At 34.6% G+C, this 70,923-nt stretch overlaps 7 protein-coding genes and 1 long non-coding RNA gene across 18 annotated transcripts; 1 reads left to right on the top strand and 7 right to left on the bottom strand.

Moving 5' to 3' along the window:
* Window positions 1-4,575: 4,575 nt before the first annotated feature.
* Window positions 4,576-10,726, bottom strand: LOC140807133 (probable methyltransferase PMT11). Of its 4 annotated transcripts, XR_012112628.1 has the most exons (11): window positions 9,969-10,726; window positions 9,446-9,595; window positions 9,051-9,321; window positions 8,182-8,292; window positions 7,741-7,900; window positions 6,870-7,127; window positions 6,652-6,774; window positions 6,305-6,382; window positions 5,588-5,804; window positions 4,959-5,038; window positions 4,581-4,779 (listed from the first exon to the last, which is right to left on the bottom strand). XR_012112628.1 is itself a non-coding variant. In XM_073163845.1 (10 exons), exons 1-9 carry the CDS (start codon window positions 10,695-10,697, stop codon window positions 5,597-5,599), a joined length of 2,088 nt encoding a protein of 695 aa, XP_073019946.1. In that variant the 5' UTR covers window positions 10,698-10,726; the 3' UTR covers window positions 4,576-5,038; window positions 5,588-5,596. The 4 variants fall into 4 exon arrangements, 3 of the variants coding, with proteins under 3 accessions (XP_073019946.1, XP_073019945.1, XP_073019944.1); XM_073163845.1 differs by having other exon boundaries at window positions 4,576-5,038; XM_073163844.1 differs by lacking the exons at window positions 4,581-4,779; window positions 4,959-5,038 and adding an exon at window positions 5,320-5,503 and having other exon boundaries at window positions 9,969-10,725.
* Window positions 10,727-15,180: 4,454 nt separating this feature from the next.
* LOC140806552 (BTB/POZ and MATH domain-containing protein 3-like) lies at window positions 15,181-19,634 on the bottom strand. Of its 4 annotated transcripts, none has more exons than XR_012112585.1 (5): window positions 18,996-19,634; window positions 18,269-18,617; window positions 17,878-18,148; window positions 15,712-17,800; window positions 15,181-15,616 (listed from the first exon to the last, which is right to left on the bottom strand). XR_012112585.1 is itself a non-coding variant. In XM_073163101.1 (4 exons), the coding sequence occupies exons 1-4, from the start codon at window positions 19,373-19,375 to the stop codon at window positions 15,396-15,398; spliced, it is 1,221 nt and encodes a 406-aa protein (XP_073019202.1). In that variant the 5' UTR covers window positions 19,376-19,633; the 3' UTR covers window positions 15,181-15,395. The 4 variants fall into 4 exon arrangements, 2 of the variants coding, with proteins under 2 accessions (XP_073019202.1, XP_073019203.1); XR_012112586.1 differs by having other exon boundaries at window positions 15,407-15,616; window positions 15,722-17,800; XM_073163101.1 differs by lacking the exon at window positions 15,712-17,800 and having other exon boundaries at window positions 18,996-19,633.
* An 11,580-nt stretch (window positions 19,635-31,214) lies between these two features.
* Window positions 31,215-35,777, bottom strand: LOC140807562 (pentatricopeptide repeat-containing protein At4g20770). Of its 5 annotated transcripts, none has more exons than XM_073164473.1 (3): window positions 32,947-35,777; window positions 32,232-32,269; window positions 31,215-31,308 (listed from the first exon to the last, which is right to left on the bottom strand). In XM_073164473.1, exon 1 carries the CDS (start codon window positions 35,576-35,578, stop codon window positions 33,287-33,289), a length of 2,292 nt encoding a protein of 763 aa, XP_073020574.1. In that variant the 5' UTR covers window positions 35,579-35,777; the 3' UTR covers window positions 31,215-31,308; window positions 32,232-32,269; window positions 32,947-33,286. The 5 variants fall into 5 exon arrangements, with proteins under 5 accessions (XP_073020574.1, XP_073020573.1, XP_073020576.1 ...); XM_073164472.1 differs by lacking the exon at window positions 31,215-31,308 and having other exon boundaries at window positions 31,946-32,269; window positions 32,947-33,118; window positions 33,182-35,777; XM_073164475.1 differs by lacking the exon at window positions 31,215-31,308 and having other exon boundaries at window positions 31,946-32,269; window positions 32,947-34,098; window positions 34,177-35,777.
* A 610-nt stretch (window positions 35,778-36,387) lies between these two features.
* Window positions 36,388-38,276, bottom strand: LOC140806554 (uncharacterized). Its single transcript, XR_012112587.1, has 3 exons — window positions 38,004-38,276; window positions 36,895-37,012; window positions 36,388-36,813 (listed from the first exon to the last, which is right to left on the bottom strand). It is a non-coding gene; the product is annotated as an uncharacterized lncRNA (long non-coding RNA).
* A 2,078-nt stretch (window positions 38,277-40,354) lies between these two features.
* LOC140808094 (uncharacterized protein At2g39795, mitochondrial-like) lies at window positions 40,355-42,571 on the top strand. Its single transcript, XM_073165111.1, has 3 exons — window positions 40,355-40,702; window positions 41,589-41,932; window positions 42,192-42,571. Exons 1-3 carry the CDS (start codon window positions 40,433-40,435, stop codon window positions 42,349-42,351), a joined length of 774 nt encoding a protein of 257 aa, XP_073021212.1. The 5' UTR covers window positions 40,355-40,432; the 3' UTR covers window positions 42,352-42,571.
* Window positions 42,572-43,027: 456 nt separating this feature from the next.
* On the bottom strand, window positions 43,028-51,640 carry LOC140807000 (delta-1-pyrroline-5-carboxylate synthase). Its single transcript, XM_073163631.1, has 20 exons — window positions 51,451-51,640; window positions 50,450-50,521; window positions 50,249-50,352; window positions 49,800-49,902; window positions 49,495-49,656; window positions 49,051-49,328; window positions 47,830-47,980; window positions 47,569-47,733; window positions 47,409-47,486; window positions 46,794-46,883; window positions 46,186-46,272; window positions 45,977-46,063; window positions 45,786-45,882; window positions 45,563-45,666; window positions 45,408-45,483; window positions 44,866-45,016; window positions 44,676-44,744; window positions 44,506-44,572; window positions 44,364-44,434; window positions 43,028-43,360 (listed from the first exon to the last, which is right to left on the bottom strand). Exons 1-20 carry the CDS (start codon window positions 51,508-51,510, stop codon window positions 43,279-43,281), a joined length of 2,154 nt encoding a protein of 717 aa, XP_073019732.1. The 5' UTR covers window positions 51,511-51,640; the 3' UTR covers window positions 43,028-43,278.
* A 1,145-nt stretch (window positions 51,641-52,785) lies between these two features.
* LOC140806871 (receptor-like protein EIX1) lies at window positions 52,786-61,551 on the bottom strand. Its single transcript, XM_073163391.1, is given in 5 exon segments — window positions 52,786-53,664; window positions 53,667-55,012; window positions 55,014-55,402; window positions 55,464-55,828; window positions 58,873-61,551. Coding segments are annotated over 5 exon segments (4,959 nt in total). The 5' UTR covers window positions 61,533-61,551; the 3' UTR covers window positions 52,786-53,465.
* A 5,098-nt stretch (window positions 61,552-66,649) lies between these two features.
* On the bottom strand, window positions 66,650-69,677 carry LOC140807417 (receptor-like protein EIX1). Its single transcript, XM_073164253.1, has one exon. The coding sequence runs from the start codon at window positions 69,530-69,532 to the stop codon at window positions 66,815-66,817; it is 2,718 nt and encodes a 905-aa protein (XP_073020354.1). The 5' UTR covers window positions 69,533-69,677; the 3' UTR covers window positions 66,650-66,814.
* Between the last annotated feature and the right edge of the window lie 1,246 nt (window positions 69,678-70,923).

Raw genomic sequence — 70,923 nt, 5'->3', positions numbered from 1 at the left:
ACTAATGTCCAAATCCATTTAAGATGGACAATGAATTACAAAAACCTCCTAAAAATCCTATTAATTTAATTGCTAACTTAAATTAACAAGATAGTTATTATTTTGATTTTACTTTCAAATTTAATTTAATTATAAATATGTAACTTTCATTTGTGAACTTACTATTTTATCCTTTTATTTGTTTTATGATTTGTAATGTTCATGAGGTTATTTAGGTCATTTTCTATGTTGGTTTAATATGGTCAATTTTTTCTTTTATAAATACTGCTAAATAAATATTACTAAATAACATGATCCATTTGATCATTTTGTGTTTTTGCAATGAGATGAGTTTTTTACTATAGCGTTAACATGTTTTATTGTTATGTGTCATTTGTATTGATCATGTTATTTTGGATTGCTTATGTGATTTGTTTGTTCGCAGAAAGAAAATACAAAACAAAACCACATATCTCACAAAAATGGTTGTTTTTCAATTTTTTATTGTTGAGATATTTTGTTAATTTTTAAACACATAATGCATGTTTTCTGTTTGCTTAGATTACTTAGTTTGAAACGACTTAGAAAATATTAAAAATGCCGAAATATTCTTTCATTTCTACCTTATGTCTCAGAATATCAAGAGATGATATTTTTTATTTATTGAGACAAATATATTTCAAGATTTCTGTCTATAAATCAATATTTAAAATTTTTACGAAATTTATTGTATTCTCTATTCAAAATTTTTGTATTTAGATTGATAGAAGGTACATGTTTTTTGTTTGTTTGTTATCAGCTATTAACGAATTATAAAATATATTGAAGAAAAATGTAATTTATTCACTATATTTTGAAACAAAATTTACACTCTATTTTTTAAAAATATATATTTTTAATGAAATTTAAATTAAATAAAAGAATAATGAAATTTACATTTTATTTTTAAAAATGAACTATATTCTTATTTAAAATAATTATTTTTATTTGATTTATCACTTTTTATTATATTTATAAACTTTATCTTTATTTTTTCGGATCTCTCCTTGTTTGATTTCTATTTTTTCATTAATTAATGAATGTTAAAATAAATCGAATAAAAATGAGGTTTATACTATTGTTCAAAATTTTATAGTTCTCTAATTTTTGAGTAGGTCTTGTGTGAGACGGTTTCATGGTTATAAGGTCCTGAGACGGGTTGACCCATTCATTTTCGGAGTGAAAACAATGTTTCTTCATGAATCAAGTAGGATAGGAGACATGCTTTACAAAATTGACTCGTGAAACAACTTCAAAGGAGTTTTTGTGTCAATTTTATTTTGAACTTCAGTAAATTAACATATATGAATAACGTAAATAATAATAATTATTACACGTTATTTTGTTTTTTTTCCATCTATTAATTAATATATTATAAAATAATTTAAGAAAAAATGAAATTTTTTTCTTTGTTTTTTTCCATCTATTATTGAATTTTAAAATAAATTGAAAAAAAAATAAATTTTGCGACCATTGTTTGGAATGAAATTTAAGTTAAGCCTTATTTTTTTGGAATGAAATTGATGATTCTTTTTTTTAAAAAATAAATTATATCTTTAATGAAATTTAGACTAATAATAATAATATATACATATTTTATTGTTTGTTTTTTCCAAGCTAATAATCAATTCTAAAAAAATGAGAAAATGAAAATTTATTCACCATTTTTGAAATTGAATTTATAATATATTTGTTTAAAAAATATATATATCTTTAATAGAATTTAAAATAAGTAGAAGAATAAAAAAAACAATCTATTTATTAAAAATGAAATATATACATATTTTAAAAATAATTCTTTTTATTTGACTTCTCTCTGTTTTTTATTTGATCTATGAATTATATCTTTATTTTTATTTCTCATTATTTGATTTCTTTTTTACATTAATTAATTAATATAAAATAAATTGAATGAAAATGAATTATACACACACTCTTGTTCAAATTTTTTATAGTTCTCCAATTTTTTAGTAGTTTTCCTGTAAGAAAGTCTCATATATATATATATATATATATATATATATATATATATATATATATATATATATATATATATATAACACATGTCGACTTTTTTCATTATTTAATGTCAATAGTTTTTAAATAAATTGAAGGAAAATGAAGTTTACACTGTAGTTCAAAACTTTATAGTTATCAAATTTTTTAGTAGGTATTCCGTGAGCCGATCTCGTGGATATATATCCTTGAGATGTGCCAACCCCGATCTATTTTCGGAGTTAAAAACAATGATTTTATGATTGGGGTCACATAGAAGACATGTTTAACAAAATTGACCCGTGAAACGGCTTCATAGGAGTTTTTGGCCAATTTTTATTTTTATCTTGAGTAAATTAACATCCATTAATAACGTAAATAATACATGAATAATAAATTTGAAAACTCTAATCAAATTGTTTGAATCTACATATATGTCCTTATCTTCGTTAAATATTATTAATAAATACGTGTCTTTTTTTGTTTGTTTTTCAGGTATTAATGAATTTTACAATAATTGAAGAAAAATGAAACTTTATTTTTGGAATAAAATTTACAGTCCATTTAAAAAAAACACTATATATTTACCGTAATTTAAAATAAACGACACAATGTCAGGAGCTTAACTCACGAGAACTTCCCAAGAGTTCATAATCCAAGTACTATCTCACCGATGCACGCATAACCCAACAAAACTAAATGATAGTTAAAGATTTATCTTTTAGTTCGAACATTTTTTATCTTCAGGCCAAAAATTATATTTGTTACCTAAGACACAATTTTTATTTCTTATAATTATAATCTACCGTGCAAAGCCCTATACTAAGCCAATGGTGAACATATCGAGGATTGCACTGACGTGGGTGTCAACGTGCCAAATCGTAAAAGCCTATGCATGAAAAATACAAATAATTGTTTGATAATATAAGAAAGCACTTCAAAAGAATTAAAATTTGTTTAAATTGATTTTATGTATAATAATTATTCTTATATACATCAAAGAGATAGAAAAAGAGAAATAAGAATGAATTCAAATCGTTTTTATGTGAAAACAAATAAATTTTACATCTACAGTTACTTAAAATGATTTATAAGATTTTTAAATTTTTTTATGTTTTTCAAATTTTTTCCCTTGAAAATTATTTTTTTTAAAAAAAAAATATTACAGTTATCTTCATGTTTTATGCCATGTCAAATTTTCATCGATAATACTTATAGAACTTGTAGCTACTGTTTTAGGACATGATTTGTGTATAGAACTTTATAACTTCAAAATATATCATGAGAAATTTAGAAATTATGGTTCTTGTAAAAAAAATTGTTTTTTGTTTATTTAAAGGTTCAATCAAATCAAGGAAGCAAAACTCATGATGTAAGAAAGATAGTAGGCAGCTAATAAGCTCTTCTAGCGAGTTCGACAACTTATTTTGAATACTCATAGTCTAACTATATTATTTTTTACAATTTTAAGGTTGTGAAATTAATATAGTTGTCACAACGATAGTAAGAATATAGTTCAGATTTTAGATCATATTAATAAATATTTTATATTTAGACAGAATATTTTAACATTATATATTTATATGTATCAAACCTAAAACAATTCAATTATATTAATATTCAGGAACTCAAGCAAAAATAAATTCTGAAGTTTGTTGATGTATCATAGATTGAATTAATTATTCAATAATAAAAGATAATGAGAGTAATGTGAGAATTGTTCTCCTCATATATGTTCCATACATGCAACGCACGTGTATATCTTCTAGTATATATATATATATATATATATATATATATATATATATATATATATATATATATATATATATAAATTTAAATGCATCCGAACAATTTTCGCCACGTATATATCAAGGAATTGAAAGTTTGGAAAGAGTTCGATAAACCAACAACTCCTTCAATGACTAATTAATTGTTCATCTACTTTTGAGGAATAAATTGGAAAGCAATCGATTATAAAATCAATCAATTGTTTGGCTTACTTGTAGATCTTTCAAAAACACACGCGTCTAAATTTTAGATTCAATAAATGAATGCCACTTCGGTGATAAATAAAAAAACAACACGATAAAAAACAACATATCAAAATATATATAATCCTCGATTAAGGTGTTTTTTTGTCTAATTAAAATAACTTTGGAACTCCTAAAATTTCAATCTTTCCCTCCTTCAATTCACATGATTCAACATATATATAACATTATAATTTAGTATTCAACAACCAAGAATTCCCTACATATATGATAATATAGAAACATTTTAATAATTAGCAATATTTTAATTAAGTTTAAATTAACATGTTAGTGTTGAAGTGAAGAAAGAGGATTTAGTGATTGATTATTCAAGATTTATTAGATTAAATTAATTAAGTTTCAATAGTTATCTTCATAAGTTTTTTATGTGTTTTTTTGTTGAAAGAAGCAAATACATAATTTTTGTCGACGCTTAAAAACACAAAAGTTTGCTCCTCCAAAAGAGTTTTAGATATATATTATTATTTCAATGGATTAATTTGAAAAATCCTACTAAAAATTATCCCACGTCAAGAATCAAGATGTTTTGTTCGACAACAAACATGCAGTGAATTCATGGCACTACTGCTCCATATACTACTACGTAACCATCGTACCCATAGTATCCCTCTTGAATGCCGACGCAGCAGGGACATCCGGCGGGTATAATATCGTGTCTTCAACAGCTTCGGCACGAAGTAGCAAACGACAGGTATCTATCTATGTTGTCATCCTAAACAGAGAGAGAAGATTTTCTAGAAAATAACTTCTGACTTCTTCAAGTTGACGACAAGATGCAACATTTCCAGTACCCATATCGATTGCAGAATTAATGATCTCTCTTTATTGCAAGAATTTTGATAACCATGTTCGATTACAATACTGGAGATCCAGGAAGGGGTGTGGACTTACCGAATCCGGGAGAAAGTAGCAGCCTCATAATCTGGTCCTTGTAGCCAAATGGACGAGGCACACGGTCGTTGAAGTTGCGTCTTTAACCGATGTACAGAGAAACTTGTTCAGATGATGCCATTTAGCAACATGTTTATAGTATACTATTTGCCTCACCTCGTGTTATAAGTACTGGTAAACTACCTCTCTCCTAGAGTTATGTTAGCATGATATTATATATCTTTGTAATCATTCACCATCATAATTTATTGACAACAATAAATATTATTTCAAATTATGGGTTACATGTCAATAAATGTGCAATTTCAAGTGGATTGTAAGAAAGTTTCGGGGCTAAGAAAATAAAGTTGTAAGTATTCGGTATGGAAGATAGCTAATAATATATTAGTCATCAAATTTTTGTACATTTACAATGTAAAAACATTAAATAGAACTGCATTTACCAAGAAAAATAACATAGAACGCCCGGAGAAGCCAGAAACTATGCCGTGTTAACTTTTCAAATGTAGAGCTTAAAATTCCTTGAGAAAATGAATTTTGTACAGCTGCGGACGATTTTCAGAAAGCGCCCATTCAAAAAAGTTTTATTTGAAATTTCAAGCTAAAACCCACAAATTCAAAATCCATACCTCATCATTTTACGAACGTACTAGTCGTTTGTCGCATGTCAAGATCCTATAACTGGCATGAGGACCCTCAGATGTATCCCTCATTGATACATGCCAACCCAAGGCTGTTCCAATCTCTTTAAGTTCATCCATTATAGCGAGAGTATCACGAATATATACACGTCCATCAGGCCTCAAAATTCGATCCATTTCAAGCATGATGGTGGAGAGATTGCATCTGAGGTATGGATATCAATCAAATATAAGGGTATAACATGTCAGTGTGGTATTCAAGGCCTATATTGTACGCAAAGCACAGAAGACGATGATACCAAGAATTGTAAACATGACTTACTCTAATGCTTGTGTCAACTAAAGAATGCAAAAAACTCAATGACATATAAAGCATTATGTTCTCCATAGTAACACCAGAGAACGTTATACAACATAAATGCAGCAGAAGCAAACAGAAAAAGATGCAAGTTTGTGCTTAGATTGATGGATCTGAAATGATTATTTGATTTCAATTTCGACTTGTTCAGATCAACAAAATTCAAATGAATTTCAAACCTACTATATATTAAATTACTCGACCCCATAGTAGTTATGGACAATTTCAAGTACATCCAAGATGAGTGACATGTGAAATCCATTTCTCAAATCATCCCCCGTCATCCAAATCAAATCCACCAATTCAAGCACAATCCAAGGGAGATATGTGATACAAGTTAGGCGTACCTTTTTTGCTCAACTGATAGAAGTCCAGAAGCATGAATTAAGTCATATGTTCTCGGATATGTATCGAATGGCTCACACCTGACAAGTTGCATGTAATCATCATTCATTATAGCTAAGGTTTAATGCACATTTTTAGCTTTATTATCAGATGCAGTTCCCTGCAAATACAACTCATTCCACAGTCACTCGTCATTTCTTTACATGGTGTTCATTTATAGAAGGAGGAACTACAGAAGAAAGTTAGCAGGCGGGTATGTTGTAAAGAAACTGATTTTTAATTAATTAACATGTATCTGATACGTGTCTTAGTTAAAGCGATAGAGAAAAAAGTATGGACATATTCTTACCAATCGTGCATAACTCCTATGAGGCCACGATCATATATGACAGGCAATGTATTGTGTCCACTAACTGGGACAACATTGAGCACCCAACAATCCAACTGGTTTTCAATTAGTGCTGCTGCAAAACTGTCAGTAATTGAAACTGTCAGTAATTGAACCATTAGTTTGTCTAAAACAAGTGGCAGTAAAATGAAGATAAAAATTCAAGTGTAAAAGATTACCCTCCAAAGCCTGCTCTCATATCCAACACATTTCGAAGTTTGAACTCACGCCAATGTAAAGCGCATACATAACCTTCAATTGTTTCTTTCCAATATCTTGATTCTGCCTTGAAAAGCTCTTTCCTTGATATGTATGCATCAATTTGTATGCTCTGAAGCCTATCTGGAGGGTTCTGCAAGCGTTCTGGCCAAGCGGTGACATTTGATCCATATCCTTCTTCAGGCAAACGGGTTATGCATGGCTTCAAATCAACATACCTAACATAAAATGGAAAAATAATGAGAATTTAAATACCTAATTTTGTTCACTTCTCACTGATTACTCTTATGTCAGGTCATAATATAAAAGGCCATTTAAATCTATGTGCAATATTTAAAATCACTCCACTAGGCCTAACAGTTATCCTCCAATGTAAAAAGACTTCCTCTCCCACATCATATTTTTTGGTCCCTCGTTCAATAGGAAAAATTCACATTAACGAACATCATCTCACAATAAAAACATGTGCCAACCTAATTTCTTTAATTGTGCCTCTCACTGAGTGACACACATTACTGCAGTAACAAAGTAAAATCTTCATGCAACAGTCGCGAATTATCATAAACATTCTCAGATTCATACCATGGCCTATACATTCTGCCAATAACATTATATTTATCCACCCTTACATGTGTTTAGAAGGATAGAATGTAACAAGAAGGTAAAACGACGCTATCAACAACATATTATAATCTCCTGCTGTTAAGTTGTTTATCTCAAAGCAGATGCATTTTGTATGAAAAATAATCTTATAGCAAAAATTTAAACCTTGACTGCCTACATTTCTTCTACAATGACAGTAAGAGAAAACCAAAATGTTCGGATTTGTACCACACACTATCTGGATCATCATCAGGTTCACACAATGGTGGTTGGGTTCCCTCCTCGCGGTTCAAATAGCAGCTGTTATTCAAGGGCTTCTGCCATATCGCAATGTAACCCTCCTTCTTTACAAGTTTCCAACAAAGACGACTGGTAAGGTTAAGCATCTCTGGGAACAACAAAAAAGTTAAACGGGATTAACAAAAGACTGCTCTTTGCTCATATATGATAGCCTGGAACCCTGAGACACAGATTCAAGCAAGAAGACATCAAATATTAACTCTCCCACAAGCACTCACAGTGTTACCAGTTTAGTATATAGCAAATAATTTTCATACACAGTTAATACACCAAAAGTCAAGGAACTATCGGATTCTATTGGAGAACATGTTTCGGAAGATTTCAGAATGGGCGATGATTCTAGTTCTACCAAAATTCCACATAATTTACCTTCCCATTGTTCTTCAAGGGCTGTTTCATGCTTATAAACAGGTTGTGCGGCCCAAGCAAAATATCCACCAGCTCGAAGCATCCTATTGACCTCAAGTAGCAAGATCCCATCTACAAAGCGATAAATGTATGATAGAATAAAACAAACGAGATAGTAACATTATTGACTTGGGTATCCATAGAAAATCTTGTGACATTTGATATTTCAATGAAGCACATTTTACAGATAGCAATATTACTACTAGGGTGGATGTAAGTCCAATGAGGCAGTAAATCCAAAGAAAAACTAGAAATCAGTAACTTATATTGACAAAAGATAATGGCCTAACGTACAGCACAAGACCACATAAATAGGTAACAACTATGTTCAAGCCTCCCATCCATCCCATCCGTGATGGTTCCTCATCTACAACGAGAATCATGATACAATCTAAAGCAGATTTTTTTCAATTAATTTTACACCAGAAATTTATTGAAAAAACTACTGCCTTGAACATAATTACATGGGTAAAAAATGCTAGTCATAAAGACGACTAACAAAACCAAAAGGAACAGCACACAGACAACATAAGCTAATCATAACAAGCCTTCAAACAGGCACACAAAATTATAAAACCTGTTAAATAAACTTCATTCTAGATTTCCCAAATTTTAAAGCATAAACATTCACTGAGCTTATGTGACTGGAGCTGAACATTATTTCAGAAACCACAAAAGCCCATCTTACAGAGCAAATTTTTACAACACTTACAATACATAATGAATGCGTTGACAATCTTCACCAACATAACAAGTTATAAATGTAGATTGACTAATGGATTCTTCAACAAATTCATGAATGGAATGATATAGAAGCTAACTAATCATACCATCCCGAGTCCAGTTGATCCTACACCTGGAACAATGTATCAAGTCAAATGCCTGACTTGGATAAAGCAGCCGTCGAGTTGCGAATGCAGCCACCATTGCAGGTACTCCACGCTCAAGTGCAAACTGAATTTGGTTCTCATGAACATCTTTTGGGGCCACAGATAAGGTGGTGACATTCCTAGAAAATAAGTAAGCGCCAAAACTTGCAACGCCACAGCCAACATCCAGAACAACTCGAGTATGTCGGCCAAACGCAATCTCCGGGAGCATCTAGACAATATAACCAAATGCGAAAGTATTATACTTAAATTGATCGTTTCCTTCTTTGTTAAAGCCAATTAAATGAATTAGAAGCTTGGAAGCAACATAATAATATAATATCATAATTTACTACCTTTTCAATCTGATCCAAGTACTGATCTGCTCCGTGAATGAACTGGGTACCACCTCCAGGAAACTTGAACTTGTCCTTGTCAATTGCGATCCAATTCTGACCCCCTTTATCCTCAGCTAGACGAGCATGAGGAACATTGCTAAACCACACCTATATAGGACAATAATTGGATTATAACTCCCATATATAGATTACTGATTATAGCTTGTGTTATCTAACCGAACTTCGATTAACTATCCCAATTTTTAAGCTTTCTAATCCACATAATAGTGCAATCACAGACTGAATAACATTTCTATTAAGTGTATTCTTTATAACTCAATTAGCACCTAGAACATAACAATTTTGACCCGGAAGTCAAGACACCAAGAGAAACAACACCTCTGCACAGTGATAAATAATTCACGTAATTGAAACAAATAGCTTCAACATTATCGAAATCATGATGCTCGCAAACAATTAACAAACACAAGAGGAAAACACTAAAGCATAAAACATGTGAAGAGTAACGAAAAATGATCACCTCGTCACGACTTTTGGGCCATGGAATGGGAGCTCTGTACCCTTTAGGAGCAGGGATCACGCAATTCAACTCCTTCCCCTTCTCGGGGCAATGCCGCTCAAATTTCTCACCTTTCTCCGTGGAATTCAGCTTCTTAATCGCCTCTTCGTTGTCCAAACACGGTATATACTCCCTCATTATCTCCGGACATATCTGAAACTTCTCAATTCTAACCTTAACCCTATCATCTCCTTTCCCACCATTCGCCACACCCACACTCACGTTATCACTCCCAAAATCCTCCGTCACCTTCGGGTCATAATCCCCCACCTCAAAATCGTCCGTCATCTTCCCATTCTCATCCACCACCCCCGTCCTGTCCAACAGCACCGGAGGCGGAGCCACGGTCCGCAACTGCTGTTGATTCCCATCACTCGGCGACGAGGCGGTACCGTTTATGAGCGAAGAAAGATCGAAGCTTTTGTTGAGATTGGGAGAGAGCCCAACTACTGCGGAATCCGGTGGCTTTTGGGATTGCGGGCTTTGGTGAGAGGAGAAGAACGTGAGCTGTAGAGAGGAGCCATTAGAGAAATGGTTGCCTAAGTAGAAGAACACGAGTGAAACGAAGAGAAATGCGGAGATTTTGATAACAGCGGCGGATTTGAATGGATTGGATCCTCCTCCGCCATAGCTCAATTCCTTCATTTTTCCGTAGAAATCTGCAGATCTCGAGGGAGTGTTAGACGTCATTCAACTAGTATCCTCCGAGTTTTGTTTCATTTGTTGATGTATTAACCAAAAAATTATGTCAGATGTGTCATCAATAAAAAAAAAATATTTTTTTTTATGTTATTAATATTATTTTTTATTGTGAATATAAATAAATTTGACTCATCTCACAGATTAAAATTCGTGAGACGATTCACATGAAACTCACAAAAAAAAAAAGAATCGGAATTGCTCGATACATATATTTTGCACTTTTTACATTTTTTCTTTCATATTGTTAATTGTAAATTATTATATTAATATAAAAAATGCAAATATGTCTTGTTTGAATACAAAATGTATTTATACATCAAACAATCAGTTTTTATTTTATTATATCTTATCTTACCGTAGAAGTAAAGTTACTATCGAAAAGAGGTATATTAGAAGTTTAGAACAAAAATTGGAAGTGATTTCTATGTTGATAATAACATCAATAATTGTTAACTTAAAAAAGAAACAGATAGTATTTTTTCCTTTTTTAAGTTGAAACATGTCCTGTCATTTTCATGCCCAAAAATTAATATGGTGTGAGTATCGTTGACAACATACATATTTGTGGTTCAGAGTATAAATACATTAAGGCAAAAACTTGTGTGAAACGGTCTCACGGATCGTATTTATGAGACGGATCTCTTGTTTGGGTCATCCATGAAAAAATATTACTTTTTATGCTAAGAGTATTACTTTTTATTGTGAATATGGGTAGGGTGGACCCGTCTCACAGATTATGATCCGTGAGACGATCTCATATGAGACTCACTCATACATTAATTCGTCTAGAAATTATCAGAAAATTTTAAATTATGTAAATAATTTGTGCTGAATATCAACTTATGGACACACACACCCACACACAATATATATACTGTAACGCCCCGAAAATTTTAAGGTCCACGTGAACCACATGCGCAAATTATTAAATTCTCCTGTATTTTAATTAAATGTTTTAATTGCATGAATTAATTATGTTGTGCATAATTGATATGTTTAAATCATATTTCCTACATGGTTGCATTAAAATGGTATTTCTAGGATTATTCAAGTGACGATCGAGGAACGGGGACAGAGGGCTAAAAATGTAAAAGATTTTTATTAAATAGTTATTTTTAACTATTTAAAATGCGGTCGATGTTTTTAAGTAAATTTTTGAAAGTATCGAGTTGTGAGGTGATTTTATACGAATTTTATCGGTATTGACTTTTCAAATAAAATTCGAGCTTTCGAGCATCCCGGCTATTAAATTCACATTTTTATTTAAAAGAAAACTTTGATATTATGTTAATTAATCCAAAATAGACTAATGGGCCTAATTTAATGGCTTATTAGGCCTAAAGTCTAGATTAGAGATTAAATTAGTATTTAAAGTGTAAATAAATTGCAAACCCTACCATACCAATTATTGAAGTCTCGGCCACCCCATATTAAATTCTGAAAACTCCCCTCCCCTCTCAAACAACTCACGGCACAGCACCCACAAAATATTAGAAAGAGTTTCAAGGGAATTTTCAAAGGCAACCAAGCAAGGTAGAAGCTTTCGTCGCGTCCCGTTCTTCGCCGTCAACGGATTTTCGAGCGTATAAAACGCAAAGGCACACCCTAATCTCCTTTTCTCATCCATCATGTCATATTATTTAGTTAAATTGTGGGATGCATGAAGCACATGATTTCTTTTTCAGAAACTCGAAACTTTTGCATGTATTGCCTTCGGTTGTTGAGTTTTGTTACAGGAAAATTGGTTCAATTATAAAAAGGGGCTGCCATGATGTCTAGGCTTAGATCAGTAAAGAATTCGAGTGTTTTAAAAGTCCTACACACACACCCAAGTCGACAGAAACAAAAGGGAATCAAGGAAACCAGAACAAAAACCAAACTGCATACACTGTCATAGAGTTTGGGGTGTCGGGTTCCCTGTGCCTAGGCTGGTTGGGTCTGGGATGGGGCTAGGACTCGGCCAGGGTCCGTCTTGGGTCAAAGGGGGAGTCCTAGCCATGCTAGGACTCGGTCTGGAAGGGGCAGGGAGGAGTCCTTGCACGCAAGGACTCCCACCCGAGAAGCTGCGCGTTTGGGGTGCAGACTTTGTGCCATCGGTTGAGGGTAGGGACTCAGCCCAGGGCTCGTGGGCTGGGTTAGAGCAAGTCCTTAGGGTCCTTAGAGAGTGTACAACAGGTGGGTTCAGCAGTTGGGTCTGTGGGGAAGAGTCCTAGAAGCAAAACAAGAGTCCTAGTCTAGGTGCAACTCTCGGCCAACTTAGGGGTAAGGAGAAGAGGGCTCGTTTTGGTGGTTTGGGCTGGGTTCTTGGTGGTCTAAGAGTCCAGTATGTTAATTTAGAAGGTTGGTCAAGTTTTGGCTCGATATGGTTCGGGGGTAACTCGATAAAATTAAGAGATGGCTCGGGGTCGAAGTTTAGGTGTCAAAGTGAGTTTTAAAACAAAGAAATTTTGGAAAACAACTCACGGGGGTCGAGTCATGGTCCATAAGGGCTAAAATAATATAAAAAGACTAAATCTAGAATTTAGGAATTTTATATTAACGTTTGGTATTTTCGGGATTAAAACACCGTTAAAATAACTAATAAAAGATAAATTGAAAAAGTCTAAGATCTAGGCCAAATAAAATTACGAAAAAATTCATGTGAGCTTAAATAATTATTTGGGACATGTTAGAGTCAATGGAATTAAGAAAAAATAAAAAATGTGAAATTTTACGTCCAAGGGTAAAACGGTCTTTTTACACCTAAAAATTAGTAAACGTCATGGCAGTGCCCGTAATGCTGTTTTATATGCTAATATGATTATTTTCAATGATCATGGATGCTTAAACGTTAATATGTCAATTATAAATGTTTATGGATTTTTAAGAGGATATGTTTATTGATTTATGATAATATGCGAAAACGTTTATTTTAAATGTTTATGATTTAAATGTTTATTTTAAACATTTATGATGTAAAAATATTTATTTTAAAAATGTTCATGGATGTTTATGATTTTTAATATGTTAAGTTATGATTTTTAAATGTCTATGATTTTTATGATTTAAATATGGGCATTTAAAAGACATGTTGCATACTTGGTTTCAAAATAAAAATGATATTATATGCATGTTTTATTAAGTGATGGAAATACGACATGTTGAAGGATGTGAAGGATTGTGACTACAATATGTTGGAAATATCGTGAGGGTTATGGTCCCAGTGGGAGCCCGACGATCGTGTTTCCGTTGATACGAATACGAATATGATGAATATGATTGGAGATATCGTGAGGGGAGAAGGCCTCAGAGGGAGCCCATTTATGGGAAAAGGCCCCAGAGGGAGCCCCGACGATCGTATTTCCAATGCCATGATATGTTAATACGTAAGGCCAGGGCCCAGTTGACCGGTGAGAGTGTTGCTGGTGTCCCCCGCCGCCCAGTACTGTGGTTACATGTAGATGGATCCATCGCCCAATACGTTTAAGAATACGAGTCACAATCACGATCTGAATTCAACAAACACGAACATGAACATGAATACGAATATGAATATAGATACGAATATGTACATGAATATGAATATGTTTAAGTGATATGTTTATGTCTTTTGAAAATGTTTTATGCATCATGAAAATGTTTACGAAAACGTTTATGTTTAAAGTTTATGCATCTTCATGAAAACGATATTTCAAGTACAAGTATTTTTCACTGTTATATGTTGACTGTATTACGTATTACTCGTTATAAAGATTATGGTGTGTTGAGTCTTTAGACTCACTAAGTGTGATGGATGCAAGTTATCATGATAATGCTAATGGAGGTCTTGATGGTTGATCCGACTGGACTGAAGGTGCACATGACTCGAGGACCGACGCTAGTTTCCGCATATATGTTATGATTTACGTTAAAAGATTTTATGACTTTTATCATGAGTATGAGTGGTTTTGAGAGGTTATAGTATGGGCTATACTTTTCAAATGTTATTTTTAGATTTAGAAAAATATTAGTTGGTTGTTTATTTTAAAATGATGTCAAAAATATTTTATGAAATTTTATGGTTCGGCCGAATGCTATGTGAGGTTAAAAAAAAAAAAAAAAAAAAAAATTTACTAGTACTTTTAAAGCAAAATAAAAAGGGCAGACGTTTCATATACACACACAAAAACAGATGGTTACTTTCCTAGTCAAGATCTACCTATTTCTCGGAGAAGATGAACATGTTATCTACAGTAATTTGTGTAAAAATATCTGAAAATAAAAACATGCAAGAACCAAGCTAACTCAGTATCAGAATATCCCTCCACATCATAAATTTTCTTGTGAATTATTAGTAATGATTTCACGCCTCCTGAATATATCGATGGTTATGTTCGCCCCACGATCCATATTCTCGTTAATCTACATCGAACAACAATATCGTTTCCCTACATCCCCACAGAGATACACGTGAACATCATATGCCAGGCGCTGTGTCCACGACGCATGCATGAAATCAATAACAAATCATCAAGTCGCACTTAGAATAAGCACAACAAACATCGGTTACAAACCCGACAATGGCATGCATACAACAATAAACAAAAAAATTCCAATGTGCGGAACAAAGTATTCGACTGATACATGTAAAAGTTAACTTCTATAAACACGATACAATAGAACTAAGAGTTTTTTAGTATGTCTTATCAATAAGCTTGCTTCACAACATTAGATCCGCCTACACAGCCGCCTACCACTAGGATTACCAGATTCTGCTACACCACCACCATCGGCAGCCAAATCTAACCCGAAAATACTGCTGCCACTACGTTTCTTACCTGATACAAGATTTGACTTCTCGTCGACTAATGCAACCGTTTCCAGCAGTTCTGATAAGAGCGAGGGGCAGCTCTCTTCTAAGTGCTTGAACCCTTCTGATTCCATGACCACTGTTACAAATAGTCAACGTTTTAGAAATATTGTGAATAAAGACATTCTAATGCATCAAATTTTAAGCAATGGGGATAAAGGAGAAAAAGCCAACGGGATTATACTGCAAAGTGTATTCTTTATAACTCTACTTTGAAGCTTGAAGAAGATTCTGTATATACATAATACTATAACTACATTCACACCGGTTGGATGCTTCGATTCTCTACACAAAACAATGCACAATCATGACATAACTCACAAAAAAAATATCATTAAAAAATATCACCGAACAAAAGAAATAGTATCCTTGATCAAACCTTTCTAATAGAAATACACTCTCGTGATGTTTATCCAATCATCTATCTGTAAACTAATGGATTTTGCAATTAAAGTCACACAAAAGCAAAAACTAGTAGAGAATCCGAAATTTAAATTATTTTACTATCCATCATAAAACCAATACCAGACATCTTTTTCTCAAACGCCAATACTGGTAAACATTTTCCCAACTACAAAAAATCCAGATTGGATCTAGCCTTTTTACAAGATACATATGAAGTCTTCAGCAATGAGACATATGATACCACTCATATCCAACTGTTGAACATTGTTGAAAAGCTGCCGCGAAAAGATTTAATCTACCCCAAGGTATAGATTTCTGTTCCATGTTAAGTTCACAACAAATGAAAGAGAAATTATTCACAACTCCCCTCCACCCTGGCATGGAAAATTTAAAAACACAGGTTTATATGGACAAATCTTACCAAATAGATAAAATCGAAGCATACATTTCTAACACCATATAATAGATTAGAAATTTCCTAGGATCATGACAAAGCACCACTTGAATGCTGCAATGGTAAACTAACAATTTTTCGTAACTTCTTAGACCAAAACTTCTTCAGATAGCTAAAACAAAATGGCTTTAGGATAATCTTGCCAATCCCAAAATAAATGTTTCAAGATAAACTTCATAAGTAGAATTAGACACAGCTAAACCACTTCTGCCTTTTGTTGGGACAATAAGGCAGAAATGCTGTTTCTATCAGCAATGAAACAACAGTCGCATTGTACAGAAGAAGGGATTACCAAATGTGGCTCTACATAAGATTCTAGATCATACTACATGTACAGAAAATTGATGTTTGTGTAGAGCAACACATCATTCTCAAAGCTGGACACGAGACTTGTAGCTTTGAATAGTAACAACACAAACAAAACATGCTTGCGAAATATAAGAAACCATACCACTGCAGAAAAACTCTATGAAGCCTCTAGATTTTATGATGTGTTTCGCATAAAGAAGAACCACATTGCATTGGTTCTCTAAAATAATTTGGATTAGTTTGGAAAGATGCAATCACTCAATAGGACTTCCATTGATATTTAACTGAGGATTTTCCTCTTAATTGTCACATTCATGTAGAGGGATTGGATATAAGACTTCCTCACTCTATCAGACCCTTTTGTTTTACACATCTTTTGTTTTGCAATTTGAAAATGTCACACATTTGCAGGGGCCATTGCAAAATCCTCTGACACCAGATATCAATTTCTTTGAGGATAAAAAAAGAATATAAAGACAAAAATAACCCAAAGCACACTGAGACTTAGATCGATTAATAGAAATATGTATGGAAACTAAAGAAGTGTCCCATGGTGCTAGAGGCCCAGAACATTTTCCTAAGTCACACATTAATATATTTGGAAACAAACGAAAAACTAATAAAAAACCACAATTGAGCTGAAATGTTTTTCTAAAAAAGAAAACACTTTTCTAGCGCTAAAATTAGCACATCAAGTGTAAGATGTAAGTTTTCAAACAATTTCACTACAACCAGAAGCTAGAAGAACCTCCATAGACCATTTTTTTAAACCCTCCATGGACAATTTTTATACACTATATATTAAAAAGTTAAATAACAGCAATTTAAGATAATTTAAAGTAGATGACCGAAAAATACCACCATTGATGGGAGATTGAGCAACTTGCTCTGTAAACTAGTCTATCATTAAGTATAAAATGTAAGCTTTTCAAAATATTTCCAGGAAAAAGAACAAATTCCATGATATGTCTTCTATATACAAATCAGGGAGATACAAAAACACTTTCCAGACATTTAATAGCAGATGACTACAACAGTAGATGACCATAAAATCTCCCTAGTCAATGGGCATTCATGTCATCGCATCAAGCATACCTGCAGATAACAGGCTGAAGAATTAAAATGACATAACCTGAAAAATTGGACCACTCAGATCTACGGACTACACACACCTCCCAAGTTTGTTGCCGCAAATTTCAAACATATGGACTTCAGCTGCGAGCAGTGATGCTGCTCTGCTAGAGAAAGAGTTGTCGCTACTGTATCAGCACTAACATCTTCACACAATTTTGCTTCACATAGCTGTTTCAATCTATCTAACCCAAAACGGTCTGCAGCAGCTAGTAGATGCTGCATCATGATTGCATAGGTGGACATAGACGTGGAGTCAATTATTTCATGAAAAATGGGAAGACTGTCAGAGTAAATGAAGTGTAGCAGTGCCTGCACAAAATTAGATCTTCGCAATTCAATGTAGTTCATTAAGAAAGACCTGATATTTCAGATATTTCATGGGATCAAACATTTTGAAATTGGTGGGGGGAGAAGAAACAAATGCATTACCTTGAAAATAGAAGGTTCAATATCTTCGAGTTCTACTCTGTCACTATTAGGATTTCCAACATGACCGAAAAATTGTGCTCTAAATACAGGAGAACGAGCAGCAAGTATCAATTTATGGGCCTTGAATTTCTCGTCCCCAACTTGGAAAACTACATCACAGCTAACTTCAGTATCCAGCAAGTACTTGAAACTCTGACCCATGTCTGATGGTGGGACGAGAACATTGTAAGATTTTGGTCCTTCTACACGAGTTCTAACAACTCCCACAGTACAATGCATGGCAAGACAATCATCCTTCAGAAAATCAGAAGCTTCTAACGAAGTCCTCCTAAAAAACCGTTTGTATCCCCTGCAAAGCAAGCAAGTAGGATCCTGGTTTATGAGATTACGCTTCAGAAAATCTCTTAGTTTTGGAGAACTGATATCCATATAGCCAACCCACTATCAGAAATGTGATAAGATGATGATGATAATTTGATAATATCGGTTATTTTGTTAGTACTTCTTGATCATCTTAAACCCACACGTCCTAAAATCATAGATCACAGTACCAATTAAAGATTTAAATAAAATCCAAATAGTATCGCTCCAATCCAATAATCGATTCTCCATTTCGCCAAAAAAGGGAGAAAGAAAGAGCCAAAACAATTTATCATGAAAATCACAAGAAAATCATGAACCCAAAACAAAACACATACAAAATCAAGCACAACAAGAAGATGCATACCACATGCTTCCCCTGTATTTCAGAGAGTAAGGCCCACTCTCCAGCGCCCGATCAAAATGACTGTGCACTTTATGCTTCCCTTTGCCACTCTGGTCCAAAAGAGTCAATTCAAAGAGTGCTCTCACATCCGTGCCCTCGCTCGCCAACGCAATGAAAACAGACACATACAGCGAGGAATCCTCGACGTTCTTCCCGTCGGGGTAGAAGTAGATAGCCCATTCGTAGCCACCCACGCTGAAAGTATCGGACGAAATGTATTTTCCTGGACCCATACCCTTAGCCAAGGAGTACCCACGGATGGTAAAGTGGTGCGAGCCATCCACCGTCTCATTTATTGATTTTGAGCTGGAATCGAGGGAGTTATAGGGATTGACAATCATCTCTTGAAATGAAATAGGGGAACTCGGAGACTGAAAACCCTAGAAAGCGAGCTTCTTGGGATCTCAGGTGAAATTCAGCTGAGAATTGGTTTGATTTGAGGCCAAATTCGGGGATTGATCTCGTAATCGAGGATGATTTAGTGGAATTTAAGGGGAATCAAGATTGAAATTTGGTGTTCGACGAAAGAATCGCACTGAATCATTCATCCTTTCCCCCAAAATGCAACTTAGTCCACATTATTAATTTGGGGCACTTTAAAGCCACTTGCGCCCACAAAAATGTCCTAAGTTGAAGTATTTTTATATATATTATATATATATATATATATATGGAAAAATGTTATTACTAAATAAAATAATTTATTAGCCTTTCCTCCTCCAAATCGGGAGATGAATTTTAAAAACAATGGAGGTATTTTATGTAAAATAAAAACCAAAATTAATTAATAATAATAGATTATATACACACACACACACACACACACACACACACATAATTTTCAAGGATTTTAATAATTTGGTGTGATATTATATCTATCTAAATGACTACAACTTCCTAAGCCCGTATAATAGCTTCGTTTGAGACGATTTCATGGATTTATATTTATGAAACAGGTTGACTCGATCTATATTTACAAAAAAAAAGTAATATTGTTTTTACATAAATTTAATAAAATTTCATGAATCAGACGTATCATCATTTCACATAAGATTGAGGGGTCTGTGTTGGTCCCACGTGCGGAATTTGAGATAATAAAACCCGAAAATAAAGAATAAACTGGACACCGAGATTTACGTGGAAAACCCCTAAAAATTATTAGGGTAAAAACCACGGGCAAGATGAAAAGAATTTCCACTTTAATATTTTGTGGTGTACAACTCACTCACTGTGTTTCCAAAGAGAACACACACTCTCTTAATACAGGAGAACAAAACACCTCACAAATATTATAGAACTAAGCACTCAAATGCTTATAAGATGAGAGAAAACTCGAAGAAGGGATGATTTGAAATGAAGGAATGAAGCTCTATTTATAGAACTTCCTGTCAGTGTGAGACCGCGTATAAAACGCGTTCTTTGAATTTCATACGTAATTTCCGTCACCAACCCTATTAAATGATTGCCGACCATCACGTTTAAAATTCAGCCAATATTCTTTCTTTGATTGGCCCCATTTCTTTGCCGACATTTCTCCCACTTGGAGATTTGATTGAGAATCAAACACATCTCCACACATCCTTTCAATCTTGCCATTACCTGCTGCTTACGTTTTCGCTAGGCCACTTGAGGATCTGCACCACTCAAACTTATCAGTGTTCACTGGCTTGGTCAGAAAATCAGCTATGTTTTCTTTCGTATGGATCTTCTGCATATCCACACTTGATTCTTCTACTACTTCCCGCACAAAGTGAAATTGTACTCCAATGTGTTTCGTCCTGGAATGAAAGGCTGGATTCCTTGCGATGTGCAAGGCACTCTGACTGTCACAAAACAAAGGAACATTCTCTTGTTTGTGCCCGATCTCCTCCAATAACCTTTTAATCCATATTGCCTCCTTGCAAGTTTGAGTAGCTGCCATGTATTATGCCTCTGTTGTAGATAACGCCACAACTGTCTGCAGTTTTGAAACCCAGCTTACTGCTCCTCCTGCAAGTGTAAACACATAACCAGTAGTAGATTTTCTCTTATTAGGATCACCTGCATAATCTGAATCGACATAGCCCCTGAGTGTAAAATCCGATCCTCCATAACATAATGCAGCATTCGAGGTACCCTTAATGTATCGAAGGATCCTCTTAACAGTGCTCCAATGCTCTCGTCCAGGATTCGCCATATACCGACTAACTGCTCTCACTGCTTGAGCAATGTCCGGTCTTGTACATATCATGGCGAACATCAAACTTCCCACTGCTGATGCATACGGTACTCGAGACATCTCCATTCTCTCTGCTTCACTGCTAGGACACATCTCGGAGGATAACTTGAAGTTAACAAGAAGAGGGGTCGAAATTGGCTTACTATCTTGCATGTTGAAGCGTTGCAAGATTTTCTTCAAATAATTTTTCTGGGAAAGCCAAATATTTTTGTTACTTCTGTCTCGGTGAACTTGCATCCCTAAAATCTTGTTTGCTGGTCCCAAGTCCTTCATATCAAATTCCCTAGCCAACTGTGCCTTCAATCCTTGGACCTGATCTTTGTTGGGGCCTGCTACCAACATGTCGTCCACATACAACAGCAAAATGATATAATCATCACCAGACCTCTTGAAATACGTACAAGGGTCTGCACTCAATCTGTTGTATCCAAGGCTCGTGATATAGGAATCAAATCTCTTGTACCAACACCTCGGCGCCTGTTTGAGACCGTACAGAGATTTGTTCAACCTGCAAACCAAGTTCTCTTTGCCTTTTTCCGCAAAACCTTCTGGCTGGAGCATATATATTTCTTCTTCAAGATCTCCATGAAGAAATGCCGTTTTCACATCTAGCTGTTCTAGATGTAGGTCAAACACCGCACACATTGCCAACACTACCCTGACTGTTGTAAGCCGAACCACAGGAGAAAATATCTCATTGAAGTCAATGCCTTCTTTCTGAGCATACCCTTTTACCACCAACCTAGCACGATACCGTTCCACTTGGTTATTGCCATCACGCTTGATCTTATAGACCCATCTGTTTCCAATGGCTTTCCTCCCTTGTGGTAGTGTAACAAGATCCCAAGTTTTATTCCTGTCTAATGCCTCCAACTCTTCTTGCATTGCTATCATCCACAAGGATACATCCGAGCTTTGAGTAGCCTCGTGAAAACTCGATGGCTCACCATCCTCTGATAATAGATAATATGCAATGTTGCTTTCAGTGACGTAATCTGAAAGCCAACCTGGTGGTCTTCTGTCTCGAGTTGACTGCCTCACATTGTAAACTTCAGACTCAATATGTTCTTGTTCTTCGTGCTCTGGTACTGCTTCACAAGAAACTTGACCTTCGTCTTGTTGGTCCCACGTGCGGAATTTGAGATAGTAAAAACCGGAAAATAAAGAATAAAATGAACACCGAGATTTACGTGGAAAACCCCTAAAAATTATTAGGGTAAAAACCACGGGCAAGATGAAAAAAATTTCCACTATAATATTTTGTGGTGTACAACTCACTCACTGTGTTTCCAAAGAGAACACGTACTCTCTTAATACAGGAGAACAAAACACCTCACAAATATTATAGAACTAAGCACTTAAATGCTTATAAGATGAGAGAAAACTCGAAGAAGGGATGATTTCAGAATGAAGGGGGGAGCTCTATTTATAGAGCCTCCTGTCAATGTGAATACGCGTTAAAACGCGTATTCTTATTCAACACGTCCCTTCAATTCAGCCGACCACGTTTTTATTTTCAACCAATTATTCTTCAGCCTCTTCCTTTGACTTTTCTGCTTACATTTCTCAGAAAAGATTTTTTGAGATTTTTTTTTAAGGCGGGATTATTTTGTCCGGTCTACTAAAATTGTTGTAGACATAATGGCGGGAAGGTACGAGATAACAAAGTTCAACGGAATAATTTTATGCTGTGGAAAATAAAGATACAAGCAGTTTTAAGAAAAGAAAATTGCTTGGCGGCTATTGGAGATAGACCGGTGGAGATTACAGATGATGGAAAGTGGAATGAGATGAATGACAACGCTGTTGCCAATTTACACTTGACTATAGCAGACGAAGTTTTGTCAAGTATCTCTGAGATAAAAACAGCCAAAGTTATCTGGGATACTCTGACAAAGATGTATGAGGTCAAGTCGCTACACAACATGATTTTCCTAAAGAGAAGGCTTTATACTCTTCGGATGACGGAATCCTCATCGATGACCGACCATATCAATACACTAAATACTCTATTTGCCCAACTCACTTCCATGGGGCATAAAATAGGGGAAAATGAACGTGCGGAGCTTCTACTTCAAAGTCTACCAGATTCATAAGATCAACTTATCATCAACATTACCAACAATATTCTTATGGGCTTTCTAAGATTCGACGATGTCTTAACTGCGGTTCTCGGAGAAGAAAGCCGACGCAAGAATAAGGAAGATAGGTTGGTATCCTCGAAGCAGGCAGAGGCGTTACCGATGATAAGAGGAAGATTTATGGACCGTGACTCCAGTGGGAGTCAAAGGCGAGGTAGATCAAAGTCGAGAAGTAAGAAGAAAAATATTTACTGCTTTAAATGTTGCGGTAAAGGGCACTTCAAGAGAGAGTGTACGAGTATCGATAAAAGTTCTCAAGGAAATGTGGCCAGTACTTCAGGCAGTGGTGAAATATTATTCAGCGAAGCATCAACAGTTGCAGAAGGCAGACACAAATTTTGTGACACATGGATTATGGATTCAGGAGCGACGTGGCACATGACGTCTCGGAGAGAATGGTTTGATCATTATGAACCAATCTCAGGAGGATCTGTATTCATGGGAAATGATCATGCCTTGGAAATCGTTGGGGTCGGTACTGTCAAAATTAAAATGTTTGATGGCACCATTCGCACCATACAGGAGGTACGACATGTGAAAGGACTGACGAAAAATCTTTTGTCCTTGGGGCAATTGGATGACATCGGGTGCAAAACTCGGATCGAGAACGGGATCATGAAAATTGTGAAGGGAGCGCTTGTGGTTATGAAGGCGGAAAAGGTTGCTGCAAATCTATATGTACTTATGGGAGAAACACACAAAGAGGCAGAACTAGCTGTTGCATCAATTGGTTCAGGAGAAGAATTAACAGTGTTATGGCATAGAAAGCTCGGGCATATGTCAGAACGGGGGTTGAAAATTCTCTCAGAACGGAAGCTGCTGCCGGGACTTACAAAAGTGTCACTACCCTTTTGTGAACATTGTGTTACCAGTAAACAACACAAATTAAAGTTTGGCACTTCTACTGCCAGGAGCAAAAGTATATTGGAGCTGATTCATTCGGATGTTTGGCAAGCACCGGTTGTATCCCTAGGAGGAGCGAGATACTTTGTCTCGTTCATTGATGATTTCTCTAGGAGATGTTGGGTGTATCCAATCAAGAAGAAATCAGATGTTTTCCAGATCTTCAAAGATTTCAAAGCGCGGGTTGAACTTGATTCAGAAAAGAAAATCAAGTGTCTCAGGACTGACAATGGAGGAGAATATACCAGTGACGAGTTTGATGCATTTTGTCAACATGAGGGCATCAAGAGACAGTTCACGACGGCTTACACACCTCAACAGAATGGAGTGGCGGAGCGGATGAACAGGACCTTGTTGGATAGAACAAGAGCTATGTTGAGGACTGCGGGTCTAGAAAAATAATTTTGGGCGGAAGCAGTCAAAACCGCTTGTTATATTATCAATCGTTCTCCTTCAGTGGTGATTGATCTGAAGACTCCGATGGAGATTGTAAGGTCCAAATTTAAGACTACGTAATCCAACGGCATGCGAATCTAGGAAATTAAGAAAATGAATTAATTAATTAAGTGTAGTTGCTAATTAATTATGTGACTTACCTGCTTTTATGCTAATTGATATTTTTACTGTCGTCATGCATAAAAACAGTATTTTTAGGATTATTCAAGTGACGAGCGAGGAACGGGGACCGAGGGCTGAAAATTGTAAAATGATTTTATTAAATTGTTGTTTTTAATTATTTAAAATGCGGTGGACGTTTTTAAGTAAATTTTGAAAGTATCGGATTGTGAGGTGATTTTATACGCCAGAACGTAATTTTATCGGTATTGGATTTTTAAATAAAATGTGAGCTTTCGAGCTACCCGACTATTAAATTCACAATTTATTTTCAAAAGAAAACTTTACTAATCTTTTTAATTATTTTATTTAAAAATTAGCTAATTTAATTGGGCTTAATTTGTGGCTTAATAGGCCTAAGCCTATTTAGATAATTAAATTAGTATATAATATATTAAGTAAACTCACACACCACAATCTAGATTCATTCCAATCGGCCACCAAGTTTTTGAAATTTAAAAATCTCTCCCAAGCCTTCAAAGACACTCTCACACACGGCAGTTTTAATTTAAAGAAGATCAAGGCAGCAGCCGTGGCTTTGTGAAGGGAGTAGCATGAGGTTCTTGCCCCGTCGTCCTCCGTTCTTCGTCGTCGTCGATTATCCGAGCGTTAATAACGCAAAGGCACCCTCTAATCTCCCTTTTCTCATCCATGATACCATATTATTGTGTAATTAATTGATGCATGAACCATGTTAGTTTATTTTCAAGAAAATCGAGAACCCTTCTTTGCATGCCTTGAACTGCCGAGTTTTTGTACAACTTTCTTGATGCTTGATTCACGATTTTATTGTTTGGGAGGGCTGCCATGATGTCTAGGGAAAGCTAGGCTTTAGATCTATCAACCTAAGACACACACACGCCCACAAAGTTACCAGCAAGATCCAGAACTGTCAAGAAGCACGGGCTCGCTTGGACTGTCAAGCTTGGGGCGCACGGGTTAGGGTTTTCCTTGGGGCTGGGGAGGCTTGGCTTGGTTCCAGGGCTGCCCAAGGGTGTGTGGATGAGGTAGGAGGAGTCCTAGCCAAGCTAGGACCTTGGGGTTGATCGGCGAAGAGTCCCTTGCATGAGGGACTCCTACCCGAGAATTCTCGCCTTGGACGCGCAGCACGTCTTGCTGCGTGCAGGCATGTGGGGTGCAATCCAGGGGGCTAGGGCAGGGTTGCGTGGTGTCCTTAGGGTCCTTAGAAAGTGCAGGTTACGTTGGTTCAGGGTCTGGATGCATGGGTAGATTGCTAAGCACCAAAACCGTGAGGGGCTTGCATGAGCTCTTCTCGGCCAGAATTTGTGCAGACTTGGGAGGGTTCGTTTCTGGGTTTGGGGTGTTTTCCTTAGCAAACTTAGTGTCCAGTAGGCAACTATAAGATGTTGGGCACCTTTTGGCTCGATATGGCTCGGGGGTAACTCGATAAAATTAAGAGATGGCTCGGGGTCGTAGGTGTCAAATTGGGTTTCAAAATAAAGAAAATTTGGAAAACGGCTCACAGGGGTCGAGTCGTGGTCCATAAGGGCTTAAATAATATAAAAAGACTAAATCTAGAATTTAGGAATTTTATATCTCACAGGGGTCGAGTCGTGGTCCATAAGGGCTTAAATAATATAAAAAGACTAAATCTAGAATTTAGGAATTTTATATCGACGTTTGGTATTTTTCGGGATTTAAACACCGTTAAAATAACTAATAAAAGATAAATTAAAAAGTCTAAGTTTTAAGCCAAATAAAATTACGAGAAAATTCATGTAAGCTTAAATAATTATTTGGGACATCTTAGAGTCAAGAAATCAAGAAAATAGTCGAATTCGTAAAAAGTCGAGTCCAGGGGTAAAACGGTCTTTTTACACCGGGAAATTAGTAAAGGTCATGGCAGTGCCCGAAATGCTGTTTTCATGTTAAAAATGATATTTTTAAATGTTTATGAATTTCTCATGATTCAATTATGATTTTTAAATGTCTATTTGATTTTTTATTATTTAAGAAGACATTTAAAATAATGTTGCATGCTTGGTTTCAAAAATGGAAAATGTAAATGTATTCATGATTTTTCTAAAGTGATGTGAATGAAAAATGTTGAAGGATGTGAAGTGATTGTGACTAATTCGTTAATGGTGGCGACGTCGTGAGGGTTATGGTCCCAGTGGGAGCCCGACGATCGTGTTTCCATCATTGCGAATATGTGGTAACGCTTTTGTGGTAACGGAAGAATGGGAATATCGTGAGGGGAGAAGGCCCCAGAGGGAGCCCATTTATGGGAAAAGGCCCCAGAGGGAGCCCCGACGATCGTATTTCTATTCGATCATGTTAGGCCAAGGCTCAGTTGACCGGTGAGAGTGTCGCTGATGTCCCCGCCGCCCAGTACTGTGGTTTTATGTAGATGGATCCATCGTCATGTCATGTCATATTGAGGAAAGTCACAATTAACGATCTGAATTCAACAAAGGAAAAGGAAAAGGAAAAGGAAAAGGAAAATGTTTATGATCATGTTAAAATGTTATGTCATGTTGAGGAAAAAGAAAAAAGATTAAGGTTTATTTATGCATGTCATGAAAATGTTTATGTTTAAAGTTTTATGCATCATGAAAATGTTTACGAAAATGTTTATGTTTAGGCATCTTCATGAAAACGATATTTTAAGTACAAATATTTTTCACCGTTATATGTTGACTGTATTACGTATTACTCGTTATAAAGATTAAGGTGTGCTGAGTCTTTAGACTCACTAGGTGTGATGGATGTAGGTGGTTCTGAGGGAGGACTTGACGGGTGATACTACTGGACTGAAGGTGCACACAACCCGAGGACCAGTGCTTCTACTTTTCCGCATTTACGATTATGACTTATGAATTATGTTAAAGATTTTTAAGATTATTTACTTAAGCTTTTTGAGAGATTTTTGAGAGGTTTAGTATGGGCTTTACTTTTCAAATTATTGCTTTTTAAGTTTGGTAAAACGTTTGACGATTTCTGGTTTGACTTTTCTCTTTCAATTTTCAAATACTAGTTGGATGATTTACTTTAAAATGGTGAAAGATTATTTTATTTGCATGTGCATGCAATGACCGAAAATGTGAGAGATTGTAAAAAAAAAATAAAAAATTCTAGTACTTTTAAAGCAATAAGAGATGAGGACGTTTCAGAGATGTGGACCGGGAAGCCGACAGATTATTCTCATTTGCATACATTTGGAAGTCCGGTGTACGTTCTGTACAATGAGCAAGAAAGATCGAAGTTGGATTCGAAATCCAGAAAATGTATCTTCTTGGGTTATGCTGATGGAGTAAAGGGGTTTCGCTTGTGGGATCCTACTGTTCACAAGCTTGTCATCAGCAGGGATGTTATCTTCGAGGAAGATAAAGTAGAACTCACTCACTGTGTTTCCAAAGAGAACACACACTCTCTTAATACAGGAGAACAAAACACCTCACAAATATTATAGAACTAACCACTCAAATGCTTATAAGATGAGAGAAAACTCGAAGAAGAGATGATTTGAAATGAAGGAATGAAGCTCTATTTATAGAACTTCCTGTCAGTGTGAAACCGCGTATAAAACGTGTTCTTTGAATTTCATACGTAATTTCCGTCACCAACCCTATTAAATGATTGCCGACCATCACGTTTAAAATTCAGCCAATATTCTTTCTTTGATTGGCCCCATTTCTTTGCCGACAGTCTGGGGAATTTTCCTAATGATCCGAGCTCTCATATCATCTATAGTTCATTAGTAAAAATACATCAAACAGACCTAAAGGGATCTTGATGGAATATTTGTTTACTTTATGTCTTGAGGTGTTATCGAGATCTTTGAATCACATGTATCGATTTTGGATGTCACCGGTTATAATGTTTCTTGCTTAAACATTGTTCAGTCATGATGGAGGGCTTACCAGACCTAATGACTTCTTTATACAGAAGCTGGGGCATTGGCCATGGAAACCTCTTGTATGGAAGTCTTTCTCATGGTAATTTTCTTATTAGAGACATATAATGTTACATTGAAAACAAGAATAATGTATTGTGTAATCAGAGTGAGGAATCTGCCGCACTATTATTCTTCGCGTGTCATATTTCTAAAAGCATATGGAATGTTGTTCGAGATTGGTTAGGAATGTGGAAGCTTATGGGATCCGCAACATGGTCTTGAAGGCATGTCGAGAAGTATACAGAGGCAACTCTGTCTTGTCCAAGATACGTTGTACAGTTCTGAAAGCTGGTGTTTATAACATATGGAATGCACATACTAGAGTATTGTTCGAAGAAAAAGCACCTTGTATTGACATCATCATCTGGAATATTAAGATTTTCCCTAGTCATGTGACAAAATCTACGTAATTTTGAATTATCATGTATTATTGCATTGTGGAATTGTGCAACTGTCAACCTATTGTTTGGTGTTGACGTTCTAGATATTTGGTTATTTCCTGGAAAAATGTCCAGTGTAGCTGAACTAAAACTCACAATTTAAGGAGAAATCAAGATACATCACCACTTAATATAATAAATTTCATAAAAAAAATCCCAAATTAATTTCCAATATCTGGAAAAACATTTAGATTACATCAATTATTATAGAATATAATTATTAAATTAAGCTTTTTATAGATTATAAATCCATTAAGAAATTGATTTTATTCTCTTTAATATAAAAATTGATAATTATAGTCAATCATGGATTTTATGCCAAAAAATTAGGCCGATAATTCACCTATAAATACTCATATTTGCTAAGGTAAAATTCAAGTTATCAATTTTGTTTGTCTCTCGCTTAGTTTACATACTCCTTAACGGGCTCAAATTAATTTTTCTTTCATATTCGGCTCGATTCACTTAGTTTACACATATAACCGCATATATTGGAACCCAAAAATATAGTAAAACTACAACTTGTGCTAGACTTGTTTCCCAAAAATTACAATCAGAACATATGTCATGATCAAGGTAATTCACTCCAACCTGAAACCAACAATGAAAACTCGAAGTACAGAAGAATTCCTACAAAATCAAAGGATATGCAAGAATCAACTCGATGTTCCATGATAAGTTCTTTTCCGTTTCAAATCTCAATTCCGCAACAAGATTTTATCCCTGTTAAAACGTTTTCAGAAGACAAGAATTGCAAGGAATTAACATAACTTGGCATTGCAGAGTGCTAAAATAAGTGATATACCATAGTAGTACTATACTATTTGGTAACAATCTTACATTGTTAGCTGCAGCAGATCATTCTTAATAATTCTTTCGTCGACGATAGTCTGTATCTATTACATGGGAACGTTCGGATAATCAAATGTCTGGCTTGAAAAAGCAGAGATAAAGATGCAGAATCTTACATATTTGAATCCCAATATATCGCCACATTTGACGCAGTATATATCAGAAATTGTGTGAATCCCAACATATGGTCGCTGTTGATCGTTAACTTCCACGTTCACACTGCATTTATGTGCAAGATAAATAGATAGCATTGCCAAAGTTTTCAAGCAACTTAATCCGTAAGTACAAACTTGATTCTCAGATCTAACTGAAGCCATCAAAGACTAAGATTTTTTCAAGTTCGAAATAATTACTCTTGTTTGACTCGGAGAAAGTAACTTACACGTCGAGGAAGAGACCTTCAAGGCCACCAGGCACTATCTGCCAAAAAGAGAGAATGAAAAATATAAGGAAAATCAAGACATGTTGCATATGCCGTCACAATGCTTAATAGAGAGAAACCGGTGTACATGGTAGAAATGTGATCTTTATAAACACAATAGCATCTCAATGATCCGATGAAATTACAAGGATAGCATCTAAAACAGCTCGAGATAACAAGCAACATTTCAAACAATCTTTCTGCAATGAGTATTTCACTCAGAAACTTTAAGTGCGATCTTTGACAGCACACCAGCTAATAATACGATCAGGGCCCCGTTATATTGGGGAATAGAAACTAGTATTTCTTGAAAAATTTCAAATTTTTTCGAGGGAGCGGGTATATCGCTCCATCACCCTCGATTTCCCGAGGCTTTGAATTTTGAATTCGAGTGGAGGGTGGTTTGCAAAGCCGATATCTTTACCGGTATAATGAAAATTCAGTCCTAACAAGAATTTCATGTTATAAAGAAAAGACAAAAACAAAAACTGTTTGTAAGATGATGCCATTTCATTTCATGATCACTCACCAGACCAGTACATAATTCAATATAATCACTACCTATAACCCAAACATTAAATGAGTACAGGAAAAGAAAACATGGAACAAGACGTACCTCTTCGTCATCAGCGTAGCTTTCTTGTAGGGCGATGTGGGTTCCGCAGGTCTTGCATATAAAGTAGTCCGAATCTTCAAAATAGACCCTGAATAATCTCCCCATTCGCAGAAATTCAAGTCTAAACAAGAAATTAACAAGAGTCCAATCTGCCAAAAGAAGAAGGGAAAAATAAGTTCAAGAAAGGAACTGTTCTTGAGATTTAGATGACGTGTTATTGAACGGAAAAGGGATTGAAGAAGCACCAAATCTTGAAAATGGGGACAATTCCGAACGTATAGGTGAAGAAAGGCGGGCTTTCAGGTGAGTTTGATTTGACCGACTAATTGTGGAATTTCTATTGAAATGATATTTGACTTAGCAGTTGAAAATGCTATTTTTAGATATTAACATAATAAAAATAATTAAACTTATACTATAAATTATGCGTATCTAACTTTTTATTAGGAAAAAAATAATAGGACAAATAGTTTAAGCTATATAATCCCAAAATTTAATATACTATTATTTATGGTCTCTTTCATGATTAGATAAAATTACAACTATGATTAATGGTTTGGTTTCGATTTCTTATTCCTTGGAATTGACACCGAACATTAATTAAATCGATTTTGATTTTGAAACCAAAGTAAAAAATATTTTGGTTTCGGAGATAATTCCTATTTCGGTCCCCGATCTCTTTCGAATGATGCTCATCTAATTTATAGTATTTTTTTATTATAATTTTACAGAGAAGTGCTATAGAAAAAATTTTCAAGATATAATTTTTTTAAAATATGTACCAACATCCACAGAATCTTACAAATTTTTGAATCCCAGTTTATCGACACATCTGACTCAGTATACATCAGAAACTATGTGATCCCCAAGGATCCCAAATGATCAAGATACTGATCATTAACTTCCAAACTGACACTGTATTTATGTGCATGATACATTGGCATTACTGAAGTATTTCAAGTAACTTAAATCTATATTCTATGTTCTTTTTTGAAATCTAACTGAAGCCCTAAAAGCTAACATTTTTCGAGCACGAAATGATTCTCTTCTTGGTGTGGAGATAAGATCTTACATTGTGATGAAGAGCCCTTCCATACGACCAAGCTCTGGCTGCCAAAAGAGAAAATGGAACTTACTAGTAATGAAACCAAGAAACATAGATTGTGCTGTAACAATGCATGATAGAGATAAACAGGTGTACATGGTATATATGTGACTTTGTAAACATCATAGCATCTCAATGATCTAATCTTATCCACAAAGTGAAAGGGATAGCTTCTTAAATAACACCAGACATATAAACAAGGGACATTTCAAACAATCCTTCTGCAACGAGTCTTTGACTCGAAACTCAAGTCTGATCTTTAAAACTACACCAGCAAATAATGTGATCAGAGACGAACCCAGAAATTACAACAGGGAGGCAAAACTAGCATTTTTTTGGAAAATTGAGTTTTTACATTTGGTGTAAAGATTCGGCAGGGGGACATCACTCCTTCACTCTCGTTGGCTCTGCCCTAGTGCCCTGGATATTATCGGAGGAGAGTTTGCAAAGGTGATACCATTAGTAGTAGTACTATGAGAATTATCTCCAGACAAGTACTTCATGTAATAGCCCAATTCCAAGAAATACAATCCCAAGTTATTAGGAAAAAAAGATTATGCCATTTCATTTCATGAACAATCGTCAAACAGAACCATAGTTTGTTATTATTTTAATATACCAGCAGCCTGTAGTCCTATCTATAAGCAAAACAGTATAAGAAAAAAGGTGAAATGAGATGTACCACATAGTTAGATTTGCGGTTTCTGGTAAAGAAATCTGGGTTCTGAAGTTCTTGCACATAAAGAAGTTTGGATCTTCAAAATCGGCCTTAAATACTCTTCCCAGTTGCAGAAATTAGTTATTGAATGGAAAATATATTGAAGAAGCACCGATTCTTGGGGGACAGTTACAAACTGAGGAAAGTTTGAGCATCATCAACAATGCAAAAGGGTTTGCTTTGGATGGCCAAGAGATACCTTGGTGATACATTATATTCCTGCACTGTTATGGGTTGAATTATTCATAGAATTTCCTCATAGGTCGGATGAAATGGGATTTTTTTTCATTCACTCAAAATGCTTTCAAACCCAGCTATAACCTGGTCCCTTGGCAACTCGCTGTTTGTTCATTATACTTCCAACATCTTTCACATCATCCCATCTATCCAACGATGAATACATACTGACTAGAAGTGCATATGGGGCAGAATTCTTCGGGTTCAAGCGAAAAAGCTCCTCTGCTGCCCTTCTTGCTAACTTCACATTGGCATGAACCCTACATGAACCAAGCAAAACCTCCCAAATAATAGGATCATCTTTGCAATGCATCTTACCTATGAGTGCCTCAATCTCACTGAATCGGCCAGCACGGCCCAGGGAATCAATAATGCAAGTGTAGTGATCCCTAAGTGGTTTTATACTATGTTCTTTCTGCATTATATTGAAGATTTTAACCCCAGTATCAACAAATCCAGAATGACTGCAAGCGGTCAAAACAGAGACAAAGGTTATAGAATCAGGTTTTACTCCAGCTTGAACCATGTTTTCAAATAAATTTAAAGCTTCATCTCCATGCCCATTGTGGGCATAACCGTGTATCATCTCATTCCAGGTTACTGTGTTTCTACAGGGCATCATATCAAAAAACCGCCTAGCCCCATCCATTTCACCACATTTACAGTACATATCAATTAGAGAAGTTCCCACATATACATCACTTCCATATCCATTTTTGAGTATCATACCTTGAACCTGCTTCCCTTGAAACAAAGATGTCAGTAACGAACAGCAGTTTATTATGATAGCATAAGAGAACTCAGTTGGTGGCATCCCTTTGCCTAGCATTTGTTTGAAGAACTTAAAAGCTTCGGTTTCCAAAGAATGAAGGGATAAACCTGCAAGCATTGAATTCCAGCAAACTATATCAGGTTGGGGTACCTCACGGAAGATATGTTTTGCAACTTCTAGTTTACCACATTTTGAATAAATGCAAATAAGTCCATTGGCAACATAAGGGTCAGCAAAATGCTCAGTCTTCAACAATGAAGCGTGGATTTGCTTTCCAGCCTCCAAAAGTCCCATTTCTGCACAGGAAATGATAACAATTGCAAAAGTTGTGCGATTGGGTCTCATGTTTCTGAACTGCATTTCTTTGAAAAGGATCACTACCTCATGATGGTACTCGTTTTGTGAATACCCCGAGATCATAGCGTTCCAGCAAGTCAAACTTGGTGATGATATACAGTCAAATATCCGACGCCCGGTATCAACATCCCCACTTTTGACACAAGCAGCAACCATGTTAACATTAGTAACCTCATCAGGCTTAAACCCACGTCTCTGCATCAGTTCAATGTACTCCAGTACACTACCCATATTATATTGCCGGCCATATCCAGCAATCATAACATTCCAAGAAACGACATTCACTTCAAACATACCGTTAAACAACATTTCAGCCGACTCCATGTTACTGTGTTTTGTGTACATATCTAGCAAAGAATTATTTACATGGAGATCTCTTTCGAATCCCAGTTTAATAACAAGTCCATGTATTTGTTTCCCATGCAGGTTATGCAAATTCGTCTCACCATCATTATTTTCAAAAGAAAATTCAGCCACAAATTTAGAACAGACACTCAAAACACCGGAGATCGAGATACTATCGACGAGACCATTTCTATGCATTAATATAAACATGCCAAATGCTTCATCAGCATGATTCGCTTCCACTAACCCCTCCATCATTATAGTAAAAGACACTTCATTATGCTCCAGCATGCCCCTAAAAACAACAGCAGCTTCCGAAACAGAGTCACACTTCATGTACATTCCTAGCAAAGCATTGCCTACGTACACATTCCCATCTAGGGCAAGCTTCATAGCAACTCCATGACACTCCCTGCCACACAACACATCGCCCAAACTCCCACAGACGCTCAAAACAATTGCTAAGGTAAAACGGTTGGGCACCAAACCGCCCATCCTCATATGATAAAACCACTCCAAGGCCATCCCTTTGTGACCATTTCGTGACAAGGCGCCAATCATCAAATTCCAACAAAGGGTGTTCCTCTCGGGCATGTGACTAAATATTTCATATGCACTCCACAAGTCATTTGCTTTGCAATACGAGTCCAAAATAGGTTGATACGAGAACAAGTTTCTTACAGGCATTAGGTTGAACAGGTTGTGCGCTGCTGCTGTATCGCCACATCTTGAGTAGAGCTCAATTAGACGATTGATAAGATAAATGTTTGAAAAATGGCTGGTGCGAAGTATATAAGCTTGAAGAAGTTTACCAGCCCTTTGTGCCGTGTGATCAACGCATAGCTGCAACAACTTTGCAATAAAAGATGCATTCTTTTTCTTCATTCGAGTTGATACGCAGGGCCCCACTTTGGAGCCATGCTTTACCTATCTGCCACGTCTAAACTAAAAGTGAACCTCAGCATGGACGGCGGCGGGATAGATTCGGACGGGCATGAATTCAAGAATGCAATGGAAGAGTTGGGGAGAAGCTGAAGAAATCCCAGCTGGGGCTATCGGCAAGTTCGAAGCCCCACTGTTTTAATGGCGCCTATACATTTGTCTTTAAAATCAATTTATTTATTATAATTTATATACTTTGAGAAATTTATTTTAAATTTAATTAAAAGTTTTAAATATCTATAAATAGTTTTCTTTATCTAAAAAATCAAGATTTGGTATTTTCTTCTCAAATTTCTAGTGTCTTGATAAATGAAATAATATTATTTTCAGCAGTATAGAATTTTTGAAACATCAAATTATAAAATTATCAACCATCAAATCTAATTCTTAAATAACATTTTAAAATTTCACCAAATACCAAACTGAAATTCGGAATCCATAAATTTTCCAATTACAGATCCAAATCTTATTTCCTATATGCAAAAACTTATGTGAGACGGTCTCACGAGTCGTATTTTGTGAGACAGATCTCTTATTTGAGTCGTCCTTGAAAAAATATTATTTTTTATGCTAAGATTGTTATTTTTTATTGTGAATATCGGTAAGGTTAATCCGTCTCACAGATAAAAATTCGTGAGACCATCTCACAAGAGATCTACTCTTTCCTGTATACCCAAACGTTTAGTGGAATTTTAGCAGAATTTTGACTAAAATCTATAATGGAGATGAGATTCAAGATGGAGAAACATTTTCTTATCCATATCATGTACTAGATTTGTTTCAAGATATTACAATCAAACCATATGTCATGAACAAGCAAGATAGAGCCTAACAAAGAAAGTTCAAAGTTCACAACAAAAAGAAAATGAAGAAAATTTACTGATCCTACAAAATCTGATCTTTCCCAGACAAAATCCCAGAATATGTAAAAATCGAGTGTCGAACTCCTATGCTCGCTCAATGATAACCAACGTTTTTGCATCGCGAATCTCGTCCCCCTTCCTCCACAATAATTTTTGTCTGTCAACAAGTTTTCAAGAGACAAGAGGAATTAACATAACTGGCATTGCAGAGTTAGTAAGTAATACACCGTAGGACTGACTACTTTGGTAACAATCTTACATTTCTAGCCGCACGAAGTCATTCCCACGAATTCTTCCGCCCGAATTTGTCTGTATCTAACTCATGGTAATGTTCAAGTAATCAATAGCAGGATCTAGTTTGAATAAGAAAGAGACAAAAAAAACGCTGCACATTACATATTTCAATCCCAAATCATTGCCACATTTGATGCAGTATACATCCGAAACCATGTGCATGATATCCCCGTTCATCCCAAATAATGGTTGTTGTCGACTGTTCACTTCCACATTGATGCTGCATTTATGTGCACGATCGTAAGTGAGCATTACTGAAGTTTTTCAAGTAACTTTAGTCTAAAACTATAAATTGGCTTCTGAAATCTAATCGAAGCCATCAAAAACTAACATGTAAAGAGTACGAGATAAGTTTCTCTTTTCTGGTTTGGAGAAAAGATCGTACACTTCGATGAAGAGGGCGGTAAACCGACCAGGCTGTGGCTGCCAAAAGGAAAATGAAAATACAGGTAAGGAAAATCTAGAAACATGGCATATGCCGTCGCAGTACGTGAAGGAGAGATGCTGGTGTGCATGGTATATTACAATATATGTCAGCATGGTAATGTAATAGTTTGAAATCTAGCCTCCAAACAACAATTTTTTGACAGTCGATTTCCCATAGTAGCATCTCAATGATCTAATCTTATCAATAAAGTGAAAGGGATTAGGGATAGCTTCATGAACAGCTCAAGACATATAACAAGGAACATTTCAAACAATCCTCCAGCAATGAGTCTTTGACGCAGCAAAACTCGAGTATGATCTTTAACCGTACACCAGCTAATAACGTGATCAGGGGTGGACACAGAAATTATAGACCCGGAGGCGAATTGGCGTTTTTGAAAAAGAAAGCGCGAGTTTTTTCGTTTGGTGCACGGGGCAGGGGACATCACTCCTTCGCCCTGGTTGGCCCTATCCTGGATGTTATATGTGAGTACTTCTGATTACTGAATTCGGATTAACTTTTCGCAAAGCTGATATATCATAATTAGTATCATCAGAATTATCTGTACTAACAAGAATTTCATGAAACAGACCGGCCTATTCCAAGAAACGCGATCCCAAGTCAGAACAAAACTATGCAAGATTACACCATATCATTAATTTCATAATCAATTACGAAACAGAACCACGATTCATTATTGCTTTCTACACAGCAGCAGCCTGTGAGTTCCTAATCCTAATCCAAACATAAATGACAACAAGAAAAAGATTGGAACGAGATATACCGTATTATTGGGGTTTAGTGGTAAGGCAATGTGGGTTCTGCAGATCTTGCACATATAGTAGTTCGGACCTTCAAAATCGACGCTAAACACTCTTCCCATTTCCAGAAATTCAAGTCTAGACAAGAGTTTGATCTATATATCAATAAGGAATAAAGAGAAAAGAAAAATAAATTCAAGAAAGGAACTGGTTCTGAAAATTTAGCTTACGGAGAAGAGATTGAAGAAGCGCCGATTCAAGAAACGGAAACAGCTCGAAACTGAGTATTGCGTGGGAAGAAAATGAGAGGTTGATGAAAAGGAAGAAAGAACGTTTACGTATGAGTTGCATGATTATATATGGAGATTTAACTTCGGTTTTGCTAGAATCTAGACGTGGCTGTTATAACCATATAAACTTCTCCTAACTAGGGATATCACCGGGATACCATTCAAAATCGTGGGATGATATCGATTGGATTAGAAGTATAAACCAATGTGATATGAAAATAGTTTGGAAAAAACTTGTGTGTGATGGTCTTACGGGTAGTAATTTTTGAGAAGGATCTATTATTTGGGTCATCCATGAAAAATATTATTTTTTTATGCTAATAATATTATTTTTTATCGGTAGGGTTGACCCGTCTCATAGATAAAGATTAATGAGACCGTATCACAAGAGACATGCTCAAATAGTTTTGAATGAAGATATATTTCACATTTTTACTATAAAAAGGATAAGATAAGTTGCTATCTTTTATAACTCTATATATATATATATATATATATATATATATATATATATATATATATATATATATATATAGATACATAAAAAAAACAATATATTTTTAATTTTGAAGTGCTGACATTTTTTTAAAAATATTTTAACTAATAAATATCAAGAAAGAACAATTTGAAGACCGTCTCTTCGGTTACAAATAATTTGCAATTTTATATTTTAAAGACAAATAAATGTATTTTTAAGTGCTAAACAGCCTAAACTCTTTTAAGACGTACAAAAAATTTCATGGGTTGCCTCCGCTGATTCCAGCTGAGGAAGTTCCTAGGAATTTCCAACTCTATTTTTGGGACACGAGAACGAGCTGGTGTTGATGAGAAAAGTATAGTTCTGTTCATGAACATAATGAAAGTTAATCCGTATGCGCAGCGCAATTGTTGTGTAACATGAGCCAATATCCCTCTATCAAAGATCTTAGATTATATATCTCCAAGAATGTGGCTGCTGACCAAAGAATATTTATGATGGACGTTAGATAGGTGTCCATCTTTCACAGAGAGGTACAGATACATCTGTTGATGAAATCAAGGCATGCATTACAAGATGCTTGGTGGGTTTTGGCTCAAGAAGCAATGTGGATTTGATTTGAATGAGATATCTCCTTCTGTGATCTATTTACCTCACACTAACAAGAAATCACATCTAACAGCATGCATTCTTGTTCAAGTTGGATGGCTCAATAGGCATAAGTAACATAGTGTTAACGATCGTAGCAGAAGCTATTAAAAATCCAGACAGTTGTTTAAAATGGAACGTCAATATAAAAAAAGGAAGAAGCCGAAGATTACCAAGACAGTGGAAAAAATCAATCTCACACCGAAGGTTGAAGAACCACGGACATAAAAAAATGGATAACAGCAAAATGGTTCTTGAAGATAATAGAAATTGAAGATGGAGAGACAATTGCATGCTAACCACAAGGTATCAAAACATTTCCACTGCCCTTAAGATCAAAGAAGAGAAAATGTAGACATTTGGTTTCCGAACAAATTAGTTGTTTGCTTTTGAACTATTATTACTATTTATTCTAACATAATTACATTGATTATTATTTGTTTGCATATCTCCACGTGCCACGCACATGCACGTTTCTACCATAGGTTCATTTTTTTTCCAACAAAAAATTCAAATGTTATGACTTTATTTATTTTTATCTTTTTGACTCCGATATCAATCATATGACCAAACGTTTGTCGTTTTATCAAAAGATAGTGCAACTCAAATCTTTTGAGCCTTAAAACAATCTAAACGTCAAGTTCGATCTTTTTCCTGGTATGAACAATTATTACACAACCATATTCTTATAATAAATTTTTCATTAAAACATAACTTTATGATATAATCATTATATGATTCAAATTTTAATCCATCCTAAAATAACATTATATTAGTTTATAATACTACGAAAAATTATAATCCATACCCAAAATTATCCTCCAGTTACTTCTGTGTAATTATTTTAATGAATTTAATCAATTAAAAAATAAATTTGATTATTTATTGTAAATATTTTTATAAATATAATTAATTCAAAAATAAATCTGATTATATGACTTCTGAGAAGTGCAAATATGAGTGGACAAAGAAACCCATCCTTAAACCCTAAATATTTCCCCATTTCCTCTCCAAAACCCTCTCAAGCACCGAAAAAATGGCTCTCACCAATGTGCTTAGACGATCTGCTTCAAGATATGCACCATTGATCCTCAGTCACAAGCATATCCGCCACAATCACCACCACATCTCGGCCCTGTTGGCCTCTGTCAACGACCGTGCGTCGGGAATGTCGCGAAATCTCCTGCAGCAGTCATTTCCGTCATTTCTTCACCGCTACTCCACCAAGCCCAGCTCTGACGGGTCACTGCTACGAGTAATCGAGTCAGAGATTAAGTGCGCCGTGGAGTCTCAGGAGGAGGATCAGGTCTGTTTTATTGCGAATAGTAATAGAAATTGAAATCGTGTATGTTTGGTTGCTCCGTTATGGTGGAATTGACTACGGAGCATGTTTATGTTTAGTTTCTTTTGATTTGTTATGCTATGGGTTCCTTTCTTGGAGAAGAGGTTTTCTTTTACCAAATGGGTTCCCCCGTGTTCCTTTCTTTGTGAACTGGGTTCTTGCTCCTTTTGATCTGGCGAAGTGGGTTCTGATTTATAATAATTTGTATCTTTTTCGTTGTTTTTGTGAAGATTTCTGTGTGTAACGTTCTGTGTGTCATTTGATATAAAGATGAAGTGATGTTGATTGTTGAATGATTTCAAAGGGTCAACTACCTGACTTTTATTTTTTTCACTTGTTCTCAACGATCTGTCATGGTCTTATTTCTTAGATCCATTTCTGTTGAGGGTTTGTTGAAGTAAAACTTTATACAATTATCATGACCCATTAGTCCACTGGATGGAAAATGTAGTCGAGGTTTAATAGGTTGGGGATGTTTGATTGTATGAATTTATTTACCTTAAAATATCCGCTCTATTGTTTGTTGTGACTGTCTTTATGGAGCCGCACCTGAGTTGTTTCTGCAATGAAGTCAAGATTCCACTATTTTAGTATGAGCTGAACATCTTGGGTGAAGGTAGTCCCAAGATACAACACTTTCATTGGCTTTTGCTTTAACTGAGGTTTTACATTATCTTGTCACTATACGACATCAGATTTTATTGTGGATGACTGATTTAGTATCTCTAGGTGTAATTTATTTCTTTCTATCCAGATAATTGAAAGCAAAAAAGATCATTGTTTTCCCTTGTATTTGTAACATTTGACAATTTGAACCATCATGGTTGTCTCATGTCCAATTGTTTTACAGGCTGAGGAGGTTCCACAGGGTTTCCCTTTTAAAATTCAAGACCATCCCGGACGGCAGACTGTGACGCTAACCAGAGAATATCAAGGTGAAACCATATCTGTTGAAGTTCACATGCCTGACGTTATTACTGGTCAGCAGGATGATGCCGATGACAATAATGATGAAGGGGAGGAGAGCGCAAGCCAGCCTAGTATACCATTAGTAGTTCAAGTTTCCAAGAGTAAAGGACCCTGTCTCGAGTTTAGTTGTACTGCTTACCCTGATGAGATTGCAATCGACAGCTTGTCTGTCAAAGATCCCGAAGCTGCTGAGGATCAAATACCATATGAAGGACCCGACTTCTCGTAAGTTTCACACTCTTCTCTGCATTATGTTTTTTCTTAGCGCAGATTAGGTTTTTCATTTGGTGGAAGGGTCACGACCGTATCAATGTATTATAATGAAAGATAAAAATTCAAGTGAAATTTCGCATACAAGTTTCTTATTTTGAGTTGAGGGGTATGGAATGCACCTACTTGTCTACCACTCCGGCTGGGTCTACTCCTTTATGATTGGTGGTTTGTGACTTCTGGTGATATGCTAATGTCTCCCGTGTTTTTTTAGGGATTTGGACGAGAACTTGCAGAAGGCTTTCCACAAGTATTTGGAGATCAGGGGAATTAAACCCAGCACAACCAATTTCCTGCATGGTTACATGGTCGACAAGGACAGCAAAGAGTATATAACATGGTTGAAGAACCTAGAGAAGTTCATTAAAGCATGAACCTAGAGAAGTTCATTAAAACGCATAAAGTTTACCAGTTTTTGAGGGATTTTTTTATGAGCAAGTATTCCAGTATTATGATTTAGAATCTTCAAATTTAAAACGTTGATGAACTGAACTAGTTAGTTCCCAAACTATGAAAATTTCAGTTGGTAACTGTAATTTGAATGGTGAACTGAGTCTTGCAATGAAGCTTTATTTTGCAAATTTGGATAACTGATTTCGATTTAATTTGCTAACTTGCAACGCATACACGATATTCAGGTACTATGAATGTTCTTATACCTTCTTTCGTCGTTCAAATTATCTGGTTTCATATGATTCAGTAATCAAGTCAAGCATAACCCATCGTGCTATATATATATTACAAGAATAAATAATTTTTATTTTTAATATTTACTTATTAAATAAGCAAAAAATCATTATTTATCTCATATACTCTACCAAGTACTTAAAAGTTTGATCTATCGTGCCAGTGTTTTTCATCTGTATTAACCTTTTTCACTTCATCTTTTATACAAATAAAATAAATATTTTTTTTGTTAAAATAAAAAAGATTTAAAGACTAGCAATAAGTCACATTCAGACATTGAGTTTTACAAGAATATCAGTCAAGCAAACACAACACAGAAATCAATTAAACTCACAATAGTAAGGCTGAATGAACTCGAAAATCTCAAGAATTCAAATATATTTCGAAATGAATATTCTCAAACCATATAATTTCTAATACATTACTGATCCTGCAAGTTCTCATTCTTGCAAAATTTGATCCTTCGAAATCTCAGTTATAATACACTATGACCACTAAATTCTTCTCGTCAAAGATCAAAGTCTCCTTTCATACCATTCACGCTCAGCGATTTCCGGACAATTAACAAAACTGCGGGTCGGACACCATTTCTTCATGATGTAGCTTGCTTGGCCTCAAGATTTCAGACTCAAGTCTTTGTGAGTATAAACAATGCCTTTATCACCGTTCACCACCTGGCCATTTCCTCTAGCAATCCTATTATCCAAACAAGAACATTCAAGTTTAATTGTCACAGGAGTTTTTCAGTAAGGTGCTCGGTTGCATTTCAATTTGAGTTTTGAAAGAAGAATTAGGAAAACACAAAGGTATTTACCATCGGCACTCGTTTATATAAATAATATTTTGAGATATTCTTATCTTTTTCGACTGGACACCGAATCCAATTCATTGTTGAATGACAAGTAGAATAGTTCAAGTTAGAGTAATACAGAAACCCACACACATGGAATGATTTTTATGCCAGTTACTGTCTTATCTGGCTCCAAACGTGCTTTTTTTTTTTTTTTTTTGCATTTTCTTTTGTACAAATTCAGTGGTATTTTTACAAAGCACCAAATGGCTCTGGACCTTTGGCCGATGGTACAACGAAATGCTCTTTGTTAACGTTTTCATTAATCTCAGTCACTCGTCTGGCACAAATCAAGGTCAGTCATTTAAAAGAAATAAACCAGGAATCTAAACCGGTCAGAATAGTTTACAAAGCCTAGGGCATTCTCAAGACCCACATTACTAGATTTTTTTCTATCGTCAGTATAGGTGTCAAAATTCAGATGTAAATGGAGCAAGTGAAGTAGAAAAATCAGTGCAGAAACTTCAAATGTTCAAAGTCCAGAGGAAGAGATATTTTATCAACTAATGGAAAGACGACGAAACTGCAATCAGTACAGCTATATATATGCAAGTATTATGAGTATTCGTGATCTATCTCCCAAAGAAATCATTAGAAACTTCCAATTCAAATCGCAGGTAGATATATTGACAGTAGAATTATTTGAAAGAACTTTTAGTTCATGTACAATAGAGGTAAAGTAACTAGTCAAGACATATTCTGCAATAATTTTATCTATTATTCAAGCATGATTCGGACAAAGGAAGTGTTCCGTCGAACTACGCTTAGGCCAGACCGTAGAGTGACAATGAACATCATCAGGAAAATATATATTCAATTTTGCCACAACTAAAAGTCTTTTAGGCATACCATCTTATTGTAAGCAATCCTTCAACACCCACAGGACCTCGAGCATGGATGCGACTAGTACTAATGCCAACCTGTCAAGGACAACAAATACGTGTGAATAACACGTATCTACAACTGATTCAACAGAATTCTAATAGCATACCTCTGCGCCTAGTCCAAATCGGAAGCCGTCAGAAAATCTCGTGCTTGCATTGTGAAATATGGCGGCACTGAAGAAGTAACACTTAATGCTTAGTTAATTGAAGTGTACAAAATGCAATCATACTTACACCCTCATCTTTCAGAATTTGCCTCAATTGCAAGGTCCATTACCTGTCAACTTGACTTAAAAAGATTTCTGCAACTTCGGTATCTTCAGTTATAATGCTGTCAGTATGCGCACTGCCATTGAGAGAGCCTGATTATTTTATCTGCATCCTCTTACAATAACAAAAACAACCGCCATACAAAGCCCAATAAGTCAAACACAAAATAACTAAAGGATTTCAAAACGCTAACATGCCTTCCATGGAGATGAATATGATCAATGGCAGCATACACATCATCCACAATTTCAACAGTGCATGCGAGTGAACTATATTCATGGTGCAATGAACGAGCCTGTGGAATATTTAGTATAGAGCTTGCTCGAGGTCCACCAAATATTTTGACACCTGAGATGTATGCACGTCATTTGTAACATTATAGCCAAAACAAGGATCGTTTAGAGGGTACATGCCCAAAATATGTATTTAAATCAATGTCCAATGTGTTTAAGATCCCTTACACACCAAATTAAAACACTTCTTATAAGCTTACAGTAAGAGAATGGTTCAAATTTTATTATCATTAATTTCCAATCACCCCCAGCGTGAAAATATGGACAATTATAAAATAGTCGGGTGATAAACATGATATTGGAATTCAGAACATGTTCATACAGATCAATGATGAACTTTTTGTCATCAATTTCTCAAACCAATAAACTCCAATTAATTTAATCACTCACACAAAAAGGATTTTGGGGAGTGAGCGAGGGGTGGGAGTGTTTGGGAAAAGCCCAACCTTTGATTTGAAGTTCCACAATAAGTTCATTTAGACCCCGAGTCTCTACCAACTCCTTATGAACAAGCAGTGTTTCCTTCAAAATATAGGAGCACTCTGGTAAGGGGTCTCTTAAATTTTTCAACAAATGTGTAAGAATGAATAATTGAACACACCATTGCATTACAAGCAGCAGGATAATCGGTTTTTGCATCTAAAACGATCTGCTTCGCCATATCCATATTAGCTGATTTATCTACATAAACATGACATATTCCATCTGCGAAGAAAATAAAATAGCTATTAGATTTTCCAAATGCAATGCATGCATGATTACTTGATCAAGAGTAATTAACATTAACATGCAAATGTAATAGTCAAAATTAAATTACACCTTACCAGCATGACCGAGAACAGGAATCTTGGTTGAAGCCTTAATTTGAGAAACAAGTTTATTGCTGCCTCTCGGAATAACCAGATCAATTACATCATCCAGCTTTGCCAAGGAAAAAAAAGATTAGTTCCAAACTCATGTTCTGTGGACTCATCCAGGTTTTAGTACAATAAAACAAAAAATTAACTCAATCCACCTTAAGCAATTCAGGGATCTCTTCTCTGGAAGTAACAAGTCCAATAAGCGGTTCTCCAACACTTTTTGGGATGGCGGAAGTAATAATCTAACCAACGAAAAAGGACACGACAAAATGTAGAAAATGAAACAAATAAAAAATGTCAAGACACGGATAAAACATTAGGTCAGAAGAACAAAAAAAAAATCTAGTAGTCACATGATTAAAACCTTATGCAGGATTGAATTTGTTCGTCTGGCTTCTTTTCCACCTTTTAAAAGCAGGCCATTCCCACTCCGAATTGCTAATGAAGCTATCTGTTAGAATTTTAAAAATGGAATGAATATACATTCTTCAAGTCCACAACAAGTCCATAATTTAGATGCTTATGATAAACTTTTTGTATTTTTAAAGTAGTAGGAAGAATCATGAGAAGCATAAAACTGGATAGGAGGAAGAAGATATAAGAAAAATAATTCATGCAATTTCCGAAACTAGCTAGGTATGTTCATAATAAATTTTTCTTGTCAGAAAAATATTCAAATTTTAAAACAGATAAATGCGGTAACAAGTAGAAAATTTGGAGTTGTTCAACACGGTGAAACAAGGTAATGAGGATAAGGAATGACAAAGGTTTAAGGTTTTAAAGTCATTCAAATGGAATAGATCATAAGAATAAATCATAATACGATATCAAGGTTCAAACTAATACAGGACGTATGTCGAAGTTCAACTTTTTCCTTTTTTTTAAGTTGATAACACAAGTTATTATTTAACATTAGTTGAAAATATTGGAATTACACGTAGATGGCCTACACGACAGAGTTAAACATCTTACTTGAACCAGTGCATCAGGTCGAGACTCAAAAATGATCAAAAGAACACCCAATGGGGAAGACATCTTCTCCAATATAAATCCTTCTGAAAGCTGCGGTAATAATTGCCAGAAATTCACAACCATTTGCCGTTCCAATATATGTTCAGTACAAAGAGACACATAACAACTTGAAGCTCTCAACTGCCAGAAGAAAACCCAGCCAACTAAGGAGCTCTTTGGTCTCGGATCAAGATTTTCATCAAGCTCAAGTTGGTCACTTAGTCCAAGAACAAGTATGTAAAATAGAGGATTGATTAATTCGAAATTTTGATAGTGATATGTAATATGGAGTGCAAGTGTGCCACATTAGAAAACACAAGCACACAATGGCTTAGTTTGAGTTTTTCTAATGTCTTAAAACACATTTTAACATGTTTGTCACTCACTCTTGGTTATACACGGTTTGGTTTTAATTTGAGATTCTGTTTAAGGACAGCATACATAAGATTTTACGTTTTCCTTAACGGGAAGCTGGAGTGTAGTATTTTGGACAAGGTTTACAGATCATAAACCCAGTCAGCACATAATTTCTTTCATGCTATAACCACCAAGATCTACAATAGCCCATTTCCTTACCTCTGTTTTCTTCAAAACTCGTCCGATCGGCTCCTCCATGTTTGCAAGCACGCGAATAGCATTTGAAAGACTTGAAACCTACAAATGATATAACCTTTTATAAAGAGATAAATGAGATCTAAAGTCCTACACAAATCTGAAGTTACAAGCAGTATCTTACCTTACCAGGCTTCAAAGCCAGCCTGGACACCAAAGCCTTTTCATATCCAGCTTGCTGTGCCTCAGAAACATCAGTTTCATTTTCAGCTAATATCAGCTTTTCACTCGCTTCCAGAGCATCAGCTACATCCAGCAAAATTTTACTCCTTTCTTCTGAAGGCATAGCCTACAAGGTTATGAGGTAGAAATAAACAAGATCAATTATAGCACTTGCAATTTTTTTAGTGGAAACTAAAAAAATTGTGCAACTTCAAATGATTACCTGCAGTCGTCTTGAACTTTCCCTAGCAGAAACTGCCATTTCACGTGCTCCAATATCTCGTTGAGGGACCCACTTATGAGCATCTCGATGAAACAACGTGCCAATACGCTTTCCATTTAAAACTCTTATAATACTGTCAGCAGCAAAACCACTACAACCACAGAGATAATGGGGAAGAGTGGGAGACACAAAAAATTTAAAATCTTGTAAAGAGTAATTTTCTATCATAATGCACAGAATCCAAGTTCCTTTCAATATGCCATTTGTGTATATAAGAACAATTTAAATGTAAATTCTATTTACAATGTAAATTCTATTTACAGCTTGTTGCAGTTGATGAAGTGATAAACTTCTAGAGTTTACTGCATGACACAGTATAGTTACTATAAGTGATTCATTTTCCAATTTAAGAATAAATCAAATGCAGATTCCTTTTCTTGCAATTGATGAAGAAACAAAATTAAGATTTTACTCCATCGACAAGGCAGAGTTGCGAGAAGTGAGCCATTTTTCCCCCATCAATAATTATTTTATTGATTGATGTTGGATCTAAAATATATAAAAGTTGAATCCCAATGAACTTGTTTATGCAAATTTTGATTTTTTTTAATTCAATAATCCCGGCAAACAAAAGCAATTGGATATTATAGAGCCTAGGTGTAATACATTGGGGATATTATAGAGCCTAGGTGTAATACATTGGGGAAGGCACATTACTTGGGCGCATAAACATACCTTATCCTAAATTTTCAAAATTCTAAAAATCCTCATCTTGTACCACCTAATATATACGTCTCAACTCTCAAACCACTGGATGAAAGCAAAACAAATTTTAATTGTTGTATAAGTGAAAATGAAGAATGGCTACCTAGCATTTCACCTTGGATTTGCCATTAGTATAGTTAAGATGTGGTTAAAGTTGCTTCGAGTCTATAAAAGCACACAAGGGATTGTTTTTGACAGCAAGGCACATGGTTTATTGAAAAACTAAGCCTTTGGCTCAAATGTAGGCACATAGATCTAGCATTGGTGAGCCTTGAACCTACCTACCTTGAGAGTTGTTAAAAACCATGCCAAGAATCTTGAGAGTTATTAAAAACTATGACAAGAATGATATATTATTGAATTGAAAATCTCAAATTTCAAGTTTTGTACATTTTGGGATCCAATGATTAAGGTCAAAATAATAAATTTGACATTTTTTTAAAAGAAGCAGTTTACCTAGTAATAACAACTGGAATGCCAGCATGAGCAGAATAAACTGCAGCTTTTACTTTGGCAGTCATACCCCCTCTTCCAACCCGAGACTTGTCTCCAAAAGTTATCACTCCCTCATACCTATCCTTAATGTAAGTGTGAATTAATTCGGAATGTGGATCACTTGGAGGACCACTATAAAGACCATCTACATCACTCAACAATACAAGGAGGTCAGCTTTTAGCTCCATAGCTAATAATGCCGATAAACTGTCATTGTCCCAAAATATTCCCGAAGAGTCCTGCAAAATGCGATAAAGCAGGAAAATTGTATGAAATTGAGATTGTGGAATAAAAGTTGTGTAAATACATTTCTATCTCTGTAGGAATATTATAAACAATTTTTAATCCCCTTGAGGCTGTCAACAATCTCATGAATGTGAAAAGGCTGTCAATATAAATGCATACTTCATAAGGAGCCTTCCGGGTACTGACTGCATCATTTTCATTGAATATTGGAACAACCTTCAGAGAGAGCAGTGATTTCACAGTCTCATTCAGCTGCTTCCTAAAATCTGGATCTCTAAAGTCGTTATCAGTAACTAGAAGTTGTGCTGATGTCACATCCAACTGCATGAGAAAAGCGAAATCATCCAGAATAACTAACATGTGTGTAATGACTAACACAACCATTGGAAGAAGACAGAGCATCCTCAAAAGCAGACTAAAAATAAACAAAAAATTGCATTAAGGCAATGAAATTGTGATTTCACCTGACTGAACAAAGTATCATAGAGAGCCATAAGGCCATTTTGTCCAACACCTGCACAAGCTTTCCCATCAAGCTCTACTTGTGGTTTTTGCAGATCAGCAAAACTGCACGAATAAAAAATCAAAGTTCACAGTAACTGTGGAGAATACATGGAAAAATTGGTTAAAAACATTGCTAAAGTCGAGAATTTTCGAAATAATGCCATCCTAGGAATTTGCAATTTGACAGTCGCATGAAGTTCAATCAAGATCCTTCAAAAATTTTAGCAGTATAATATGATCTACAGAACAGTTCCGTAACATGTCCACAAAGATGTTGAATCGAGCTCTGGGATTACTACAAAAGCACATAGCTACGAATTCCTATATATAATTCTGAAGGCGAAGCTTCTTTCACAAGTGCTTAACACTGTAATCTAAATCTAAATAGCAAGAAATATTAAAAAAGGACCTGCTGTTGAGTAATTTCCTATATCTCAGCCGTTGACGACCAACACCAACAGCACCGGATGTCACCAAAATAACCTCATATCCCTGAGAATTCAGCTCATGAATCTGTATTCGAAACTCAATAAATGAGATCAAGAAAATAAATTGTCAACTGATAAACCAAATATTAAAAATTTAAGCCTTTTTTAATCCTCTTATTCACCTGCTCGCAGAGTGCCCCTAATCTTCCAAGAGCTAACCTTCCATCAGCTCGAGTGACAACAGCAGTTCCAACCTTGGGTATGTAGACAAAACATCGGAGAAAACTTCAAAGTTCACATACAAGGATTTCAAAGTACATAATAGAGATAACAAAAGGCAAGAAATAAACATTAAGTTCAATTAAAACTATGATGTAAATATTCAATTTAAACAGAATGAAAGCCATAATCACATAATCAACACACGAATTCAAGTTCTTTATGCAGAAACCTTTGCCTTTTTGTCGATGAAATCTTAATCCTCACACTTTCAAACGAAAAATCATGAATCTTATGCCACACAACAAAACATTTGTCACTAAGTGAAGTCAAACCTTGTTTGAAGCTTAAGGTACTATAATGAGATTCACCCCCTAATTTTAAATTACGAACATCTTTTTACCCCATAACTAACAAAGACTAAGTCCAAAAATAGAGCAAGCCTGAATGTCCAATGATGAACAAATTAGGTTGTGATACTTACATTCATAATTTACCCCCAACAATCATAGCATAGCCACAGCTTTTTAAAAAAAAATACTCAACCTTCTTTCCATTCCCCACCCCATTACAAGAACTGCTAAATTTCCAGAATTGCTACAAATGCATAGCATCTTGTTCTCTGCTTGGACCACAATTAGAATCAGCTCTGATATCCCGATCACAAAAGATTCTACCAAACAACTTAGTAAACCGAAACATTCAGAACACGACAAACAAACAGAACTCTAAAATCCTATTTTTGAGTATTGACAACGACTTAACAGTCATCCAAGTTTCTTTACAAAAAGAAAGAAAGAAAAGCCAAAAGCAGACTCAAACTTCCCCGCCATGGAAAAATCAATGCCCATGAATCCTCCATAAAAATAAATCAACGTATCAAAACAAAACCAATCAAATGAAGCCCACCAAAATTAACCAAATTTCCAGCAAGAAAATGCAAGAACATCAAACAAAATGTGACCTTCACGATGACACGCTTAACGTCTCTTACAAACGAACGAGTCGAATCCACAGCCTCCATTGTTTGGCTGCAAAAAAGACTGGGTTTTTCGTTGACGAAAGACAGCAGACAAAAAAGTTCAGTAAAGTACTAAAAAATTTCTGGAATAAACTGAAAACGAGGAGACCCCGTGAGCAGTAATTGTATTTACGTAGGGTGTGTGGTTGAGTGGATTAAATAATGATAGATTAATAGTCAAATATTTATCGTTAAAATTTTAAGTTATTTTAATAATTATTTTGACAGATCCAATTTTATGGATAATTATTTGATTAATAAAATTGGATCTCAAATCGGGTCAAAATGATTATTAAAACATCTTAAAATTTTAACGATAAATATTTGTCTATTAATCTATCCTTATTTAATCCATCCAACCAAACACATCCCGGGGTTTTGCACGTTGTATTTGTATATGGTTACATGTATTTGTACTACCTAATTACATGTAATCTTTTTAAAAAAAAAAATATATATTTCCATAGTTATTATTATTATTATAAATTATATATATTTGGTAACTGTTTTAATTAATTAAATAATTTTTTTGTTAGACGGTCTCACGAATATATTTTTGTGAGACGATCAACCAGGTCAATATTTAAAACGAAATCTAATATTGTGTGCATAAATTGGGTCGTGTTGGAGATTTATATCACAAAATTGATCTATGAGACAGTCTCACATACATTTTTTGTGACTATTTATATATACCAATATCCCTAAACATGTAACGCTTTTTATTAATAATTATTGTTGTAGTTAAGTTGATTATTTATTATTTGTTTAGATAGTGTGTATCTTTTCCAATTTTAATATAAATAATTTAGTAATTAGATTAAATATATATGTGTAAATTATTTTGTGTGACAGATGATAGTATTGTCATTTGAAATTAATTTGTTTAGTGAGATACGAGTAGTTTTGCATTTAGAAAATATCAAATATTAGGGGCATGTTTTCTATATGACAGTATAAATTCACACAACTAGTATCACATATTTAATTACATTCCTTATTTGAAATAGTTCTTGCATTATTTTTATTTATTTTTAAAATCAAGTTATTAATTTTATTTGGTGTTTTTATCTTTTGTTTTGTTTTTTGTAAGCATCATGATGTAAGTGTATGCATGTATAAGTTGGCTTCTTTTTTTTAAGGTGGGGAGAAATTAGTTATAATTGGGCTTTGAACACCATATTTCATCTAAAACTTGAAACTTTGGTCAAAATATACTATTTTTTTACCAATGCAGATGTATGGCTTGCAAATAATTGTTTGCGGCCAAGTTTCAAGGAACATGCTCGCATGCTTATGGTTGAGGTATTATGAATTATTATCCCTTGGCTCGTTCTTGCTGCGGCGACAGAGGCATGGCGATTACTTTCGTCAAATCATAACAAGGCACTGTTATTCCCAAGGAGTTTATTGGAGTGGTGGGCACTAGGACATTTGCTGCTGCTGGAGGTAAAGCCAAGAAAGGTTCAAAAGGTGGTGCTGCCTCAACCGTTCCAAAAGCTCTAACATTTGAGCAAAGAAGTGAAGTCCACCTCGGTTTTTGGTGACAATATCCTGAAAGATGCATGGGCAAGATCCTAAAATCTTACCGGATTCGGAGTACCCGGTTGGCTGTGGCACTTGTTGGATAAACGCCCGGCTCTCAGCGAGCTACGAAGGAAGGACCTTGAGACTTTTTTCCCCTGAATTTTGTGTTCATTATGATTAAAATCCATTTAGTTGGTAGTGACTTCTTGAAATTTTTTCTATTGCTTTTTATCTGTTTCATCTGCAAAATCAATCGGATCTCAGCAATTCTTTATTGAAAGTTGAGAAAGATCGTTATGATGAAAAAATTCTAACGTGAGAGAAGAATGAAATGACAGCAAAAAGAAAACACAAACATTCCAAGAAATGAAAATGCGGCACACCTCTCTCTCTATACATAGCAAAAGGAAATACAATCTTGCAAAAAGAAATTATCTAGATCTTCTCACCGCTTTCCGACACAGGCTATCAAAGAAATTGAAATATGCATATCTCCAAGATTTCCTGAGTAGCAAAGTACCAACAACTCCCCAGAATCCAACAATGAAACCCAACACTATCGTTATGTAAAATTCCTTTAAAAAAGATTGGTTCGGGAAGGCATCACCACTCGCATCGCCTTTGTCTTGTTTTCATGATCACCCAATGGAGGGTTGGGGCCATCCTCGGGGCACCTTGGCATAGGGGGGCCGCATAGCCCGATGTTTCCAGCATATGCTGATGCTGAAAAGCCCTGAAGCTGTGTGCCGGGTGGAATATTACCCGAAAAATTGTTGTTCGACAAGTCGAGAAAGTCCAGGAAAGGTAAATCCCCAAGGGCCATAGGAATCTCTCCCGAAAGTTTGTTTCTTGACAGATCAAGAGATTCCAAGGACTCCATCTGATGAACTGCTGGATCTATGTGTCCTCTCAAATGGTTTCTCGACAAATTCAAAGAAAGCAACCCCTTCATCTGGAAAACATCTGTTGGAATATCTCCCTCTATTTTGTTGCTAGAGAGATCTACGAGTTTAAGAAGATATAGTGTTGTACTGAACTCATACTCACGCCCTTTCAATTCAACAACTATTTTGGCCATTTCTTTGTATAATAGTGGAGGGGAATCAATCATATCACGCACACCATCCGTCAGGCTGCTATTTTTTTGAATCAAATGAGTGAAATTTTCGAAGCAATGGAGGGGGATTGTTCCTGATAGATTGTTCCTGGAGAGATCTAAAATTCGAATTTGTGTAAGATGACATATTTCTGGAGGGATACTTCCAAAAAAATTATTGCCTCGAATATTCAGATACGCCAATCTTGCATAATCTGTTCCTATCCATGTCGGGATCTTTCCTGTTAACTTGTTTCCTCCAACATCAAGAATTAATAAGATTTTATTATTATTCAAACCAAAGGGCAACTCACCAGAGAAGTTATTGTTGCCCAAGAATAGAGCAACTAATCCACTACCCAAAGAATTTGGGATTTTTCCAGAAAAACTATTGTTGGACAAGTCGAGAATGGTCAAAGACATGCTCTCCCAACAATTAGGAAGTTGCCCGGACAACCGGTTGTTCGAGAGATCGAGTAAGAACAACGCATCATAGTTGGATCTGCACAAGGATGAAATTGTTCCAGAAAATTTATTGTCGGACAGATACAGACGCGTGGTATCGTGGTGAAATAATGGTATGAGACCTGAAAGTTCATTAAAACTTAAATCTAGAGAAGGACGAACAAATAATTTTGATGACAAATCAGGAAGTTTGCCACTAATGTGATTATGAGAGAGATTTAAGAATGCTAATCTTGGAAGATAATCCCAAAAACTTTCAGGTAATTCATCTGAAATATTGGCACAAGAGAGATCAAGGTGAGAAACATTACTTAGACTGTGAACCCATGTTGGGAAACGAGGTCCTAATGAATTGTGAGACAAATCCAATATCTCTAAGTTTTGGAGTTTGGAGAGGTGAGACTCAGAAATTTGGCCTTCTAGTAGATTCAAGTTTTGAAAGTTCCCCAACACCTTCAGGCAGTGAACCTGTAATTCGATTGTGTGATAGATCTAAACTTTTCAAACTTCTTAGATTCTGCAGTGAATTTGGAATTCCACCGTCAAATCTATTGCCTGATAGATCAAGATACTCAAGAAAAACAAGTTCATGACCAAATGCATCAGGAATGGGACCATCTAATTCATTATCAGATAGATCAAGGCTAACCAAACTTGTACTAACGTTAAATATCCAATGGAGGGCCAACGAGGTGAGACTACTTACTCCATTTAGATCAAGAAAATAAAGAGATGAAAGAGTAGAATTGGTATATACATCTACAGAAGAAGTATCGTTGGGGAAATGACATTTAAAAAGACAGTTTCCTCAGAGAAGGGATCATCAACAAGTTTCGGAACATAATGGTTTCCAAGCTTTGAGTAAAACTTGAACCCCAAAACTCAAGATGAAACAAAGAAGAAAGATTAGATAGCCAATCGACGTTCTGGATCACCAACCCATCATTGAAAAACTCGAGACCAATCACATGGCCATGCATGTTTCTGCAACTAACCCCTCTCCAACTGCAACATTCACTTTTGTTTTCTTCACTTCCCCATGACGAAAGATCATTATCCGGATCGATGATTTCTTGCTTGAGTTTGAGCAGAGCATGTTTCTCTCTCTCTATACACCTGATCCCTTCTCCATTTCCGACTTTCAAAGTGTACATAGAAACAAGAACAAGAAACATAGACAATGATTTACTATTATCCATTTCTATTCTCTTCAGTTTGGATGTCAAATACCCTCTAGTGCCGCAACAAAGAATTTATATATAGATCAGTTTGTAGCTAGTCCTCGTATCAAAATAATTTGAACTCAATATTTAAACTTATGCCGAGACATAGCATATTGACTGGGAGAGACATTTGGCTCGTAAGTGGAAGACCAGGCGTTGACGCATAAAGAAATTTATGGGAGTGGACTGTGGACCCTATTGGGTTTTTGTAACCAAAAACAAATGGTTTTAATTAATGTGAGAAATATTTTAATATAGTTTTTGCATGTATGTTATTTGATGCTTTATAAATATCTAGAATCTTAAGATTATTACTATATGATTTTAAATATTCGTATATAAGTGTTACATATATAAGGATAATATTTAAAATATAATGATCTAAATTTGTCCGCAATTACAAATTAAAGTTGAGATCTTTAATTTGAAATTGTTAGCGTGGTTCACTTTAGAATGATCTTATTCGGATTATTATTAATGAGATTATAATGAAAACGCTTTATATAATTTGATTATATAGGATTGGAGCATGATTAATTTTGAATCTCTTTAAATTTCCGTATCACTTTGAGATTTCAATATTAATCAATGATGGTCATATATGAGTCAATCTTAATTCTGAGTAATTAATAAACTCCTGTTTATGATATTGTATTTTCTGACATATCGAGTAATGACACAAATTATATGGTGTCAAAGTTCTTGTTACACTGGAAATACAATAAAATAAATAGCTGTGAATATTAATATACAAGACGAAATCCATTCTTTCATAAAAGAAGATAGATAAATGGTTCCCTTAAGTGTTGATTAGGGACTTGAATAATAAGAGCGCTCAATTTATTATTAGATCATAAACATATTGTTCATTAGAGAATCAATGGGACTTAAGGAAAAAGATATAATTAAAGAGGTTAAGAGAAAATTACCAAACTTTAATTATGGATAATTTATGGAGGATTGATTCACATGTAATGACTATATTAATGGACTATTCATTTTGTTGAGTAATTTTATATCTAATTTTTCAAGAGTGCAATTCCAAGTTTATAGTAGAATAACTTTGGAATTAATAAAATTAATATATGTAAATTAAAGAGTTTAATTTATTTTCAATTTTATTGGAGCTTGAAATTATAGGTCCATAGTTCCCCGTGACATCTCCGATTTACTTCGAACACTTATTTATTAACTTAAATTTTTGAATTTTAAGTCATTGCTCAATTTTAATTTGTTTGGAAATCGTAAAGAAAAATGTTTTTTCATTAGCGATACATTTATTTCATCTCAATCAATTAATTTTGAATTAATTGTCAAACAATAATTTGTGATAGAGATCACAAAAAGATATACATTCAAAATATTTAATTTTGAATTATTAATATCAATTATTTTCTCTTTGAAATATTTATTAGATAAATATTTGAGAAACTTATTTTTGAATTATGATAGAGATGGGATCTTCTCTATTATTCATGATGATCCTTGTGATAATATATATATTATAGATTGAGTAGTGGAGGAGATCATGCCTCCTCCACTTCAATCATGTATATCACTTCCCTAAAAGAGGGAAGTGATTTTAAATTTAAACAAAAGTTTGTTTTTATATCATAGATAGAAAATATGATTTTGAGATGAAAAATCTTAACAAATTGAGAGATATTCTACATAATAATATATTTTCTCTTGATTTTTCTCAATGGTTGAGATTTATAAATAGAGAAATCAATGGTTGAGATTTATAAATAGAGAAATATATCAGTGTATTGGTAAGCGAGGAAAAAAAAAGAGCAATATTTTGGTGACTTCCACATGTCAGTTCGTTGGTTCGAGAGAGTAGGCGTGGAAGAATTACGGTGTCTTAATTCAAAGTATTCCAACTTCATTCAACAAAAGTATATTCTATATGTTGTTGATTATTTATTAAATTAATATAGGTATTGATCGTTCAACATTTTGGTGGAAAATGTTGTTTTATACGATTCGATCTATGCCAAGCTTCCGCAAAATATAATTTTTTTAAAAATTCGGTTTGAGAAACCAACAGACCCATGGTTCATGGAGACTGGAGAGAGTCGTATGTGAAGGTTTAATCTTCAGTTATATTAACATTTCACGGAATGACTGTGATAATTATTGTCAGTTTTTACAAAAAAAATATAACAAAATTCAGATTTTTCAAATCTTGAGCAGATATAACCTTAAAACACATATAGACAAGTGTGCGTGTGTTCAAAATTTGAAAACACATAGATATATTTGCTCAAGGTTTGAAAACATGAGTAGATCATTGTTTTTCATGAGAGTTTTTAGCAATATTTCGTGCTTGTATATAACAAAATTTTTTCAATGATTAATATTATTTTGTTCGAATTTTGGTTTCAGTACATTATCTTTTTGTATTGAGCTATTTTGGTCAATTTTCGCCTAAATAGAGTGATTAGACTTGATTATAAGTGATATCCTAATGAAAATGTATATGAAATAAAAAAAAAAAATCCCCAATTTTTAGTCATAGCAGCTTCAGTGACCGCCTAGTTTTTCATGGACTTGTTGAAAAGAAGAATCATATATCGAGACAGTAGTATGTGTGGTTTTGAAGACTATCTGTCAATTTGAAGATTTCCTTTACAGTCAACAATCAAAGTCGACTTGAACAGAGAATTTTTTTTGTCCCAGTTTCATTGTAAGTCATTTCATTCGGATAAATTAGCTAATATTCATGAATATGCCAAAAGAAAGATCAACTATTTATTCATCTTGTCAATCTTGTGTATTCCAATATTCTTCGAGAGCAATGAACTCACGAGAGTCTCTTTGGACAGGAATAATATTTAGCTTTTCATGTGGACTACTAACGAATGTAATTCTTCAACACTAGAGATTCGCCGCCACGAAAACAATCTGGATCATGTCTGAATATTGTGCAGATGTCGAAGTCTGAAACAAAAATCCATATTCAGAGACAATGAATGATGTTGATATGGACTATAAGCGTGCTTAATTAATTGATGGCAAATAAAATTCTAATGTGAGACAAAGTGAAGATACCTGAATCTTCTCCAGTATAGAGCTGCTTTCAAGCACACATAATCATGGATCCGGTCAAAGAAATTAAAATATGCAAATCTCCACGATCTCTTGACTAGCAAAGTACCAATAACACCCCAGAATCCAACAATGAAACCCAAGACTATGGTTATGTAAAACTCCTGTATAAGAGATTGGTTAGTGAAGGCATCATCATTGCTATCGCCATCGTCAAGTTTTCCATGATGATCGGATGGAGGGGGCTCATTGCCGGGGCAAGTTGGGAGAGGGGATCCGCATAGTCCAATATTTCCTGCATATGTTGATGCGTCGAAGCCCTGAAGTTGGATGCCGGATGGAATTTCACCTGAAAAATTGTTGTTTGACAAGTCCAGAATTTCCAGGAAAGGTAAAGCCCCAAGGCTGGCAGGAATCTCGCCGGAGAGTTGGTTTCCAGAGAGATCAAGACATTCCAAGGCTTCCATTTGTTGAATTGTTGGATTTATACCGCCTCTTAAATGGTTTCTTGACAAATTCAAATAGACTAATCCCTCCATCTGAAAAATCTCTATAGGAATATTTCCCTCTATCCTATTGCAAGAAAGATCTATTAACGTGGGAAGATAAAATGGTTTACTGCCTTCATATTCTAAGTGCTGTCCTTTCCACTGAACAAATACATCATCCAGGAATATGTCGATCCCTTCTATCATTGAGGACTGCGTGTTCCTATTATTCTGAATGAAGTAATAGAAATTTTTGAAGCAATGGAGAGGGATTCTTCCCGATAGGTTATTCTGAGAGAGGTCTAAGATTTGAATTTCTCGAAGATTACATATTTCTCGAGGGATACTTCCAAAAAAATTATTTCCCCGAATACTAAGAACTCTCAACATCGGAAGGGGGGTTCCTATCCATGTCGGGATATTTCCAGTTAACTTGTTACCTCCAACATCAAGAACAGCCAACGTTAGACAATTCTTCAAATTATCTGGCAATTCACCCGACAAGTTATTGTTGCGTAGGTGGAGAGTAACAAGCGTTGATTCGGAGCATAATGAGTTTGGAATTTTTCCAGAAAAATTATTGTTGGATAAGTCGAGAAATGTCAACATCGTGTTCTCCAAAGAACTTGGAATCTGCCCTGACAACTGGTTGTTTGAGAGGTCCAGTAAATTCAGCACGTCGTAGTTGGACTTGGACAAAAATGAAATGGGTCCAAAAAATCTATTATTGGAGAGATACAAAAACGTAGTATTTGGGTTAAATGATGGTACGAGACCTGAAAATATATTGAAACTCAAATCTAGAGTAGAATAACCAAATAATTTTGATGATAAATCAGGAAGTCTGCCGCTAATTTGGTTGTGTGAGAGATTTAAGAACGTTAATCTTGGAAACGAATCCCAAAATCTTTCAGGTAATTCATCTGAAATATTTGCACTAGAGAGATCAAGATAAGAAACTTCACTCTGAGTTTGAACCCATGTCGGGAAACGATGTCCCATGCTACAATAAGCTAGATCCAAAAAATCCAACTGGAAAGGAGGAATCCACTCTGTGGTCAAGTTCAAGACCAGTGAATTGTAAGACAGGTCTAGTTTCTTCAAGTGATGGAGTTCGGAGAGATGGGATTCGGATATTGAGCCTTCTAACAAATTAAAAGAAACATCAAAAAGTTCAAGTTTTGAAAGTCGCCCAACACTTTCTGGCAGTAAACCTGTAATACTATTGTGAGACAGGTCCAGAACCTCTAGTGACATCATTGCTCCAACCAATTCCAAGATGGCTCCTGTTAAATGACTATGGGATAGATGTAATTTGCTCAAACAACTAAAATTCATATATGATCTTGGAGACGAATGAATATTACTAGTGACAGGGATCGTGCCAGTGTTAAATAACACCTGGAAGGTCGAGGGAGTCAGCCCAATACCTGAGAGATCAATAGCACAAAGAGATGCAGAAGTAGAATTCACATTGACATCTATAGGAGATGTGTGGTTCGGGAAATTACATCCTCCTAGATATAATTCTTTCAATGAAGAGATTACCAGTATTTTTTGGAACAAAATGGTCTCGATATTTTCAGTAAATTTCAAACCGCTTAAATCAAGAAGAAACAAAGAAGAAAGCTTAGAGAGCCAATCAAGGTTCTGGATCACCAACCCACTACTATGTCCGAGGTCAAGTGTTCTCAAGTTTGTAAGATATCCCAACTGACTTGGCACATTCCCAGAAAAAGAAGTTGAACTAAGATTGAGATGCTGTAACTTGTCGAGCGAACCAATGGATTCAGGTATTTTACCATTAAATTCATTGGAACTCAGGTCCAAACTGATCAAATGATGTAACTCGAATAGAGAATTACTAAGATTACCTGTCAATGGGGAAAAATATGGGTAGAGAGTTTCACTATTAAGGTGGAGACTGATCACATGCCCAGTCATATTGCTGCATACAACACCTCTCCATTTGCAACATTCTTTTTTGCTTTCCTCACTTCCCCATGATGAGAGAACATTAAACATATCGTCAAGTTCTTGCTTGAATTTGAGAAGAGCTTGTCTCTCTTTCTCTATACACCTGATCACTTCTCCATTCCCACCTTTCAAAATATACACTGAAAGAAGAACGAGAAAGATCGACCATGGTTTAGCATTACGTTTTATATTAACCATTTCTCTTGTTATTTTATGATTTTCAATTCAAGGTTGGTTCATAAGTATCATATTTCAAAGAATTTATAGAATGATGGAATTCTTCATAAATCACTTCAATTATTGAAACTACGTATGCTATTAATTCAAGTCAGTTCACACACCCTCTAATATTGGATCGTAGATATTGACCGGTAATAAGTATGTGGGAAATTTATTTTTTTAGTCCATTAACCTGTCCCATTTTAGGTTTTGTTACATTAAGTTTTTCAAAATTTAGTTTTGATATACTAACTTTTAATTTTCGACTGTTTTGATCTAATTGTTGATATGTCATCTCACAAGTAAGCAATTTTTTATATCATGTCAGTATTTTTCGATGTCACATCAGCATTTTTCAATGTCACGTTAGCGTTTTCTGGTGACAATTAGCATTGGGCCAAAATACCCAAAAATCAAAAGTTGGTGTACCAAAATCAAACATTGATAACTTGGGAACCAAAACAAAAAATTGAACAAATTAGTGGACTGAAAATACTCTTTTCCCTAACTATTTTGGCCATATTTAAAAACTCAACCTTTTGATAATTTGACTTGGAATGGGACTTTTTAATACAAGTTTAATGAAAAATTGATATCTATATGAAACCTATAATAATATTTACATTTTTTATGATGGCTTATGTATGGATTTTTTTCTTTGCAAGTGTTTTTGTGGTTTGTTCGACCCTATCCACATGGGTAGTGCCTCAAAACTATTGAGGAGTTGACAGTTGTCAAATTTTGACACGTGTCAACTCTTCATTGTATGGAGTTGACAAGTGTCAACTCTTCAATGGTTTTGGGGCATTACTCATGTGGGTAGGGTCGAACAAACCTGTTTTTGGGAGGTTGGTATACATAACCCGCAACTCATGGTGGGCCAAGTCGGCCACCCTTGTCTGATGGCAATGCGGGGCAGCTCGTTTGACAGCTCTAGATGTTGGTCTTAGTCATAAATCTCTTAACCAAGTTCTAAGACTCGACCTTGATCATTTGACATGGAAATGGACTTTCTAATACAACAATAATGCAAATTTGTAACTATATAATACCTATATAATATACAATTTCCAAAATTATGAATCCGATATCATGCAAGTCATCCATCTTTGAATGGATTATTCCCACTTTAAAGAATTTTTCTACAGTCAATCGGTTATAAATTATAGAAATATTAATGATTTCACAGCAATGTATAAAAAATATCTTTCAAACTAAAAATATATATATTATTATATAAAGAAATAATTTAGTAATCCAAAGTTTAGTTGCAAATTCATCATCGTAATAGCCAATTGGTATTAATCAACTAATAACAGCCAAAAAAATCTGGAATTATATGCTTTAAATGCTTGTAATTAATTAAGGTGTTGATGAAGTCAAAAGAAAGGTAATGTTCGTCAAATTCCACATAAACATTTGCCCACACAACACGACAGGCCGATGCTCTTCCCCATTTCTAAAGTAACTTCTCAGCATTAATTCAGCTTTAAATTGTTTTTCATTGAAATAAATGTTGGGAAAACTATGTGATTTTTATTCATTAAATCGAAGTTGTAAATACTAAGTTGTCAAAGCTATCTATGTATCAAGAATTAAATAATATGAAAATCGGAAAAAAAAACTTATGTCGACGACGAATCACATCAAATCGATATTGTCTTGAACTTGTGACAAGTTTAAGCATCTGATCAAAACTACGAAAGATCTCCGAAGATACAAAGCATGATCGCTCCAATTCACTCTTGTTCTCTACTGTACATTTTTAGAAAACACTCTTGAAGTTTGAGAGGATTTCACTCGTTTTTCTTCATTGATTTTTTCTATAGAATTCAGGATGATCAAAGTTCTTCTTCCCATTCTTCTGATCAACATTATATACTTGGATTGTGCAAAGGAATATGCCAATCTAAGGGATATATGTTGTTCTCCGGTGTTGCCAATGATTAGAGCCTCCGACAAACTAACCATAAGTTAGTTTTCTTGATTTGTATCCTTAAAAATCTTATGATATTCCACAATAGCCTTTGATTATTTGAGTAAACTTTTATATCAAATCTATAGTTTGTCCATCTTACTTTTGGAATTAGAAAGTTGAAATGGTAGAATATTATACATGGATATCTCAGTTTTCTTAGTTTTAGATCTATGAATTCTTAAGAGGTAAAATTATATTATATTCAGCTATCATGTTAAATTCTGCGGTTATCACCACTTTTCTGAGTTTCAGGGTTTTAACTCTTTCTATTTTAGTATTTTTTTCCCTTCTTGTGGTTATTTATGTTTAGTAGCATATGAAGCACGTGTGATGCACGGAAATATAAATTATATTATAAATTTTAATTTTCTAAAAAACAATTTGAATATTTTTGTTATTTATCTTGGTTTAATCTCTTTTTATATTATATGATAAATTAATTAAGAACTTATATAATTTACTTCCAAAATTGTTTCTTAAATTAAAATCCAAGCTGTTGATTTTATGTTATATAATAAATGATAATGCACATAATATATAAAAATCAACCAAATTGTGAATTTTAACAATACATAAATCATAATTTACATAAATGAAGCACACTAAGAACAAATAATTATTAATTTAAAATGTTCATGACTAACTCATCAAAACAATATCAAAACTAATGAATTAATAATATTGATAGTAAAATAACTTATAATATTTAAATATAACATATACTTTTTTTACTTTTTGTTGGGTGCAATAATTGTCCTTACTTGGTAGAGCGATCGAACTGTGGTGCTTGAGCTGCTGTGTGGTTTAAAAGATTTGAGTTGCACCATTACCACCAGCTATAGTTTTTGGTAAAGCGGCAAACGCTCGATCCTACACTTTTGTTTTTAGAAATAATTAATTTTATATCAGAATCAATCTTTTGTATACTAACATTGATAACTATTGAGCAATAGTTAAATACAATCTTAAAATAATAAATAAATTAACATATATAATGAAATACATATTCAGATAAGATTTATAGTAAATATCAAATAAACTCATACAATAATTATTAAATAAAAATTTTAAACTATTGATATGATTTTCACCATTAAAATTTTTAATATAACCAAATAAGTAAACTTTCATTAAAAAAAATGCTATTTTTTATTTGTTGAATTAGTCTGTTTGATGTCAAAATAATTAAATAAAGATATTAAAATATCATATGTAAAAGCTCCAATATTTTGATAAATGTTAATCGATGATCATTATAATTATATTTATTGTAATGATTATGTCATATATTATTTTATAGTAGAAAATAACTTATGTGTCTTTTAGTTGCTTATTAGTATCTTTTTTCATAAATTACATATTTAGGGTTTTGATTGATTATTGATTTTGACGATCAAATCCATGTAATTTTTTTATTTATACAATGTAATAAAATAATCATGTCTATAATGTATACATTTGTTATAGATAATTTTTTTCCTTCAAATTTACATATATATTTTCAATTTTTATTATTTTTAAAATCAAAATCCAAATTATAGATGTATTACATTATTAATTTTCATATGTATAGTTATTATCTTACTTAAAGAAAAAATAGATGCGGATATATAATTTTTTTACAATCAAATAATTTTCATATACATTAGTTAATAAAGAATTATTAAAAAATATAATTTATATTTTTCATCAAGTATTCAGATACGAATCATTGTTATATTTTTTTTTATGTATCTGTGTGTGCTTAGTTCGTATTTACATGTATACATTGGACATTTCAAGCTATTTGTTTTCGATGATTCAATTTTTTTTATATCAAATAAGTCGTAGTATTAAACATTTGGAATCAATTGCTTTTAAAGTTTTAGAATTGTCGCAAGTCAATTTATATGCAATATTTTTGTAATTTACTTGAATGTAATTTTTTTTATTTTCTTAAATTCCATAAATAATTACAAAAACATATATAAATTGAAAATTATAAATCAAAACATCTCATACTACCAAATTTTTTCTACTGAATTTATAAATTTGTTTGATATATAATTTTTTTTAAAAAAAAAGTGCTACTATAATCCATTTTTCAACATCAAATAAAATAGTTATAAAACATGTGAGACAGTGAAGTTAATTGTTTAATAATTATGCCTTAAAATTTATATATTATGAGAGCTGATTTTGGAACTGAAACCAAGAAAATAGTTTAGTTTTGATTCTGGTTCCACCGTTCTTGAGAACTAATGTCGAGTTTACCTTTAGACCCTTAATGTTAAATTTTAAACAATCTTAGTAGATGTTTCAAATACTACCAAATTTTGTGTTTTGAATTTATAAATTTGTCTGATATATAATTTTTTTTAAATGTTATTAAAATCTTTAAATTCTTTATCACAGCTAAACTCTCTGAATTCTTATGAGATATTTATATTTTTATATGAGATTATTGATATATTAACATAATAATTGTTGATATAAATTTCTCCTAAATAATTTATTAAACTATTTATTTCCAATTCTTTGTTTAAAAACAATAAAATATGTTAGTATTAAACTTCATATTATCAAATTATTCTACTATTGCATATATAGTTAATTTTTTCATATATCTTATTGTGATATTATAATTTATTATTTAATTAGAAATCGTACCAAAAATATAAATATAAAATTACATTAAAATCATAAAAAAAAATATTGAGAGAAAATTAAAATGATAAAATATTTAAAGATAATATAAATATGGATTATTTGAGAAAATTTACATAAGAGTTGCTATAAATTACTACAATGAATATATATCATAATAATAATTCATCAGCATTTGTGAGAATTTGTCTGAGAGTTATTTTTTTAACAATCAAGAGAGATGACTTACGGCTGAAGTGGTTGAAAGATCAGATGGAAAGGGACATGACAGCTTTCAACATTAATAAACTGATCCTGACGACCATTAAAATTCTAATGTAAGGAAAAATAAAATGACAGCAAAAAGAAAATTTTAAGAAATTAAAACACGAGTGGGTCTCATGTGAGACCGTCTCACGGATATTAATCCGTAAGATAATCCGTGAGACGGGTCAACTCTACCCATATTCACAATAAAAAGTAATACTCTTAGTATAAAAAGTAATACTTTTTCATGGATAACTCAAATAAGAGATCCGTCTCACAAATACGACCCGTGAGACCGTCTCACACAAGTTTTTGTCTTAAAACACGGCATGCCTCAACATATGTAGTGAAAGGAGATACAATCATGCTAAAATAAACTACCTTAACCTTCTCATGTACATATGATCCTGTCAAAGAAACTAAAATAAGCACACGGTTTACAAAGTAGCAGGGTACCAATAATTCCCCAGAACCCAACAATGAAACCCAAGACAATAGTTATGTAAAACTCCTTCAAGAAAGATTGGTTCATGAAGGCATCATCGTCGTTCTCTTCGCTATTATGACCGGACAAAGGATCGGGGTAATCCTCAGGGCACATTGGCAGAGGGGGGCCACATAGTCCGATGTTTCCGGCATACAATGATGCATTGAAGCCCTGAAGCTGTGTTCCAGATGGAATTTTGCCTGAAAAATTGTTGTTTGACAAGTCGAGAAAAGCCAAGAAAGGTAAAGTCCCAAGGCCCTTAGGAATCTCCCCCGAGAGTTGGTTTCTGGACACATCAAGGCACTCCAACGACTCCATTTGATGAATTGCTGGATCTATATTTCCTTTCAAATGGTTTCTTGACAGATTCAAAGAAACCAATCCCTCCATCTGGAAAATCTCCTTAGGAATATTTCCCTCTATTCTGTTGCTAGAGAGATCTATGAGTGTAAGAAGATAAAGTGTTGTACTGTACTCAAACACACGCCCTTTCCATTGAACAACTACCTTGTCCACCACGTTGTAAACTATTGGATAAGAATAACTTGTACCCAATTCACCGTACGGTGTTTTGCTACTTTTCTGAACAAAAATAGTGAAATTTTTGAAGCAATGGAGGGGGATTCTTCCTGATAGATTGTTCCTGGAGAGGTCTAAGATTTGGATTTGTGTAAGATAACATAGTTCTGGAGGAATACTTCCAAAAAAATTATTGCCTCGAATATTGAGAATCACCAAGCTTGCAAGATTTGTTCCAATCCATGCCGGGATATTTCCTGTTAACTTGTTACTTCCAACATCAAGAACTTCCAAGGACCCACTATTTTTTAAACTGGACGGCAATTCACCAGATAAGCTATTGTTGAACAAGTGCAGGGTCATTGGTAATGCAGAGCCCAAAGTATCTGGAATTTCACCAGAAAAATTATTGTTCGACAAGTCGAGAATGTCCACGGCCGTGTTCTCCCAGCAGTCAGGAATTTGTCCTGACAACTGGTTGTTTGAAAAATCCAGTAAGCCGAGCACATCATATTTGGACTTGCACAAGAATGATATTGATCCAAAAAAGTTGTTATTGGAGAGATACAAACACGTGGTATTGGGGTGAAACGATGGTATGAGACCTGCAAATTCATTAAAACTTAAATCTAGCAAAGGATGACCAGATAATTTGGATGATAAATCAGGAAGTCTGCCACTAATCTGGTTATGAGAGAGATTCAAGAATTCTAGCCTAGGAAGAGAATCCCAAAACCATTCAGGTAACTCATCTGAAATATTAGCGCCAGAGAGATCAAGCTGGGAAACTTTACTTTGTGTTCGAACCCATGTCGGGAAACGAGGTCCCACCTTGCAAGAAGCTAGCTTTAAGAATTCCAATTGGAAAGGAGGATCCCAATCGGGGGTCAAGTTGAATACCAACGAATTGTAGTTCAAATCCAACTTTTTTAAGTTGTGAAGTTTGGAGAGATGTGATTCAGATATTGTACCTTCTAATGAATTGTAAGTGGCATACAAAACTTCAAGTTTGGAAGCTTTCCAAAAACTTTCAGGCACCGAACCCGTAATTCGGTTGTAAGACAGATCTAAAATCTCCAACGGCACCATCGTCCCCACAAAATCAGGAAGGGATCCTGTCAAGTTATTGCTGGATAGATGTAATTTTTTCAAACCTTTTAAATTCCAAAATGACTTCGGAATTCCACCTTCAAATTTGTTGTCTGATAGATCAAGATTCTCGAGAGAAACAAGTTTCTGCCCGAACCCATCAGGAATGGAACCATCAAATTCGTTACTAGATAGATCAAAGCTAAGCAAACTCGTACTGATGTTAAATAACCAGTGGAAGGCCAAAGAAGTGAGACTCAAACCTGATAGATCAAGAACAGAGAGAGATGCAAAAGTAGAGTTCACATATGCATCTACAGAAGATGTATCGTTGGGGAAACGACACCCTCCTAAATATAGTTCCTTCAAAGATTTGATTATCAGTATTTTCTGGAAGACAACGGTTTTCAAACCTTCCGTAAAACTTGAACTTCTAAGATCAAGATGGAACAAAGAAGAAAGATTAGAGATCCAATCCAGGTTCTGGATCATCAACCCGCCATAATTGTTTCCAAGGTCCAGTACCCTCAAGTTGGTAAGATTTCCCAGCTGACCAGGAACTTTCCCTTCCAGTGAACAATAACTAAGATTGAGATACCGCAACTTATCGAGGGAACCCATGAATTCGGGGATTTCGTTATCAGAAAAATCATTGTTACTGAGGTCCAAGCTGATCAAATGACGCAAGTCGACCAGAGCATCACTAAGATTACCTCCCAATGCATGCCATCGGTCGAGAATTTCTTCAGTAAGATGCAGACTTATTACATGGCCAGTCTTGTTGCTACATCCAACGCCTCTCCACTTGCAACATTCTCTCTTGTTTTCTTCACTTCCCCACGACGAAAGAACATCATACTCATCAACAAGTCCTTTCTTGAATTTGAGAAGAGCTTGTCTTTCTGTTTCTTTACACCTAATTACTTCTGCACTCCGGCCACCTTTCAAAGCACATATGGAAACAAGAACAAGAAAGGCAGACAACAATCTGGTGTTACGCTTTTCATAATCCATCTCTGTGATCTTGTCTTAACTTTCTACATTGAATGGAATTTATACGAGGAGAAAATTTTATTTCCAATAGTTTGTCAAATATTTAAGGCAAGGTAGACTTTTGGCTCCTCAACTTTTGTCAGATTGGCAGGGATTTAATGGCAAAACTGGCTGTCATTGATTTATATCTATTCTGTATATTGCAATTAGGTGGGGTTGCATTTTTCTAGTGGTGGATATTGTTGGCTAGTGCTTTACAATCTCACTAATTTCAACTGTTGGAATTCTTCACATGCTGTTGAATATTGATATTGAAGATAATACATTATTCTTCAACTTTCATACAAGCTTCGCTTTTTCAAGGTTTATTTCATCTTACCCATGTAGGCATTGTCCTCATGATAGGATGGATGGTCAAGATTTGCCCATGCATGTATAAGACCCTTTTTTTTTTTTTGAAATTATGTGTGTGGAAAGATCTTACCCGTTGAAATGAAGTGAGGGCAGTGCCCACATAGGTAAGATCTCATCTGCCCTTTTTCAAGGCGTTCCCATTCATTTGACCCTTCAGTCTTCACTCCACTACTTGTTGAATTAAATATATTACATAATGTAATTAATTAAGATGTTGATGTAGTCAAAAGAAGGGTGCCGAGAGTGTGATGGATACATGGGGATGGAGCCACAAAACAATTAGTTTATATCATCAAAAATATAAAAATAGTAACCGACAGAGCTGTAGATTTTTATTTTTTTTTTGGTTCCCAAAATTTACTAAATCCAACTCGAATTTCCTATCGTTCAAATTTGATTCCTAATGTTTGTGGAAGTAGATTAAAATTTTCCATTTTTAAAACTTCATACCCTCGGTTATTTGCTAAATAATTATTGAGTAGGTCTCTTGTGAAACGCTCTCACGAGTATTTATATGTGAGACGGGTCAACCCTACCCATATTCACATCCATATTCATATAAAAAATAATACTCTTAGCATAAAAAATAATATTTTTTCATGGATGACCCAAATATGAGATATGTCTCACAAAATACGACTCGTGAGACCGTCTCACATAAGTTTTTTGCATAACTATTTTATATGCTTCTGGTTTTGACCTTTTGAGATTATACGGACATTCAGTTGTCGGTTTTTTTTAAGAATATCTCTTCATTAAATTTTCGTTACATGATTTAACATATAAATTGTGGAGAATGTAAATTCATAACAAAATGTTGCAAATTATATTTGAGGATTACGCCAAAGCGATGATAATCAAGATGATAATATATTATTAGAACTCGCATAATAAGACAATAAAAAATACACAAATATTTGTGTGGTTCATCCAAATCTTTATCGGAAAAATATTAAAAATGTATACAAAACATTCAATCTTTCACAATCTCAACTCAG

Source organism: Primulina eburnea, chromosome 12, assembly GCF_022965805.1.
Source record: "Primulina eburnea isolate SZY01 chromosome 12, ASM2296580v1, whole genome shotgun sequence".
Lineage (NCBI taxonomy): Eukaryota > Viridiplantae > Streptophyta > Magnoliopsida > Lamiales > Gesneriaceae > Primulina > Primulina eburnea.
The sequence above is the reverse complement of the archived record's forward strand: the minus strand, read 5'-3'. Positions and strand labels throughout refer to the sequence as shown.

What these genes read in the sequence shown, in the direction of transcription:
- LOC140807133 (XM_073163845.1), bottom strand. Translation starts at nt 10,697, where the DNA reads ATGACGTCTAACACTCCCTCGAGATCTGCAGATTTCTACGGAAAAATG. An exon ending in GATCAACTGGACTCGGGATG is followed by an intron (nt 8,293 to 9,050) that starts GTATGATTAGTT and finishes ATCGCTTTGTAG; the next exon opens with ATGGGATCTTGCTACTTGAG. An exon ending in ATGAGAGCAGGCTTTGGAGG is followed by an intron (nt 6,775 to 6,869) that starts GTAATCTTTTAC and finishes AATTACTGACAG; the next exon opens with TTTTGCAGCAGCACTAATTG.
- LOC140806552 (XM_073163101.1), bottom strand. Translation starts at nt 19,375, where the DNA reads ATGATTGTCAATCCCTATAACTCCCTCGATTCCAGCTCAAAATCAATA. An exon ending in AAATACAGGGGAAGCATGTG is followed by an intron (nt 18,618 to 18,995) that starts GTATGCATCTTC and finishes CTTGCTTTGCAG; the next exon opens with GGGATACAAACGGTTTTTTA. An exon ending in TTGAACCTTCTATTTTCAAG is followed by an intron (nt 18,149 to 18,268) that starts GTAATGCATTTG and finishes AATTTTGTGCAG; the next exon opens with GCACTGCTACACTTCATTTA.
- LOC140807562 (XM_073164473.1), bottom strand. Translation starts at nt 35,578, where the DNA reads ATGAAGAAAAAGAATGCATCTTTTATTGCAAAGTTGTTGCAGCTATGC.
- LOC140808094 (XM_073165111.1), top strand. Translation starts at nt 40,433, where the DNA reads ATGGCTCTCACCAATGTGCTTAGACGATCTGCTTCAAGATATGCACCA. An exon ending in AGTCTCAGGAGGAGGATCAG is followed by an intron (nt 40,703 to 41,588) that starts GTCTGTTTTATT and finishes ATTGTTTTACAG; the next exon opens with GCTGAGGAGGTTCCACAGGG. An exon ending in TATGAAGGACCCGACTTCTC is followed by an intron (nt 41,933 to 42,191) that starts GTAAGTTTCACA and finishes GTGTTTTTTTAG; the next exon opens with GGATTTGGACGAGAACTTGC.
- LOC140807000 (XM_073163631.1), bottom strand. Translation starts at nt 51,510, where the DNA reads ATGGAGGCTGTGGATTCGACTCGTTCGTTTGTAAGAGACGTTAAGCGT. An exon ending in GACCTGATGCACTGGTTCAA is followed by an intron (nt 46,273 to 46,793) that starts GTAAGATGTTTA and finishes AAATTCTAACAG; the next exon opens with ATAGCTTCATTAGCAATTCG. An exon ending in TCCTGTTCTCGGTCATGCTG is followed by an intron (nt 45,667 to 45,785) that starts GTAAGGTGTAAT and finishes TTTTCTTCGCAG; the next exon opens with ATGGAATATGTCATGTTTAT.
- LOC140807417 (XM_073164253.1), bottom strand. Translation starts at nt 69,532, where the DNA reads ATGGATTATGAAAAGCGTAACACCAGATTGTTGTCTGCCTTTCTTGTT.